This window comes from Nestor notabilis, unplaced genomic scaffold (genome assembly GCF_000696875.1).
Source record: "Nestor notabilis isolate BGI_N333 unplaced genomic scaffold, ASM69687v1 scaffold29926, whole genome shotgun sequence".
NCBI classification, from domain to species: domain Eukaryota; kingdom Metazoa; phylum Chordata; class Aves; order Psittaciformes; family Psittacidae; genus Nestor; species Nestor notabilis.
Window position 1 is genome coordinate 1 of NW_009933811.1, and position 51,039 is coordinate 51,039.

General features: G+C 38.8%; 1 protein-coding gene across 1 annotated transcript; it reads left to right on the plus strand.

Annotated features, from left to right (window-relative positions):
* Positions 1-543: 543 nt before the first annotated feature.
* DKK2 (dickkopf WNT signaling pathway inhibitor 2) lies at positions 544-40,884 on the plus strand. The gene is made up of 5 exons (XM_010017050.1): positions 544-758; positions 4,822-4,837; positions 39,144-39,294; positions 39,947-40,096; positions 40,634-40,884. The coding sequence occupies exons 1-5, from the start codon at positions 544-546 to the stop codon at positions 40,882-40,884; spliced, it is 783 nt and encodes a 260-aa protein (XP_010015352.1).
* Positions 40,885-51,039: the final 10,155 nt, after the last annotated feature.

Genomic DNA, 51,039 nt, shown 5'->3' on the forward strand with positions numbered 1-51,039 from the left:
AAGCCCAGCTTTTGCCGGTGCTGCTTGGATTGGATCTGGTTTGAGTTTCCTCTCTGCTGGCTTATGCAGCAAGAGAGGAGGAGTGGGGGGAAGTAACTTGCTCAGTCTTCCTCTGAAACTCAAGCAAACGTGCTGGTGCCTGCACTGGTGGGGAGCTGCCCTGGGTGCAGTTGCCTCCTGGCTTATTGCTCTCACTTCCTAAAGAACTGCCTGGACTTCTCGAGGACCTGAAGGAAAAAGCATCACTTCACAGATCAGAGAGTTGCTCAGTGACTATAGACTTGACAGTTGTTCGGGTTTTTTTTCTAGGGGATTCTTTTTTTAATTATTTTTCTCCTGTATTTCTCAGAACAGCGGTTCCTTGAGTGTGTGGCATTGAAATCCATTGCTTTGTTAACAACTTTGGGAGATATTTTATTTTATTTTTTTTTTCCTTCTCTCTTTTGCTTTCTTTGCCTTAAAAAAACCAACCAACCAACCAACCAAACAAAAAAAAAAAAAACCAGAAAAGAAAGAAAAATAATCCTTTTGGGGGGAGGGGAGATGATCGTGCTGATGTGGAATAAGTGCTCCTGCTGTCTCCTCTTACTAGCCGCGGTCCTGATCGTGGAGAGCTCCCAGCTAGACAGCTCCAGCTCCAAGGTGAACTCCATCAAGTCCACCCTGACGGGGGAGGCTCCAACTCAGGCAACCAACAGATCTGCAGGCATCCACCAGGGACTGATACTTGCTAGCAGTAAGAAGGGCAAAATCCTGGAGCAGATGGGGAAACCTCCCAAGCACTATCACCGGCAAGGAGAGGTAGGACATCGCTTCATTGCTCGAGTGTCTGTCTGTCTGTCTTCATGCTATATGCAAGTAATTGCTAGTCTTCCCTCTCATTGTTTTCAAAGCTTTCCTGTGTTAAATTAATTAATTAATTTACTTCTTCAGGGTTGTCTGGAACCATAACATCTCGTAATTGGTGTTAAGAACTGTGCAAGTTGGAGTTGGAAGGTTTTAAACCTTTCCATCTTCTCTGTAGAGTTCATAATTGATGGAAGAAAGAGTAATCTAAAAAAATAATACTATCTTCAGCAGTTCTTTGTTTGACTTCTTCAAAGGGTTGCTAGAAGTAAAGGAAGAAATTTCTTGCTAACTCTCAGACACTAAATTCATTGAATTTGAATAGCTGGGGAAAATTTGAGCATGAAGTGGCAACTGTGTTTACAGCAGTGAAACAACCTTGGTTATAAAAATCACACCTGGCAAGTTGATCTTTGTTATCTTTCTCCATGGTAAGAGTTAAAAAAAAGATACTGTCCCAGTGGAATAGATTATGGCACATTCATTTGCTTAATAAGACAGAAAATTAAACTCTAGGTTTCTTGTCCAGAATATGTACCAGTGGTTGTGGAAGTTTTGTTTGGTTATGTCCAGCTGAGATAAGTAGGGATTAACAGCCCTGAAAACGAAGTGTGTGAGGAAGAAAGAAACTTTATGAAAAAAAGATCCCGGCTTGCTTATGCTGTCTTCTTTCCTCTTGACCCTGCTTGGAAATTTGGAAGTCTGGTAGAAAATCATCTTCATTCAGCTATCGTAGTGGTAAACTACAAAGCAGTATTTTAAGCCATCAGTCCTCCACTACCCTATCAGGTCTCAGTGGGGCTGGTAGGATTGTTGCGCATTCTGGTGTTGAAGGAGGTAGGTTTCTTCAGAAAATATAGATTTTTTTTTTTTTTTTAATACTACTGGGTATTATTAGTGCCTCTAAATACAGCTGCTTTTCATAAGCAACAAATAGTTGTAGCAGCAAGGGAGCTGCCAACATTCAGCACTGGAAACAGCAAAATACTCAGTGCCTGAAGGGTCTGTGTCTTGCCTACATTTTCCTTAAAGCAGCAGAGAAGCTGCAAATTCAAGTAATCCACTGAAAGTGTTTCACATCAGCTTCCTAATAACTGAATGTTATCATCTGGTTTTGTGTGCAGGAGTAATAACAGTGGTGGTAGTTTTGTTTTTTTTTTTTGTGTGAGAAATTTGGTTTTTAAACTCCTCCAAGTTTTCTTTCCTTAGCCACTCAATTGTTTTATAATTTACCCAGAATCTGGTCACCTCTCCTTACCTGTGGGCAAAGTATGGTAACAGATGCTGTGCTGAAGTTTCATATTACTAAAGTACTGTGCTCTTTCCTAATGCACATTGTAATAATTACTGTGTTAAATCACCTTGAGTAAATACAGGAGCACGGTGTTCTTTCTTATATGTTCTCCTTGTGCTTTCTTTTGTTTTCTGTATATTCATAAAAAGCCAGTATATAAGACCTATTATCCAACTGAGAGTTGTTTCAATCTCATCAGTTTCCATGTGGGTACTTGCGGGGTTATGCTTTACAGTCCCAAACATGATATATAATTTGTGTCTTTTGGAAAATCTTGCTACCTTTCCGTATGTACAACATCCTTAGCACTTCAATGTGTATTCAACACAAGTCGAGAACAATTGATTATATGTCACCGAGTTCCTGGGAAACAGTTGCACTGTTCACCAGTTGCATTTGTAGGATTTGCCCCTTACTTCCCAACCTGGATAGTTTGCTGGGGACTTATAGTTACTGGCAAGAACTCACAAAGTGCACTACAAGTCACTGGAAGTACCTGTAGTGATAGAAGAGATAGCATGCACGTTAAGGTGTCCTGTTTGTAGCACAAGCAAAGACCTCTGTAGAATCAGTGATTTGGACTCCTGGAGGCAAAGTCTGGCCTCCCATTAAGGGCTGTTGGTGCTGATTTCACCCTCTCACTGAGAATCCATCCCCAGCTCCTGCACAGATGTAGTCTGTGAAAATGATTCAGATTTGCTACCAATAATTGTAGATGCTACTTTCGGCCATCTGCCTGAAACAAAAAAATTAACACTGAATTGCAATACAAAGAAGAAAAGGGAAGAGAAGTGAAGGGATGGAAGGGAAGGGAGAAAAGAGAAGAAAACAGAGAAGAGAGAGAAAAGAGAGATGAGAAATAAAAAAGTAGCTTTTGTGATAATGCTTTATCTTTGGTGATACTTCCAGTTGCAGGGTTGGTAAGCCACTGCATTTTTTAACAGTGGTGTCACACATCTCAACCAGCTAAGACATGACATTTTCATAATTCTTTTTCAAGTACCTTCTTATTAGGTTAGTACTTGATTTGTTTAGATTATGGGATTTTGTACTGAAGTTTTCCATGCTGTTTGCTAAAAGAACAGGCCTATGCTTTTCCTTCTAAAATAATCTGTTGCATGAGTAGAATTTATAAAGTGTCAAAAGTAGGGCTACATTTTATGTCATGGTAGCATTAAATGATGAGTTGAGTGTCCTGTTTACAATTAGGAAATAGTTTTAGTAAGGACAAGGATATGCAACTTAAAGGAAAATTGATAGAATTTTGCTGTTGTGACAGCTCCGAGCTGTGCATTCAACCGTCTGCAGATACACATAGTGGAAATTGGAGGGAACTCACCAAAACTGATGAAAAGCCTATCAGCCAGCAGCCTATTCATTTTTCAATTATGTTAATTCTCTGGACTCAGAGCAACTTGGGAGTCTTTAATCAGCAATAAATCAACAGATACAATAGTTCATGGCTTATCTAGAGTGTTGATGTCTTTCAGCTGGTAGTTACAGTGCTTCTGCCCAGAAAGGGAAGATCTGGAGCTCCTTTGTCAGGCAAAGTTCCAGTTCAAATTAATGAAAATACTCACATGAGCAAAGCAAGCTGATACGACTTGCTGGAAGGACTGGCGGGGCAAATGTGGATTTTAGTAAGACTTAAGTTTTATGTCTTTCCGAGGAATATTATTTATTTTCTGTTCTTATTCCCTTTACTGCCTTGGATCAGCAGTGCTAAATCGGTGAGATTTCACTGTCTTCACTGTTCCTTGCTGTCTCTCCCGTTTTCCCCTTTCTGCAAACTGTTAATGTTTTCTGAATTTCACAAAGAATCGGAAAGTATCTACAGCATTTGCACAAGGGAAAAATTTGCTTAGAATACAGTGCATGTTAGACTAGGTTACTTTTTAGGGTGGTCAGTACTATACAGTGTCTAGCACTAATTTCCTTTCAAAACTTGATTTAGAGAGCTGTTTCTAGGAACACGTAAAACCTCTGTATTGTGGCCTCTCTGGGAAATTGTTCTGGATGTATCGTCTCTCTAAATAAATATGATATAGTGAATAGAGTCATAAATGAAGAAGGCCAGATTAGAAATGATGGTGAATTAACTTTTCTGCGTGTTAGCTATACCGTCCACTGTGTTAGGGCAAGCTCTCCATGTGAGCACTCTTGCTCAACTATAGAGATGCAGTTTGAAAGGGAAAATCCCACATATTGTAGCTGTGATGGAAAGGCATAACCTTTCCAGAGATTCCTGAATGATTGCTTTGCAAACTCGTTATTTCACTTCACCATCTTTTTCACTTCTTGCCTCTGGGATACATTCCCCTCCAGCAGTACTGGTGTTTGCACTCCACAGTTAACCACCTATAATGATCTAGTAGGCTGAGACCTACCAAACTTTATTTCCAGACATTTTCCTTCTTTAATCCATAGGTACTTTCTTCTGCCCTTTCCAAGTCCTGGCCACAAGCCATTGTTTCAGCTCTTTCCCCAGCAAGATGTGTCTCTAGTTTCCTTTGCTGCTGCATAGCTGGTTGGGTTTGTGCTTCCTGCTGGGACTGTCCCTCCCTCTTTCTACACAGACGGGAGCAGCAGCAATGAAGGGAACTGGGACGGCCAAGAGAGGGGGCTGGCACAACTGTGGGGCTGAATGGGAGATAATGGGGTCTGGAAAAGGGAGAGAAGAGTGAAAATCTGGGACAAGTTTCAACACTGCAGAGGCACAATAGGCAGATATTAGATCAGCCTTTGTATTCCAAATATATTCAGTTTAATAATTTCTTTTTTTTTTTTTTTTCCCAAACTGTATGACAGCTTGAACTAAGAGGCTTGAGACCACAGAAATCAAACCAAAAAGGCATTAATCCAAATGGCTACATTGATACTGATCTCATACGTATCGACGCATGGACATGCATGTGTTTCTTGAACAGGAGGTAGTTGCCCACAAGGACTTGCTAGAGAATGCTTGGATGATGCTTTGTAGCAAGTAAAACAGCGTGAGATGTAGTAATTGGCTGCAGTACCCTGAGAATGTTACAATAAAATGTACCAAAGACACCAAAAATGTAACCACAATATCTTGAATAGCTAGCAAACAAGACAGTGTAAATTATTTCTACATGGGATTAAAAATAAATTAATTACAATACCTAGAAATTGCATCCAGCAACAGCTGCATTTTTTTTTTTTTTTTTTTTTTTTTTTTTTTTGAGAAAGGAATAAATACAGAATTGCTAAATCTGCAGAGGTCACCAGAGAATTTATTCTTTGCTCTTGCTGTTTGCTGTTAGGAATCTGGGAGGCATACTGGTTTACTGGCAGCAGTCTTGCTAAATAGCTGAGTGGCTTGTCTCTTCATTGCAAAAATGGGATGCAGAGTATTATCTCCTTCCTGGGTCATCCTTGGTGTCCCCTTCAATTTGTTACTGTTATTTGACTTCTTAATATAGAGAAAAAGCTCCTATAAAGTGGTTTTAATACAACTATTTCCTATTAATGTTGCAACAATGCCTAGAAATCTTCCAGGTCTTTGATGAACTATTTGCTGTGCAAATACAAAAAGTTTGTTTCTGTCTGGAAAGTCTGTCAGAGTCCAAGGATAACACAAAAGATGATGAAGCATGGTTACATTTGCCCTCAGAAAAAAATGAGTCTGATTAACTCATTATGTTTGATTAACTGATGCTTTGCAGATGCAAATATAGCACAAGTTTAATTTTGATTTTAATTACCTCAACACCGGATGTATCTTGCAAGCACTTCATATCTCATGGTTTGTCAGTTGAGCCTTTGGTTCTTTTACAGTTGTACTTACAAGTGCCTCGCCCTGGAAATGTCTTTTAGAAGGGATTTAACTCTGCAGAGGAGGAGTTCCATGAAGCTCCTGCTCCTGTTTGTTTTTTGAGCATTGCTTTTCTCTTTAGGTTTTGTGTAGCTAAGAATTTTTTAAAGTGTATTCAAACAAGTTTTATGTAAAAATATTAACTTGGAGAGCACCTTCAAAGCAGAGACCTTCTCTTCCTTCTTGGACTTGCCAAAGTCCCTGCCAAGCTCATGCTACCCCCTCATGTACACACTGATTGTGGCTGACAAGAGTCAGGGTGCAATGAGTCAGACTTGGACCCAGACTGCAGCTCCCACTTGGCTCGTTGTTAGCATGTGGCTTGTCAGCATGTCCGCTATGGTGCTGGGGAGGTTCATGTTGATGTCGGCACTGCAGTCGTTAGGCATTTATGATAGATTTGAGGAGCTGAAGTTTGTATGACACTACAGAAATAGGGAAGAAAACCAGAAGCTGCTTCTATGCTTTTCCTGCATTGGTAAAACTCGAAGTGTATTTCTTTTTTTGTCTTTTTGGAGAATTGGGGATGATTCTTTGGAAAACTTTATCTTTCGGTGCTGTGTTCTAGGCTGTGTTTCAGGTACCTTTAGGTTGAAAACAGCTTCTATGAGCTTCATATCCATCCATGTGAAAAGCCCATACGAAAGCCAAGATCAGAAGGTTTGTTTTGTTACCTTATTAAAAATCATTTTTAACTGCAAAGGTTTTTATTTCTATTAGAGAACACATTCATCTCTTCTTTTTTGACCAAATATAAGATGTGCAATGATTGTGTGTGTTTCCAAACTCTTTTTTTCCAGTATAATTTTTCTCTTTGTGGTTGAAAGACAGATTTATTTGAATGGAAAAATTTGTTAAATGAAATTTACAATGAAATGTGAAAACAGGTGAATTTGTGATACTTCCAAGGTCATTCCAGAATCCTTTGCTCTAGAATGAGCTACAGAAAGTAGTGCTAGAGAGAGAGATGACATAAAAGGATACACATGGCCATACTAAATGACCAAAGCACAGCAGTTTTCAAGTAAAATAATGAGCTTTGTTCATTGTAGTTACAGCTTTCCTGGGATTGGCCTTAAATCCATCTACTATCTATATATTTGTGTTCACACAAACAGAAATGAAAATGAATGGATATAAATACACAGTGAGAGCAAGGAGGTCACTCATTTAGCAGCTAAAGGAAAGACTGGAATAATTCTACCAAAAAAAAAAGTAATTAAGAGTTGTTGGGTTTCCCTCCCTCAAAGCACATAAGCACATGATTCAGCCCCTTGGGACTTTCTTAAAGCTAAGCTTTGATATGATTGAATTTTCATATGCACAGCAATGAATCTTGGAGACATGCATGTTGCACATATGTAGTGCAAATGGCATTGGCTTAGCATTTTTAGCAGTATGTGAAGGTGGACTGTTCTGCACATGCTCGGGAATGAAGTGTTGCTTCACTCTGCAAGCTGTCTGCCTCATTCTCTGTGCATCATGTAAGTGTGAACCAGGCTGTGCATGCTTTTAAAAGCATATTTATCGGTCCAGTGAATGAGAGGACAGGGTTCAGTTCTACGTGTTTTGGCAGCTTGCGTTGAGTGAAGCAGTAATTTGCTGTCAGTGTGATTTCTTCCCCACAAGTCTGAAATGCATAAAGCGGAGATCTCTTAAAAGGAATTTCAAACAGAATATGTTTATGTTGCAGCAGGAAACTTGTATTCTTGGAATCTCATTCTTAACTAGAACGGCATCGGGGAAAGTAATGCATCTGATGGGGGACAAGCTCCGTTATTTTTCCTTTTGCACAGAGCCAAGTAGTTTCCAGAATTGATTCTTTTGCTATGTGTTTCTACAGAAAATGGTGCACGTCTTCTTGACAGCCTGCAAAGATCCTAAAGCTGGACACTTTGCTGTCAAAAAAGGTCTCCAGAAGCGAGGGAGAGAACTGTATGTAAAACCACTAACAGAAATGCAAAATGCTAACCCTGACTAATCTAGTTGGCATTAACTTAATTCATTTTCAGAAGTATAAGAAAGATTTACACTGTCCAAAACCAAAATAAATAAAAAAGGTAATGACAGATGCGCTACCATCTTGTATTTAACCTATTTGCTTTCATATGACTTCCTCCCCTCCTTGTGGTATCTTTATTTTATATATTCTTTTATTGTCAGCAAAACTCTAGTATTTCATGAAGTACAGCTACAGTACTCTTGATCGCCAACGTCAAATATTCATGTCATCTCAAAAGAAGCCATAGAAATCTAGGTCCAGCATTTAACTGTGTTTGGTTCCCATCTCAAATAGCTTAGGTTGTTTTCTGAAGTCACTACTGAAAATAGATTTTGGGCTTCCCAATGTTGCAAGTTCTAAGAAAGACTCCACCTGCCACCTGCTCTTTCAGCTAATTTGCTGGTGTACCTGAGTGCTTTCCTCAGTTTTCTTACTGCAGAGTTCATGTGGAGTATAACGCAAAGGTGCTTTGGCTTATACGGTCTCTATTCGAAGCTCTGTTGTAGAACACAGGTTTAAAAGGAGAAAACAGTCTGTCCAATATGACATAGAGCTACAAGGGGGTTGATGCTGCTGCATGTCTTGTCTTAAGGGTAAAGAGGGAAACTGCGCAACGAAAGTTAGGCTTAAAAGTCTACTTTGTATTTTGGTTGAGGGGCTAAACTGCTTAGCTGCATAAAATGTTTCTGTAATTGTTTGAATAAATACAGGATTTTTAAATTGCTCTTCAGGAATTCTTGTAAATCTCTGCACTTGGTTTTGTCCCTGTTGCTATCTTCCAGACATCCCACTGCTTGCCAAGGAAATGGCTTTTTAACAAGAAGAACCCTCTGGAAATTACTTTCTGAGGGGGTCCTTGCCACAGCAGCTGCAACAGATTGCAACTGAACTTCAGTCCCAATTGGTTTTTATTGCTAAAAGTATAAGTGACCAAGAGCATGCTTGTACTATAGCTTCATGACAATTTATTATGTATCAGATTGTAGTGTGTGGTGTTGTCTAACCAGAGGATTAAGGTTTTTTCTGTGGAGGGAAATATCTCTCAGACTTTATACCAGTGCTTAAGCTGAAAGAGGCTGGGAAAGTCTTGCTGATCCCAAAATGTCCTGTGGTTAGGCAAACTTAGGGTTTTTCTTCCACAGACACCTTGGTGTTGCGGCCCAGCAAGTGACATCAGTGAGAGCAGAGTATAACCAGCACGAGGCAGCCAAAAAGAGAAGTCACGACTCTGCAGTCTAATGCGTGCTGATCCACTCCCTGCTGTGTAAACAAGTCTCCAGGGGGGCATTTTCTGAGCAAGTTAGTTTTGAGTAGCAGCATAGCTTTAGCATAGCTCAGATTATGTTAATTAGGAAGCATTTTTGGCATGATTTTCCAAATAAGTAACATGGAGACCAGAAAGGTCAAGGAAGGATGAAGCAAAATGTTGGGATGGTACAGGCTGCTTCCTTGTGTCTTTGAGCAGGGTTTGCAAGCTGGAAGGGAGTTGCAGGTCTGCTTGCCTTCCACTCAGCCTCTCCGCTCCAACTTCAGGACCAGCAGGGAGAGTAAGGAAAGCTCTGTCCCTTCAGTTCTCTAGAGAAGTGACTGGAATGGAAGGGAAGATGCATCTTTTATATGTGGGAAATAGGAGGTTCTAAGTTTTGGTATTGCACGAATATATAAAATGTGCTAGACAGTGCAAAATTTTCTAAGGATTTCAGTGGTAGCAACTCAGGCTTTCTTAGCCTATGTGTTTGTCTATATGAATATGAAAATCTTGGTTCAACTATTATCTAAACAGCAGTGGTAGACAGAAATAAATGGAAAATTAAGATGCAGCATTATTATTGTTAAAAATGCAGGGGCTATTTTATCCTTGTATTTCACTTCAAGTGTAGAACAAACAACTGGCTGGAGCACTGAAGGTGGAATGTTATCAGGTTGTTGGAAGAATAAGTTTGAAGATTGAAGTTTAATGTTTAGCTTTTCCCTGCTTGCTTTCCTGATTTACCAAGCTGGGCAGCACATATTTGGCCCTGTGCTTGACAGGGATTTTGGATGACTTTATTAAAAAACATTTGTAAAATGTTTAGAGACTTTTGTGCATGGAGATGACTGATAGGCAGATGATGTTCATTTGAAATGCAATGTCTGTTATTGATGGATGCACTTCAATGAATTCAGGTTAGGGAGGGTTTAAATACCAGGCAGCAAAACTGGAGATGCTCCTCAGATGCTTTCCTCAGTCGGAAAGCAGATTTCTAATGAGTCTCATGGGTCAGATTCCCTCCTTCCCAGGCACACTGGCCTTACTGTCACTGCTGTAGGTTTGGGAGTTGGGTTTGGATTTATTCATTACAGTTGCAAAGATGTTGTCTTTTCTTAAACACTGTCCTCTAAAGTTATCAGTCAAGGATAGATAAGAGACTCTATTACAGGCATACATGTGCACCGCAGGTGTGACGGGAACTCAAACTGTTTATGAGCGCACAAAGCCCCACAAACAAAGAGGGCAGAAAAGAATGTTGTCATTTTAAGGAAAAATATGTTTTAAGGCCCTGTTAAAAGTAAAGCCAAAAAAGAATTGCAAATGGGCTGCAGACTGTGTGTGTAAGAGTAATTAGCACTGTGAAAATCTTTCATTCTTCTGAACAGACATGTACCACAGACAGGCCTGGGTAGCAGAGATACCATTTAACACTGGAAAGGGTAACCACTTTCAGGCTCTTGTCCCAGTGAGTTACCCACAAAATCCTCCTCCAATTAGAATGAACAAGCAAACAAAAAGAAGGATAGCGTTGTCTCAACTCTGTTTTAAAGATTTTATATAAGTAGAAGTCAGTACATATGTTGTACAATGGTGTATGATTTCCAGGTCTGAGGTGCAGCTGTCACTCTTGAGTTTCGTGGGACTAAAGCCTGTTTTACAGCTAAAGGTCCTAAAGAAAGGGTCAAGGATGGGCAAAATGAGAGAAAACATATTATTTCTATAACAGCCATGCGATGATATCTTCACTTGTTCAGGAACAGCTTTCAGGTGCACTGAGGGGAACTTTCATAATGGTGATGACAATTCAGTGCCCAAAGAAGTGATGCAACTTGCTCCTCTCCAGCACTGTTTCCCAGCAGGTGCACTTCAAAAATGTGGCCAGAGACATAAATTCATTCTGCCCAGAAGTGCCACATTTAGGATCCTTACTCTGCAAAACGTACTGTCTCATTTCTTGTTTTATCCGAGAGGTGCAGCATGCTTCTGCACAGGAAGCCATCTCAAAGGTTAGACCCTTTTCATAGATAGGACGAATTTGAAGGGTGTTTATGTACCTAACTCCTTGAATGTTTTCAGTGGGAAATAGGTTCTGCATGCCTTTAGGGATTGTGGCCTTTTGCGTGAAGGAGAGAAATTCAGCTCAGAGAAAATCATCCAGCTGAGATTCTCTCACTGCAAAGCATGATTTAGCGACAAGGAGCTCTCTTGTCTTTCATCACCAATGTAACAAAGTCTGGATTTGGTCATCAGAATAATTTGAATTAATTATTATTACAGGAAAAGTAAAATCAGAATAATTTACGCAGTTTCCTCAACAACGAAATAATGATATGAAACATTGGTGATGGATCTGTATCTAATGTACACAGTTCCTCTGGCCCTTCTGTATGGGTTTTGAACTCCATCCAAAGTAACCCTTTTCTTGAACCAGTGTCAGGTTGGTTTTTTTTTTTTTTTTTTTTGGTGTAAAACTGGACAAGGATGCAGAGATGTTGCAAGCAGAGCTGTAGTGTTTCTCTTTAATGAGCCTCTTCCTGACCCACCCTATGTAAAGCAGTTGACACATCATGTGTTGTGCAGCTGGGACGCCTACCCTGGCACATGTATCTGACACATGAATGTATTGACTTTGGCCTTTTGGAAGCACCGGACCCATGCTGTTCTCCAGAGATGTGTCTAAGTCATTTTGCAGATACTGTGGCTATAGTAGCGATAGGAGCAAAAGCTGCAGTGGAATTCACTGATTTAGCGGATTCTGTGAAAACAGATTGCACAACAGAGACTGACACTCAGTTTCTGGATTTTATTTCCTCTCTTCCCCTGGTTTGACCTCCAGTGCTCCTTCTGGCTGTTGGTCAGCATTCGGGTCTCATGTTGTAGAGTTTGTGTGGGGTTTTTGTTTGGGGCTTTGGGGGGTTGATGTTTTGGGGTTGTCTTTGGTTTTGTTTTTATTTTTTTTTTTAAATGCAAGACTTTTGTGATGTAGCACTTTACATTTCAATTTTACCCCTTTGGCAGAAGGGCAGACCAGTTATGTCAGTTGCCAGCTGAAGGGCTTGCGGGCCTGCTTAGGTGTCAGGGGTGAATTTTGGTGAGCCATGCTGCTGAAATAGCATGAGCAGACAAGACCAGCCATGAACACGGTTCATGCGGTGTCAGTGGTGCAACACATGTCTGTGTTACTGCAGGACAGGGAGTTTGTCTGCTCCTGGTGCTGTTGGCTTCACTGGAAGTCTTTGTGCTTGTATGCTTTGACACTGGTTAGTTAAATATCACGCTGCTTTTACTTTTGATCCCCTTCTGTCCTAAATGACCCTATTGGCAGGCAATTAGTTTAAACAGTAGCTACTAGAAGACATTTTATGAACATTTGCTTCTTCTAAAGTTTATTTTCACAGTATGTTTCACCTGAATAATTTCCAGAACAAAAAACCTCAAACGCTCTGCTGTCCTGATAACATATGTGAGGCTGAGGCGTCTCTCCTCCTTCCAGGCTACCTCACAAAACACTCTCTTAATACATAGCCTTAATTGTATTTGTTAAGGTAATATTAAGGTTAATGTTTCAAAACAGCACTCTCTTGCCAGGCTAATGACAGATGAAATTCAAACAACATTTCTGGAAAGTAATTTACCACTCTCTTCAAGTACTTGTGTGAAGAGAGCTATAGCTCAAGTGTAAAGACATTAAAGAAATAGAATAACTAGTAACTGAACGGTAGCCAGGAAAAAATAAGCAGGACAAAACAGCCAGCTTTCACAATGCAGGAAGGCTATAAGCAAAGTTTCACACAAACCTTTTAGAGACTGATGCAGTTCAACTTACTGGTAAATTGTCTGGAAAATGAGGGATTAATGAGGCACAAAAGCTTTTAATGAAATGTATTCAGAACAGTAAGAAGTTAAACAGACCACAAAGTTGCAGTAAATGTCAGTATACTGAGCACCTGAGAAATAAAACCCATGGGTAAAATTCCATTTCTAGAGGTATAAAGCAATGTATACGGCATAATGTGATAGCTGCTAGGCATATGCAGTGACAACTTCTAAATTAGGATCACATTAGCTGTCAGTTAATGGTGAAGCAGCAGCTGAGAAAAATAAATAATTAAAAAAAGCTAAGAGGAACATCAGGAACTGAGAACAAAACAGAGGGCATTTTTATACTACTTCTGAATTCATGACGCTGAATAACTGTTAAAAGGATATAGAAGCAGTCAGGATTACACAGGGCAGGAGGACAGCATGGATGATCAGAGTAGCAAAACTCCTTCAACACAGAAGAAATGACATAGGACACAATGTCTCAATTTGGAAAAAGAATGTCCATGGGAGAACAGGACAGAGATACATAAAATACTGAAGAGGTTGGAAAAGGTGAGTAGGGAGCAATCACTCAGTATTTGCCCTAGAAGAAGAGCAAGACAGTGGGAAATGACCAGGCAACCGGGAACTAGTTTTTCATATTATATAGCTCATTGCCACATGATGCCGTGGGAGTCATATGGAACTGCTCAAATGGAGATGAGACAGACACAGAGACAAGAGATTGCAGTGACAGGTACTAAACGCAGTGGTAAAACAGCTTCAGATGGGTCTAAGCTGCTGTTGGCTGAAGCTGGAAAAATGCATTTGGGAGAAATCCTTCTGTACTTGCCTATGTTCTTACTCCTTGAAGTATTTGCAAGTAGGAGGATGCTAACCATTTTGCTCTGATACATTATGGCAACTTTTATGTACTTATGTAGTTTATAAATTTTTATTTTTATCAACATAAATCAGTATTAACTTATATTTTATCAGCATCATAAATAACCCAACTTGTTACCTCAATTTATCAGTAAACTTAAGCATATGTGGTTCAATGTAAGCATTCGTGTTGTCTTGTTTACCTCAGGATGTGCATGTATAAATATTAGGCAGATTTTTTGCTGGACTCAAACTGTGGGTCTATGACAGTAGGCAATTTCATATCTATCCAATGCACATTAGTGTGAATATTCCCATGAACTTCAGTGTGGGTTTGTTTTCCAGAGAGACTTCTAGACAAAATGTTAAATATTCCAAAGCAATTGCTGCAGCAAGTGGAAAACATGACTTATAATGAAAAGGAAATGGAAAAAAGAAGAAATAGACAAAGAGTCTGAGGACGGATTTGCAAAGTATGTAGCACGCACAAGTCGGGAGACTTTTCAAAGAATTTTGCTACTATTTAGTCAGCTAGAGAAGTAAATACTTCAAAAAAGGGTCAAATTTTCATTCATTCATCACTCAGAATGAAGGTTTTTGGTTTTGGGTCGTCTTTTTGCTTTCATTTGTTACCTCCTCAAGGTTTTTTTTGCTTGTAAATTCTCTCCCAAATTATCATTATTCATCAGGCTGAGTGTCTTCATACTTTATAAAAACTTCATAAATGCATCCTGTAATTTCGTGGTGAGCTTCTATGGTAAACACTGTATAACTCTGATTTAAATTTACCTTCAGAATTCACCTTATTTTATCTTAGACCTGTTAGCCATTCTGTATGCACAGTTATCTTTGAAGGGCAGAGGTCACTGTAGGCAAGGTCAGCAAACTTGGACTTGACAGCAGAGTAAGTGACAGTCATTTCCTCATGAACTCATGGCACAAGCAGCCAATACTTCCTCTTGCCTCTTGGTGAAGTATATTCTAAGCTAATGAAAATACCCAACTTGGGAAGACAAAAGTGAGATTTTCTTCTTTTAAATAGACTCTATATTTATATATTTCAGTGATGCATTAATGGAACACTTTACTAGTGCAAATTATATTTATCACTTCTGCTGTTAGCACAACCTTACAGCTCTTTGAAAAGTCTATTGTTTCTATGATTGTTACAGTTTTAATGGAAAATAATCTTACACCAGGAAAATAGAGAGTTGGTTGGCTCCATCTACCCATAGATACAGACAGCTGAAGACAAAGAGCAACTCAGGATTACAGTCAACAACCCAAGAATCTCCTACTTTATCTTTCATGTCTGTTTAAGCAGAGGTTTTAGGGAGGCTAAGCAGAAGTCATTATGTTATAACTGCTGGGGAGGGGTTGGGCGTATGGAGTCTTTTCTCTGCTTTCAGCCAGTTTCCCTTCACATTAGGCAGAAGATGGAATTGCACAGTCTAAAAAATACTGTGTTCCTCTTGCTGCTTTCCTTGGCTGCAGTCTCTGGTTACCAGTTCTGACTTCATGAATATTGATAGTATTAAAAAAAATAATTAAGTCTCCTTTGATCACCTCTTCCACCTGCAAGCTCCAAAACACACATGTTTAAAATACTTTGGCATTCAAACCTGGATTCCAACCACCCAGGTTCAGTAAAGAGCTTGGCAGAGCTGCTGCCTCTCTACTGTACTTGAAAGTAAGACATGACGTCTTGTGCAAGTTAATTGATGTGGTGAGTCTTGTCACATTTATGGCTAATCCAGTACATGATTTTTGATAGATGCCTCCAATTCAGTCTTGCCCTCTTCTTTAAAGCAAAAGTGGAAAGGAACTTGCTACTCTGAAGGACCCTGAACTTGACTGCTTGTTAAAATCTCTCATTTTGACACCATTTTTGCCAGGAAAAAAATCCCGCTAATGGTGTGTATTTCTCATTCCCTAGTTTTGTGCATATACAGTATTGGTTATCTGAGCACACCGCTTGTCATAGGCATGTGTATAGTATTTACAAGGGCCTCAAGTGCTTGGTTGGTTGGTTTTATTTTTCCCCAGACTAATGCGGGGCTGTCAGGCCCTTTTTGCAGTTTAGGTAAGTAGTTTGATTTTTCAAATTGAGCTTCCAGCAATACTTATAGGTTGTAGCTGGAAGAGACTGGGTGCTTGTCACTTTTGAAAACCAGCCCACTTAACTAGATGTCTGGAGAAAGCCTGGGTTACAGCTCCACTACATTTTCTGTGTCAGTTCCCATTTCAGCACTTTCAGAATTTAATTAAAAACTCCAAATTCTTCCCTCTTGTTCTCCTCTCAAGACAGTGGTATTATGCCTTTGTAAGACAGTAAAGCAAAGAATTGTTAAATAATTATAAGATTAGAGTGCATGGGCCAACAGTGCACAAACATTCAAGAAAAAAATAGAGCTGATCTTGATGCTACAGCATTGCTGTTGCTGATAGAAATGCACTGGTGAGACCAATACAGATTTTGGGGTTTGGAGATTGTTTTTGGTTTTGCAATGACATTTCTTTGCTTATAAACAGATAATTTAAAAATTCGTTTTATGACACAGAGTTTGAAATAAGAAGTAGGCACTTCTGAAAGAAATTCAAACTTCTGTTTGAAATAAGTAGAATTTGCAGCAGAATCTTGCCTCTCCTTTTCCCAAACACATCTACCCAGGCCAGTCTAAGTCTTTTCTTATGATTCAGCAGACTTCCTACATAGGCAAAAAGAAATACTTTAATTTCCGTGTTGTATTACCTTCAAAGGATTGTATTATTATTTTTAAAAGGGTGCAGAAGTTAAACCGAGTCATTCAAACAGTTTGAAGGTACAGAGTAGAATAACCTTCCCAAGACGGTTCACTGTTATGCGAGTATAAATTAAACTGAATGCAGTGAAATTTGCACCAAGACCTGTATTCAGCAGATGACCATTTCTTTCAAAAGCATAAAGGGACCACTTGATTCACCCATGAGTGAAAGCCTGTCATTTTAAGCATAATGTTTGGTTGGCTCAGTCTTCAATTACACTAAAGTTTTATGTCAGTGATTCCAAAAACTTGCTATTGTATGCTATCTGAAGTTCCCTGTGATGTAAAAATGCTTTTCTCTGAAACGAATGTAAGCTATTTTAAGGAACTCAAAACATTTGGAAGATGATAACATAGATGACCAAACCAAACATTTACACAATAGGAAGTATTTTCAGAGACTTAATGAATGGTGTTAAATGTCATAAAGTTTAATAGGAAGTACACAGGTTGAAAATGATGCTATTTAAATCAATATTCCTTTAAAATATATTTTTTTCTGAATTTGCCTTGGAAATATTTGTTTTTAAAAGATGCATACCTAACATATTTTCCACTTTTGGAAATCCATTTTTTGACAAGATATTCCGGTTCCAGAATTCCTGGAAACATCAGAACTTAGCAAGCGCTCTTAGTGATTGCCATTCACTCTGTGATATTATATTGTTCAGTTTACTAAACTCTTGAGTGTACGGAAGTCTAAGTTCCCAGGACACTGAATTAGACTGGAACTCAGTTCATCTGACAAACTTTTGAAATTGGGGTTGTAATTCCCAGTTCATTTAGATACTTAATGATCATTTAACCTCCTGTCTGTATTTCTGCTTGCTGACCTGCTTTTCAGGCAGTAGAAGTCAGTCAGTTTTCAGATCAGAAGCATGCGGTGCCCCTCCAGCAAACAAATGTTTTCCACCAACATTTTGAAGAGAATAAAAATCTAAATAAATAACCTCCAAGGCTGAAAAAAGCCTATTCACCAAACATTGATAGAGTAATTCCACATGAAAATAAATGTTCAGTAAAGTGACCTTTCATTTGAAAATTGGATCCAGATTTTACAAACTGAGGAGGGCGAACAACTGTGTCAAATGCAGGGCAAAGCAGTTTGTCTGTAAAGTGTGTTGCCACAAGGTACTAATGTTCTGCTTATGGAGAAGTGCAATCTCGGCAAAAAGTAAACAGTTTTTTTTACCAGTGAACTGTTGAAATCACAGTACCATGAACACTATTCCTAATGAATTATACACAATTCATGTATATGTACCATCTATCAAATAGTTCAGAATGAAACAGTTCAGGACAGATTCATCTGGTAACACATCCTTTTGAAAATAAAGATTTCTGTTCTTTGAAGAAAGATGTTAAAACTATTCTGTCCAGAAGGCAATGAAAATGAGACTTTCGGGAAAATCAAGAGTTCAGTCCCCTGTTTATCTTTCATTCTAACACTGTTGTTCCTTGGCTAAATTCATCATTATTGCCTTTATATTCTTCTTTCATGAGGAGAAGAATTCACTTCTACCATGGAGCTACCTTTAGTAGCAGTAGTAGAATTTACTGAGGATGAAGGACAGTTGTGTAGGGATTTAATGGGCAGTTACACTAATAAGATGCAGTGTTACAACTCTGCTCTCTTCAAGCATCCGTAAGAATTCAGAATCCATGGTTATTTCTCTGTAAAGAGAAATCACTGTGAGCTATTAGAACTTGGAAAACCTCATTCTCCCTGGACTGCACTGATTTTTATTTTTTTTTTTCCACCTGTGTAAGCCCTCTGAGTTGAAAGAAAAATTAAGCAATACACTACTTGTAAGTTTGTGGTATTTGTGACAGCTAAATCCAATCTTTGTGCTCCAGGTTAAGGTGAATTTGTGCTGCAATCAACTTAGTAAGTGATGAGTTAGGCTGTGGAAAAGATTTTCAGAAGGTAACTAAGGCATTTCTACCTTTAAAACCCTTTGAGAATTTTATCCAAGGACATAATTTTAGGGACAGTATAGCAAGGAGAATGTTTCTGGATTTCCCATTGTAATAGCATATCCTAATTTGGACCTGTACATTATGTTTCACATTATATCTGACATATAACATCTGCATGTATATGCATATATACTAAGCCTATTTATGGTATCTGGATTAAGCGGGAAGGTTATAACATATTTTCTGGTTTTTACTAATAGTCTGATATTATTAGAATCACTTCTGCAATCTCTAGTACCAAGAAAACCAAAAATGTTGTAAAAGAACTTTTTCTTGAGGAATTTTGATAAAGACACAAACCTTCAGTTCTTGTTAGGGATTAAAAAAAAGCAAACACCTAACAAACAAACTTCTACATATTAGGTATTTTCAGAACTAAAATATTCACAATTCTAGATTTCATCATTCAGTCTTATTCCCTGGTCAAAGCATAGCAAATTTCCTTTTCTAAATAGTTTTTGAAGATAAGTTTGAAGTATAATAAAAGTATTGTGAAACATGTTTCTTTAAAAATGGCAAAATGCACTTTCATTTGTATTGTCCTCCAATGTTTAAATTTAGTCTGTTCACAAACAGGATGAAGATGATTTTATCTGGACATTAAATCTTTCCTGGGATCAGGCTGTGCACTTTTTCTGGTTTGCTCATCACCAGTAATAATAATTCTGAGATTGTCTTTTGGTCAAGAATTTTGCTGGTGATGCATACACTAGAGAGAATCCAATTATTTAGCTGGCTTCAGCTTAACAGGAGTGATAAATGGGGGGAAATATTTATTGTACTAAGGAAATTGAGAAACCAGCAGATTCTAGGTGGATCTGATGGGACAATTTAACATAATCCCTTATTTCAGCAACCGGATTTCAGATGGGAAGACTGATTAAGACTGAGGTTTTGTAAAGCAAAATTAGTGTTTCTTAGGTTAAAACCCCCCCAACTGTTACAGTTGTATTTTTCAACTCGGAAAATGAAGTTTAAAGAGTAAAACTGTTGTTAGCACAATACCAAGAAGAAAAAATATTTGCCATCCTTTTAACTCTAACACTTGTCTTTTGCCATCTCTCCCAGTTTTGTGGGCTGGGCTTGTATTGCTTCTGTAAGGTGTATTTCCTTCTGTAGTATCTTTAAAAAAATAGGCACCTTTTAATTTTCCCCTGTTATAGCCACAGGGCTTCAAGTGAAGACACACTTACACAGGGCTTGCTGGAGAACAGGACATTCTCTCTGCATTAGGACTTTGAAGAAAACCAGAAGCAGTAAAAGAATTTCCTGAGAGCTGTTGAGTAAGAGTATGATTTCTATAGAATTGCAGCTCATCACACTGCCTCCTATTTTAGAGGAAAGCTAACACAGGTGAGACTGAGGGTGGCTAGAATTTATATACTCTGCCCCAAAACCTGTTGAAGTTAGTCTAGTGTCAACTGATTTTAAATTATAAGGACTGCTTTGACTTTGACTAAGATCTCCAAAAAGAAGTAAACACAGTAATAATAAATGTAACACTGATCTCGCATAGATATGCAAGAAATCTGGAATGTAAAGTATAATCCAACTACGTGGTGCAATTTGATGTATTCCTGTGGAAATTGGTGGGAGACCACCAATTTTCACCAACAGAAAATCTGTCCCTGCGAATAACCTTACCTTTTTTTAATTTGCTTTTTTTCCAAACTGCAATGCTACAAAGCAAACCTGCATTATCTATTTCCTCATGTATGTATCTTGGCATATCTGACACAGAACAGTAGTTAGGGATATCAGCCAGCTTTCCATGTCTGGTTTTGGAAAATTGTATGTCAGTTGAAATTGTCATGCAAATATGTGTTGTCTTTGTCAAAATTCTCAGCTTCAGAGCCAAATTTTAAAACATGGCTATAATGCTTGTTTGCTTGTACAGATCTGTTAGCTAGTGTTGTTTCTGCCTCACATTCATCATGAGAATACATGGGGAAATGCAGTTGCTAGTTACACAGAACTCTTTCTAAACAATTTCCTACTTGGTAAGGTAACGATGGGATTGACAAAACAAAGAAATACTCATTTGACACAGGGTGTTGTGACTGGGTTTACTCACTAGGTAAAACTGTGTACATGACATCAGTAGGTTTTCAAACTACATCAGGGAGATATTTATCGGCAGTGCTGTTTTTTGCAACACTGAGAAAAGAATAAATAAGTGTAAAGGAACAGCTTTTTAAAATTCTTCTAGGAGAATTTAAATCCCATATTTTCCAACAACGAGAATGCGGCTGCATTTGAACGCTAAACCAGAAAGTTTTATAGTGCATATGGTACCTATTTGAATTTTTTAAATGTCTAATTTCTGCTGTGGAAATGGAGGCCAGCTTGAGTTATTTATTGTGGGATGCAGAAGGAAATCACGACCCTTTGCAGGGACACGTTAGAATCCCTGCACCATTCAGCCAGTTTTCTCCTGTCACACCTACTTAAAATTTCAAAAAGATGCTTTAATGTATTGAGTGTGCTCTGGATCATACTAGTTCCTGAGCACTTATGACAGCTTTCAGAGATTGCTGGTGGCTCCCAGTAGATTGTAATTCTAGAAACAGGAGCCTGATGCTAAGTATCACCACCTGTTCTCCATTATTTTCCTTCAGAAGAAAACAATGCAAGTATAAGATTACACACTAATGGAACCCATTTTCCTAAATAGGTACATTTGGTCACATGTAATTTGGTGGCCCATAAAAGAAAAAAAGAAAACAGTAAGCGGTTTTCAAAAGGGAGAAGCAAATAAAATTTAAATGAAGAGTTTCCTAACTACGTTAACTAAACCCAGTTCTTACATGGCAGGTATACCAATATGTAATATGCAAGTACATACAGATCCCTTGTTGGAATAGATGTGTTTTCAATTTGATTTGTTGACATATCCTAAAAGACTTTGGACCTCATTCAGCTCTTTGTAAATCTGCTACAGAGCTAGATTTGAACCCTTCTGGCATTTACATTGGAATTCCTATTTCTACTTAGCTTAGAACAATGCCGGTCTTGTCTCTAACTGAGGTTCCTCTGCTGCCTCTCAGCAGAGAAAAATATAAGCATATATAACATTGTTATAATAATATTTAGCAAAGCTTTGTCTTCCTCCTTTGAAATCTTGAACATGGTAGCATTAGTATAGAACTCGTGATAGCCTGGCTTGCAGTAGTAACCAGCCCTGGTTACGGATGCAGACTAGTCTCTAAATGGTACCCATATCTGCTTCTTTTCACTTCTTTTTTTTCCTTTTGCTAATATATTATTCCTAATATATTATTCCTCATTATAAAAAGGCAGATACTTTTTTTAGAGAAAGTTTTTTCCCCACTTCTGCCTCTTGTTGATTCCCCTCTGAGAGTCCACATCAGACTGTTGGTAGCCTTTCAGTAATACTTCTTGCAAACTCTTTGGTAAAAAGTGGTGGGTTTTTTGAAATAACATTTATTTTCTGACATGTGTTAGTTCCTGAATTTTAAAAATGAGATTAGACACTTAATTGACAGGCAGGAAATGAAGGGTCATGGTACTTTACCCACAGCTTTGCACTTTTGGAGAGATGAGGTGTTATTAGCAGTATTTTTTCTGTGTTTGTGCTCAGGAGATGCCAGCTGCCAGTGCAAGCCCCATGCTTGTAGTCTTGCATCTTGGCACCCTGTTCAGTGGCAGCTCCAGAGCTCCCTTGGTGGCAGGCGACCTGCCGGGGAGCAAGGACAGGTTTAATTCCTCCAAAAGTTTACCAGTCACTTTAGGCCTTCCTTTTTTTTTTTTTTTTGGACAAAACTTAGGCAGAATCTGGAGAGCTAAAAGGTTTGTGGTTCAGACATCCTGTGTGATCCATTGGAAGGCATCAAGCAGGGACGTGCAGAGGAGCAACACCATGCACTGAAGTTGGAGCTGACAGTACATAGCAGAGAACCACCACCCTTCTCAGATGGGCTTCACTACAAACCTGCAGGTCTTCTCTGTTTTGCCACAAGCAGCCCAACATGCGAAGTATAGAGCTCTTGTATTCCCTCATTTAATGCAAAACCTTTAATCAATAATCCCATGGAAATTGATGGGGCCACGCGTGTACTAGACACTTTGTAGGTGCTTATGTCATTTTCTAGAGTAGTTTTGGTGGCTGTGTGGAGCAGCCTAAATGTAAGCACTGCCTCAGGCATAATTACCACTAGAGAAAGGGTCAGGATCAAAAAGTAATCTGGTTTATTGTTTCAGATTTGTTTGTTCTGCAGTAGTGAACTGGAGTCTTAACTCTGAAACTGGAGCAGGTTTTGTTCAGAGGAAGCAGCAAAAGTAGATTTATGGAGTGTTCTACAGCTGCTATTTTCTGAATGCAGTAATGGTTTTTAAAGTATTTTTAGGTTTGCAAATGTGTCTAATGACTTAAATATTTATAGTCTTGGTTTGTCTACAAAGAGAATTATTTGAACTTTGAAAGAGTCTAATTTCAGATGTACAAAATGGATTTTTGAGGATGTTGTCAGACCATGACATTACTTTGTATATAGATGAGTGGAGGTAATATTTCAGAAAAGTTGATACACAGTCTTAGCTTTTCTGTGAACAAACAAGACTGTTGGTATGCCTCTTTTCAAGAGTTTGTCCAAGTTGCCCTAAAATAATTTGAAGCAAATGCCTCCAACTAACACATAATTTGCATTTCATAATATTTTTATTCAGGTCATGTAATGATGACCTGCTCTTCAAATCTTTACTCGTGCTTAGTCTTTAATGAGAAAATCTATTGTGAAACCCAGTGAAACCATGGGATTATATATCATAGAGACGACTACTCGTGTTAGGGAGAGATTGCAAGATCATGCCTTTTTAGCCTTTTGATTTCCTAAATAAATTAAAACCTTTGTTCTGATTTTGTCTGGGAAAGACCCTTTGTTGGCCAGCTACAAAATTTCCCTTGGTTTTTGTCAGTTTTTTCTTCTTGCAGAGGAGACAACAGCAGTGCTGGATTGAACATCTAAAAGACAGCACTCTGGCAGTGTGGGAGCCTGCACCCGAGCAATGAGAGCTATACAAATAGCTTTGCTCCTACTCATGTAGCTTGCTAATGAAAACAATGATCCGTGAGATTCATGAACAGAGTTCTGCCTAATGGAGTCTCATTAAAACAACAGTTTGCTGCTTTTCTTTTGAACTTTCAAAAGTTTTTCTTGAGTTATACCCAATAGAAATGATAAGGATACTACTGCATGTTCCTCAGCAAATCTGTAATACACAGGCGTTTTTCCATTTGGGGGGGTGTGTGTGTATTTACATGAAAGACGGGCCTAAGACAGACTCTCATTTCCAAACCAGATGCACTTTGATTTGAAGACTTTAAGATAATTGAATTTTTTGGTATATGGTAAACAATTGTGTCTTAGCCATGAGTAAAAAGAAGCTGACACTGGAAAGAAATGAGGAAAGAAGGTCAGCAAGGGTTTGTATAAACAGCTGGAAGAGGTGCTGGGGAGAATCCAGGCATTTGTATTTTGGTCCTAGCACGCAGTCCCTACTGGCCATCACTCTACAAACAGATGAGTTTCTTGGTGTGACAGATTGGTGTGATTATGCTAATACTGATATTTGTCAGTGCCTTTGATTTCCCTTCACTGAGTTTTGTAACAAGGACTTAAAAATACAGTAGAGAAGTGATGAGGTCAGTGATTGCAAAGGTGTGTGTGTGTTTAGACCAACCCTGTTCTCTCTTTGAAGAAAAATGGACTAACTGCAGTAGCATATGCTTCTTCCTTTATTTTTCCAGATCTCATGATCAAGGTAAATCTTGTTAACACATGCTGAAAAATGAGAAAAGATTTGGAGAGGGATGTTTTGGAGCAGAGTGATTATATTGTCTCAGAGGTTCTAGAAAAATTTCAAAATAACAATGTAGTTGTATTTACATGTTAAAGTAATATTATTATGAAGAAGTATACAGAGGCCCTACTGATGACAGTACTTGTTTGATATAGCTTACTGTGGCTTCTCTCAGTGTCTACAGTGATATCAGTAATCCCAATGCTCTTTTACACATTCAACCTTTAGGCTTCAGCTGATTCCATTGGTTTAACTGAGGGAAAAGAAAATCTCTTCTATTGAATAAACCTGGATAAAGATACTTAGATTAAATCTTTTTAAGTACACTATGTGCTATCTGAAACTTAAGCTAAGTATTATTTCATGTGCACTATTGTGGCTCAAGATAGCCTGACACCCTCAAACCAAGAATTTTGACTGATCATTTTAATTACACTGATGGGAACGTATGTTCTTTCTTTAGTGAAAAAGCTTATGTCTCTACAGTATATATCCTAATTGTTAACCCTCTAAGGTAGGGCACTGTCTTGTTCTTGGGCCAAGTCCTGAACTGTCACATTTAAGTAAGTTCTGTTAATTAAAATGAGAACAGTGCACGGAAGTGACCAGCTGTGGGTTTTCAGGAATAAAACCAGTGTTTGCTAGGCACCATACCTGTGTATGTAAAAAATAGAAATTAAGTTTTAACAGCTTAACTCCAGAATGGCCTCAGAGAGTCCAGGCTTCAGAGAGGGCTTTATGGGAGTGTTCATAGCAGCAGCTTTCCACAGCAGGGAACTAGGACTCTAGCAGCAATTCCTTTCCCTGCAGGCATTGAGGGTTGAGGGAGTCATTCCTCCTTCCTTTAGCCTTTTCATCCATGCTGTCCATGTGGAGCATTAGCACCTGTAAAGCAGGCTGCAGTAGAAGCTGATAGCTTCTATCCCACTGATACCAGTGAAAAGGATTGAGTGAAAATGGCATTTCAGTGTTTCCAGGGAGGGGCATTTCTGTTCATACTCATCTGGACAGGGGTCAAAATGTGAAATTGTAGTAGCAAAGAACTACAGAGGTCTTGTACTCTCTCATCTTTTCCCTTCTTGCATGTGCAGGAAGACCAGCAAGAGTTTGGTTTAGGAGATTATGGCAAACCCTGATGTTTAGTCCCTCTGGTGACCATTTTGCATGGCTCCCAAGAAGCTAAATTCCCAAATTAATGAAGCAGCAAGTAGCTGTGAGGCTGCATCCCAGTGCCTCAGTTTTGAGAGATCATCTTTGTAGGCAAAGTACCAATCCCATATGATCCTTTGAGCAGAAAATGCACTCTAACATTTTCTCAGCGATACTCTGTCACTTTATGGGCTGATTTTCATACTTGAGAGAAACTTCTGAAGCCAGTGGGAATTATGCTTATTTTGGAGCTGAGTGGTCTGTGGGCAAGGGTGCATTTCCCACTTTTTTTTCAGTGTGTTTTCACAGAACATGCGAACACTCATGTGAATTTAGACACTTAGATATACAACGTGCTGCCTAGTGGATTTTGCAGCACTTTCTGCAGAGGAGGTGTGTAACCACCACTAATGTAACCGATGGTTCAGTGCAGGTGGAGATAAATCCTCAAGCCTGAGTGCTCATCAGAGCACAGTGCTAAAGACATAGTGCAAAGGGCACTTTGCCATGAAAATGTGTTATCTCATTTGTTTCAAGTGCAAAAGTATTCTGTACACTCCTGTCTCCTGGAGAACTAGAAGAGCAGGAGAATGAAAAGGAATTGGTTGACTTCGGAAAGGCCCTTCTCATAACTGAGGAAAGCCACCTAATGTTGCTTCATTACTTTTTTGTGATAAAGTACTTTCATGTCAGCCTAGTCTGCTTTTCTGCCTCCTTGTGATGTAACTAGGAAAATAATCTGTTGCTTGAGAGGTGAATCATGCTTTGTCTACAGTAAACTGTTACAAATCACAAGCATAAACATACAATTAACATCAGGCATTTGAATAATTCCACTGCTGCAAGTTGAACTACCCAAGACTTAGTTATAAATATTTCCATCTGCCTAATTAATTTTGGGGTTTTTTTTTGGAGTGGCATGTAAAGTACAGAGAAAACATTAAATCACATCTCCTCCTTTATATCTTCCAGCAAACACTCTAGCAAAGAGGTAAGGAAGGAAATCTTCCTTTGCCATAATCACACAGGCATGGTCGGTTTCAGCATGGAGTTCAGGGAGAGCTCTGCATATATCCATGTTTAAGAAATGTTTGGCAGTTATTAAATATGCTGAGTAAGTTCATAATGTTTTAGGCAATCAAGTTATTTATGTAATATATGCTTCCATGGGTGCCATTGGAAAGTAAGAATAGATGTTTTCATATTTGGCTGGTAAATGTGGCCACTTTGGTTTGTGTTTGTATCCCTGTATAAAGAAGATAATTGTTAAAGATATAGCATATCTGAACGGAAGCTGAGAAAAAGGAAAGAATCATGCAGTTAAATGGATAAATGTTGACGAAAATTTCTTGTGTACTGTGGACTTCTTATGCGGCCTTGGCATAACCAAGCTGTTTAATCTCAACTTTTTTGGGTCCATCTGTTTAGAAGAAAAAAACCCACCCAACCAATACCCTTAAAATCTTTTCTGCGCTTGTTTGGTCTTGCTTATGTAGACTGTGTAGCAGTTAAAGAACAGTTCTACAGTAATCATGTAGAATTGTAAGAAAGCATAGCACTTAGGCACTGCTTCTGGGCATGATTATAATGCAAATAATGCCAGTAAGAGGAGTTCAGATTTGGGTTGACTCTGTTTGCACTCTGGGGCACCTAAATGTGAAAAACGCTTGCTAACGAAGCATGCAGTACCCTGGAGAATCCAACTCATGCAGAATAAAAGTTGTCAAGAAGGTGGTGCAATATTACCATGGTTCCTGTTTCTTTGGCTTTCCTAACAAGTATCAGATATACACGGAAGTTTTCATTACAATAAAATTGCGTGAACTAAAAAGTAGTATCAGGTTTCTGCATCTGGCTTAGCTTTATAAGTGGAAATATAGTAATGGTATAAACGAAAGGGCCACCCACTAGAAAGTGTGGGTGACCAGTATAAGAAAAAAAACCTCCTTAATGGATATTTATTCCAAAGGCTGTTACAAAGAAACTGCTCTCAGTCTGATGTAGTGCCAAGCACAGAGGATTAAACTTTTTAATGACTTTGTTGATCAACATCCAAGACATCTAGGAACAAAGACGAGATTCCATAACTCCACATAAAGAATATTATTTTCGGACAAGAAGAGAGTGCTTGAAAACATAAGTTCAGTAGATGCAATAAAATGTAGCAGGGAAGAGGATAAATACTAGTCTCAGCTGCAGAACAGCTTATTTTGAGGGTGGAGAACAGATTTATAATTAATTCAGAGTTAAATGCCAGAATCTTAGGTAACTGTGTGCTGCCAACAATTAGAAAAGGAAAATGTCCATTTTGTCTTGATTCAGATATTGTATATGATCATTCCTGTTTCTTTGGACTCTTTTTTTGGGGGGGGTGGGGTGTACCTTTATTGGGAATTGACTGTTCCCTGTAGGTAGTGGACCTGAGCCTGGATTTTTTTCACCTCTTTTTTCCTCTCATTTTATGACATTAGATGGTTTTCTATGAATTAGATATTTTTTGAAATACTATTGTCCTATCTCTTCTGTGTTATGGCCCCTAGCACTGAAGGAGATCTTGCTTGAAAATGGAAAGGGCCCCATGAGATAGAGAAGAGGGTGTAGTCAGAGTACAATGTCTGGAATGAAACATGGTCCCTCAGTGACTATCGCAGACTGAAACTAAGAGCAGTCCCTAACTCAGGGGCTGCAGACATAAATGTAGTCTGAAGCCACCCTGTTCTTGCCTCCTGGACTGCATGTGCTGAGCTCTCTCTTCTGAGAATTGGGGCCTGGGTTTGTTTGAATTAATAGTGAAGTCATTACACTATGTAAATATGTTAGTGTTCATCTGGTTTTACTCAGAAGTTATTCTTGCCTTGCTGTGTGTTCCTGTTTTCTTGTTTGTGCAAAATTAACCAGGAGCATTTTAAAAGAAAAGGGAAAAAAGGGTGGCCAGTGTTGAAACCTTGATTACTATGTTATTTACTACAGGCTGAAGTTGGGTAGGCAGCTCTAACTTAATTGTATAATAAGAGTACGATGATTTTTTTAATGATGCTGTTAGGAGTCCTTTCCTTTTCTGCCTCCTTTGAGTAAAGTGTGATAATTTGCCTTAATAGCCTAGTGTTATAATTTTTCCTTATCCCAATTTTTCTTACCAAGGAGTCTGCTGAATAGCAATATGACTCTAACCACTTCACAGAGGTTGCCTGTGCCCTCAGGAGGCTGTGACCAAGCACTTTCCCAGAACAGCAGCTCTTTTGCAGGTAGTCCCACTGCATGAGCACTGCTGGCTCTTCATACAAGCATAACTGCCTGTTGAATGAGTCAGGAAGACGAGCCACACTCTCATATTGTAATTCTTCCTGTTGTTATGAAGGGTAGCCCCAAGTTGCATTATTGACTCGTCCTGTTCCTCAGTTTCACTCACACAGACTAAAGAGCTGAAGAAATATTGCACACACACCCCCCTTTTTTATTTCTCTCTATCTTTTTTTTTTTTTTTTTTTAATAATTTCTTCCTCCTACCCCCCTTTGTCCCTTTCCTTAAAATACATGAACTTGTATAAATTCTCTATGGTGCATGAGAGTGGGAGCTGGTGCAGGTGCCCTGGCATTTATTTGTTTTGATATTAAACCTGGGGTGGCTGATTTTTGGTGTCTGAAATAATTTCTCTGTAGGTGCTTTGGCATTTAAAAGATTTGGTCCCTCACTTCCCATTGTAATGGAGCATTCACAGTCATCATGTTGCAGAAGTAGAGCAGGAAAACAGGGAAGGGGTTTTGAATATCAGATGACAGTGGTGGTTTCTGATGCATAGTGAAAGAACTGGGGATTGAAAGAGGTATATGAGCCAGGTGTTCTCACATAAATGACCATCAGGGAGACAGACAATAATGCTGACATTCAGTAACAATGTTAGATTGCAATCAGCAGTCTGCTGAGGTGGAGACTGCGGTTCATCCTTCTCAGACACACGGCATCTGGCTGTCTCTCCACGTGACATGAACTCATGTTTTCAGGCCTGTCCTTTTAAATATGAGGGCCAGAGAAACTGCACTTTGAAAACTGGTGTCTTTAATACTTTGTATTCTGCAATGCAAAGTGTATTCTGCAAGGAATACCTAAGAGTCATTTCCAGGGTAAGGACTGCAGATGCTGCACAAATGTTTGTAACCTGGAAGCATTCTCTCTCCAGGCGCTGTAGCAGACAAAGAGAGTTTTTGCACTGACTTCAACAAGACAAGGTTTCCTCCCTTGCTTTTTCTAGATTTTGTGAATGCTTAAAAGCAAAGGAAGTTTACTTTCTTAGTAGCTATACTTCAGAAGGCAAAGCTGTCATCTCACTTTTTTTTCTGTGAATACATGCCTGCAGAGATGGCTCCCAATAAAAGCTCCACCTTGCAAGTGCGTCATGATGTGAGGATGTTCAGAACCAGGTGTTAAACAGTAACATACTGCCAGTTCCCAGCAGTGTTATTCTACTCCCAACCACAATATCTGAGTATCTACCCATGGTTTAATGCTTGCTGTTTTGTAAGCCATAGGATCTGCTAGCTGTTTCCACCTGGATAGTATTCTTAGATTAATAAAAACACCATACTTCTAGAGTTAACAGATCCAGAGTGAAAACTAGTTTTGGCAATCCACTGTTCATCCATCGCAGTAAGTATGTTGATCAAAAAGCTAGAAGAATCTCAGTCTGGAAAAGATGATAAATAGCCAATTAGAGACAAAACTAAAAAGCAAAACCATCAGAAAAGGAGAGGTGAAAAGGCAGAGATAAAAGTCTGCTGAAAAGGCTGGACATAGAACAAAGTGCGTGTAAACAAACCTTTATTCTTTGAGCAGTTGTTGGTGATACATTCGAAAATGATGTAAAATGGAGACCTAGAGGCTTCCTGTCACATTGATTCAAAGATTACCTAACACTGTTTTGATACTTTCTGCTTTAATGCTGCTGCTGGTAGTTCACTAAACAATATGAATCATACACATTGCGTCAAAGTCCATAAAGTTTGGAGTCAAACTGACTGTTCCCCAAACTTTTGAACCTTCTGTAACTGTGTCTTCTGTAAGGTACCAGTTCTATGGAGCAGGAAGCCTCCTTCATAATCAAGCATCATAGGAGGCTCATAGTCTCTCCAAATGCTGAGAAGGAAGCACTGCTATGTAATCCTGTGATCATGATATAATGTAGGGAGGAAAAACTTCAGCACCTACATATGCACACTGTGTGTGGGGCAGGAAATATAGTATGTTTCAGCAGAGTGACACCAATATGGGTCTAAGGTTGATAATTTGCCTTAAAGGTGTGATAGAACAGGAAGATTGATAGATATGCTGCTGTGGAGCATACATATACAATGTATATGCTGTGTCCTCGTGATAGGTTTATATTTTTCTGTGGTATGAACAACATATATCTGTGCATATTTTGGGCATAGTATGCTTCCCTTTAAGTCATTTGGAAATGTAACTCATTGCAGGTTTTTACCTAGATGAAGAATTGAAGGTGAATCAAGTTGAATTAACTTGTAAAGTGGATTTCTTTAATTGCTTTTAACCTTTGAGTTTATACTTTCATAAATGCATGTAAAATGCACTAAATTAAGGCAAATTTAGTTCAGATAATAGTATCTATCCAGGAACTTAACTGATCCACTTGCAGTCTTTCAGTTTATCTTTTCTATGTCTTCCTGAAAGCCAAGGACAGCTTGAGACAGACGCTACCACCTCCAGTAGGATACAAAATATAGGTAGTTCTGTAAGAAAAGGGGTTGAATTCTAAGCTGTTGAATAAGAGGTTCTGCTGCAGACCCAAAATGCTTGTTGAAATCTACCATGTGTGTCAGGAGATCACATAGGGTCACAGTGTGAGTGAAATTTCACAGGGGAAAAGTCTTTGGAAGTTTTCTGTCTGCACTGAAGAGGCACCATGCTGGCTGGCCCAACAGGGCAGCACAGCTCCTGTGTTTAAGGTGTTTGTCTCTGCCAGGCACAGCTGCATGCTCCCCATAGGCACAACTCCCCGCTCAACTGCCTACCACTTGCAGAACAAGAAGTTGTTTTCTATGTCATTTTTTTTGGGACAAAGCAAGCCAGAGTCAGGACACACGAGTCCTGCCACATTGTTGGTTCAGAGGGACCTCAGCAAAGTTTGTTTTTTGGTTGTTAAGATCTGAGTTTTCTTTGGCTCTAGCAAATCATGACAGCTGGACTACTGAATGTTTTAGAAATGCTATTCCCCTGGTGGTCTAGCAGTGGATTGAGTATTACTTTGAAATATGGATATTTATTGTCTTAATAATGCAGGCTTCTGGGGCCATTAGCTGCACAGTTTGAAGGAATGATGTTTGGAGGCTGCAGTATTTGTATCTGTGATGTAGCACCCTGTGAATCAGACCTCATGAACAGAAGTGTTTGAAGTTGAATACTTAAAGATAAGTTATTGCTAGAAGAAAGTAAATGTGCTTAATCTAGAGGCAGAAGATGGTGCTTTTCTCTCTGGGTCTGGCAGACAAGTGGGTCAGAGATGTATTATTTTAAGAAGGAGGTTCAGTGAGAAAAGTTGAAACATTAAACTTGTCATGGCAACTGAAGGGAGTAAATCTGTTTCATTGCAACTGCTGTGAATTTTGCTTTCAGGAACAGTCTGTGCCACAGCAGTCACTGAGAGTTGAAAGTTTCTGGTGAGATCAGTCTGAGACAGGATCGATGTCTGGAGCTGTCTGAGAGCACAGCATGATTTCCGCCCTGGGATATATTAACCATAGCTTTCTGCTTGTGCATAGTGAGATCCCTTGCTATCATCTATGCTTGTGTTGAGCTAAGAATAGAAAAAAGCAACATCAGCAGTGCTGTGGGAAAACTGCATTGCTCCAGATGGCTGCTGATAAACTCTTTTCTCATTTGGGGTTAAAATAGTAGTAAAGCACAGTCATTTCCCATCCACATCTCAATGTACACATTTTGTTAGCAGCTAACAGAAAGCTAGGCTGAAGTTTGTCAGTTAGACATGGATTTGACTGAACACACTTTAGAAACTATTAGAAAGCAGTTTGATTGCCTCACAGAGGAAAAAAACAACCCACAAATAGTTGAGAGTTTGGTTTGCTTGTTCATTTGTTAAAAAGCTTTTACTTCCCCCCTCCATTTTGCTTTGTCACATTTATTGTGGTTATGAATGAAGAGCTCTATTTCCATTGTTACAAAGATTTGCATCCTGTGAGATGGTGTTAGGTCTTCTCCTTGACTTCCATACAGAGGATTTTCACTTTATCTCCGAAGAAGCAAGAGGGACAAATCCCACATGTGATATATTCATCTAGCTCTACAGGCCACATGTTGCATGCAATTGTCCCACCAATGTTGATCTGATAAAAGCCAAAACAGATTTGAGATCCCAACTCAGAATCAGGCCCAACTAAGGAGCCAAACAATGACTTGCATTTGTTGTAATTAGTCTCGACAGCAGGCTATTTGGTTAAAGCATATGTTTCCATTTCCTATTTTATTGGCATGCTTTTACTTTGGATTAACTAATTCTTCAGAGAGAGAGAAAAACAAAAGCAGACCTGGCACCCCTGTGGCTAATTCATATGTTTGCTCTATGGGGACCAAGTCCTTGGTCAGAAAGACAGTTCTGTCCTGTCCAAAGCAGGACAGGAAAGAGAGGTTCTCACCATGAGTGAGCCAGTTGGTTGTTTCATCATGTCTGATGGCTGTGGAATATTAAGCAATATGCGCAGTCCTTAGACTAAAGGGCAAACAAGCTCTGTTGCTCATCTATCTCGTATGTGGAGGGTGGAAACTCTGTCCTCTTGCCTATAGTTCAGGCCAGCTTTGATCATCTAGTTAGGACCTGGCTGTGGAGAGGTAAGCTTCCATCTCCTTTACAGTCATTATTTTAATTTTTATAAAAGCATAATTATTTGAAATAGAGAAAATAATTTTTTTTCTTAAGTAGCAAGTGAGTAATAAATAGTGTTGCAGTACCAGTTCATTTGTGGTAAGCTGTCTCACAGGCATGGTGTGAATACAAAACATCATGTAGGTGTGATGTAAAAGAGAAGTCTTTTGACAGCAGAAAAAGACGTTTCTGCTGGATGTGATAGCATAACCTAGTGGCACAGGTATTTGCGTAGGTTATTAGTAACTAAGGATTCTGTACATACAGAACTGTGAGTAGTAGTCTAAATTTGATTTCTAACACACTGGTTGCTAGGAAGCAAGACCATTCCCGGGTGAATGTATGTGTGTTGAGCCACTTGTCTCATCTTTGCAATAGCTACTGCCTCTTTGCCAGGTGAGAGAGAGTGATGAAGGATTGCTTTCTGCCTGTACAACTGGCTGTGGCTTTTCTCCTGTTCTTCTGCTCAGCCTCCAATACCATCAAAGGATGATCATATGAGACAGAAGGTGGCTGGATGTCCAGTACAGTAACTGCAGTGATATTGTCAGTTATATGGTACATACAACCTTAGTTCTCTTCTGGAGTCCAGCTCACAATACACAGTGGAAGGGTAATGAATAACCTCCATGCTGTTTCTTCCGTGAGTCACCATGATCTTCTACCAGGACCAACTCCGCATTCGGACTTTATGATGTGTTTAAAAAAAAAAAAGTAACCTACTTCGGGGGTAGTTACTACCGATATCTGTCCACCAAATCACTTGTTTAGACACAGTTCCTTTCAGCATTGAAGGTGGGTCTGAAGCCAGCAGTGTCTAGGACTGCTTGTGCTGGATAAGTGATGATAGCCTAGGTAAAAATGCCAGTGGCTTTTCCTGCCTTTCTCTGACATAGTTAGCTAGTACAGCTTGGAGTAGCTTCAGCATAAAGACAAATGACACATCATAATATGAGCAAATGAGAGCCTGGTCACTGAGACACTAGCCGGGAATATTGTCTTCAAATATTTGCTGGAGGCCATAAGCCATTATCTCCCAAAGCTCAATAAAGTGTGTCTGCCATCAGTCTACTCACTCACGCTTCAGCACATTACAGTGTCTGTCTTACTGTCCCCCCACAGTGCTTCTCCATTACGTTATATAGCACCAGACAGAGAGACTCGGACTGACTGACTCCATAGCGCAACAGTCCCACCACTTAGTATTGCTTCAGCTTGCAATGAAACTCTGTGGTTCAGGATGAGCATATAAAATATGCGGGATAGCAAATGACTCCAGCAAAAATATAAAGAAAACCTCACTGCACCAAGAAAAGGTGCTAAATTAGATCTCTGCCAAAAGGGGAAGACAAAAGTAGAAACAAACCTCGCTCCTGAAATCAAGGGAATGGTGCTAGCCATGTAGTCACAAAAGTTAGATAGTCCCTTCCTCAGCCTCACTGTGAAGTTAATACAAAAGGAGGATCCTCAGTAACTTGGAAGGACTTCTTCAACTATAAAAATCCCTAACTTTTCTCCTCTGTCACACACGTTTTTTTTCTCTAGTGTTCCTATCATCCACTTCCGGCAGAACAGTTTTTGAACAGAAATTCTGGAAGGATGAGAATGTAAATTTAATATTCTCCCTCTCAAAAAGAAAAGTTTAACATTTATGTTTTGCTATGACCTGGCTGGCAAAGGTTGGTGGACTGATGCAGGAGACATCTTGGCACAGAATAAGCAGCACCCATTTAAATATCTAGCCTGAACCCTTCAACACTGCAGAAAAAAACCCAATAAATCTTTGCTGTACATTTTTGGACTCACATTCAACAGCCCCTTTTATACAAGGATACAGAAATAATTGGAATGACTGAGGAAAGAACAGCTCAGCAAACAATGCTCTTGATCAGACAACACATTCTGCAAATATGACTCATTATCACATGCGAATCTAGTTTATGTCATGCTATGGGTGACTTGATCGCCTGTAATTTGGGCAAAGAAAAATTAAATAAGATTGTTCAAATGCATCTTCAGGGAGTGCTACATATTTTATCTCAGTTTCATCTGGTTTCCCATGATATCAAAGCTGTGTTTAGTGGATAGAGATTTACAACCAGAAAATTATATGTATAGCTGAAGAATGTGAAAGGATGATGTGCCTTGTAGAATTAGTTATCATTGTTGGGGAAATGGAGCTGGTTTACAGTCTGCTTTTTCTCTCTCCATCTGGGACTGATCTGTGTCTTTGCATTATATATAGGAAATGTTCTCTGCAATTCTCTAAATGTAAGACAGTTCAGGCATTCGGGTACAGGAAATTTTGAAAACCTTGACTCACACATAGACAATTGTTAGCATGTATGTTTTTACATGTAAGTTTTCTTTACCCTGTATTTAAAAAAACCCATATATTTATTTATGCCCAGATTGTCTCAGCTAATGCCAACGAGACAATTATGAACACCTTTACCCCCCCCGTTTTCCAAATCTATGTACACACAATATTATTTTTATTTTTGTGTTCTAATACTGAATGCAGCGCAGTGACAGAAATAATTACTTTTCTGGGAGCAGGAGTTATTCCAATAAATATCTAGTGACAAGGAGACAAAGTTATGTAGGCATTTTTGTTTCAAGCTCTCTGTGACTGATAGCTAGGATATCAAATGGATGGTGGTTTTGGAAGAAAGATCAAGGCAAATGATGGTATCAGGCATTTGCAAGAGGATTTTTCATATAGCTGGCTGGCAGCTGGTCTTTTGGGGTTTTGAATAGATTTGCCAGTTGTTCTCTGAGCTACATGTAACACAAAATTATTTTAGATGTACTGCTGTGATTTGCCTTAGGTGGGTCAATGTTTTAGCTTATTTTTTAATTTCAAAAGTGTTGTCTTTATTTAGGATGGGACTCTAGAGTGGCACTGAAGGCTGAGTTACGTCACTTCCGTTGGCAGTTTTTAACATCAAAATAGTCTTTTGTTACTTTTACCATTCTGAGACAGAGCTGAGAGTTGGCAATTAGATGCGTGTCATAAAATGGCTTTTCCATGTCACTCAGCCTAAAAGCCAAAAGTAAACCAGTCTCTAGATATGGTATGTGAGAACATTCGTTATCACTATTCAGGATCAGGCAACTCTTTTTTTTTTAATTATTACTTATTTTTTTAAAGCTATTTGAGGAACCAGAAGAAAACTGCAAGTAGGCTTCTTGCTGACGAGTTGCAGGTGTATACCACATGCCCATGTTGGAAAAAAAGTGCGGTTATGCAGGTCTTGATGACAGACAAGGGTCTAAAATGCCTTCATCTCCAGGTTTTAGCTAGTCCATCTGTTTTTTATTTTAATTTCCCCCAGCTAGCAGTGTTAATATTTTCCAAACTCAGTATAACCATGCACTGGTCTATATAAAATTGCTTTTCTTCATTGTAAGATCCTTAGTTTAATAAAGTCTCATTCCAGTCAGGGAACCCTTACTTTTAAGGTAACTATATTATAAACTGTAAGTCTGTGTTAATGATTTCTTTCTGGAAAACTGAGGGAAAGGAGTGATGAGATTGAGAGGGGAGAGTACTTTTGTTTTGCCTTGCTAGAGTTGGTAGAATCCATTTAAGCCTAAAGAGTACCAAATGGGTAAGCGCTTGCATTTGTCCCTTTTTGCTGCTCCTAGCTAAAAGATCTGGCCGCCTTTGATGCTCATGCTCCCGAGGATGAACTCAAGAGGAAATGTTTATTCTTAAGGGAGAAAGACTTACACATAGGTCACGTTACTCCAGACAGCTGCACTCTGAACTTATTCTTCAAAGACACATATTCAGAGGACAGAAGTAGTGGGGCAGCAGCACTTGGGAAATATCCAGCCAGAAGCTTTGGGACTCTAAAGTAAATTTTGACAAAGAAAGCTAATGAAGTCATATGTGAAATGGCATGGTTCCCCCACCCACTAATGGACTAGAGAAACTTGCTTGGTTTGGGTTTTTTTTGTACCAGACCTCTTGTTTCCTCTGTGAATCTCAACAGAATAGCAGAAAGACAGAGAAACAAGAAGAAGTTCTCTATCTAAAAGAACATTTTTCAGAGAAAATTCTCAATGTCCTCCAACTTGGTCTTTTCTGAGAACAATATAATCAAGCCTCAATTTAAAATATTATTAGAAACCTAATCAGCCTACATTGAAAATTACTCCGTTGAGCTTTTTATTTGTGGTGAATAATTAATTGCAAGAGTAATTTTGAAAACAGTACAAGTAACACTTTATTTAAAATGATGGAGAAAATTAGTTGAGAAAATGTAAACATGATTTTCCAGAAAGTGCCCAAAATTCTCCTCATCTTTTTATCTAAACAAATTCCTCAAGTATAATTTTGAGAAATGAAAAAAATCTATGATTAATTTAATAGGCATCAAAATTAGATGCAGACAGAGAACATAGTTATAGCTGTGTGTGAGTCAATGGAAACTATCCTGGAATGTGGCAGTGTGTGTTGTTTTGTCTCCTTAAAGCATCATGTCTTTTCCTTTTGTGGGAATAAGCTTTTCTTTCTCTCTCTTTATGAGAGAATACAATGCTTTCACACCCTTTTTTTGAGTCAGTTTTCCTGTAAGATAATGCTGGTTTTGATGAATAGAAGAGAATTGTACGTGTGCCTCTGCTTGCAGGGAATTATATGTGCAAGACAGTTATAATTTATTTCATGCTGCATATCATAGGGCGTTGTTTACCAGGTGACAAGTTTAAGGAGTATACTAAGCCCATAAGTGAGGTAAAGGTTATCCAAATGAAATGGTGACCAGTGATGTTTATTCACTTCCAAGGAGTCCAACAGGTGTGGGTCAGCAGGGAGTGGTGTAATTACAAAGGACCTTGTACCAATCTGGTGTAGAGGCTCAAACACTGGAATAGGTTGCCCAAGGAACTTGGAATGCTCCAACCCTGGCGGTGTTCAAGGCCAGGTAGGACAGAGCCTTGGGAGACATAGTTTAGTGTGAGGTGTCCCTGCTCATGGCAGGGGGGTTGGAACTAGATGATCTTAAGGTCCTTTCCAACCCTAACTATTCTATGATTCAATGATTCTATGAGAACAGAGAACCTATTATCCATCACTGTGCTTGACAACTGTCAAAGGAAAATACCTTCTCAGAGTTTAAATTGTTCCATACTGGAGGGGTGTTTCAGGGTTTTTACTGATTGGGAGGAGTTTTCTTACTCTGCTTATTATTCACTGTGGAGTTTTAAGCTCTTTTCTATGAATGAGAGGCCTGAACCCACAAAAATATGAGTTTTCTTGTGCCAACATATGTTTGAGGCAAGAAAAGATGAAACCATGAGGGAACTAGCTCTATCTCCCTGATTCTTTAACCAGATCTGCCCTCACCAGCAGCATGAGCTTAAAGATTGCTATATGGCTGCAGTGAAGCATCCTATACCTGCGTCTCCTGGCCCCAACATCTGGTTTCTTTGTTTGGGGTTTCGGTGGTGTTTTGTTGTTTGTTTTTTGGTGGTGTTTTTTGGTTGTTTTCTTTTGCTTTTAAATGGGCTGCATACATGCCTTGTACAAAGGAGTGCTTCACTGTAAAGCTTTCTTTTACCCACCAGGCCTATCCTTGTACTAATGATAAGGAATGCGAAGTTGGGCGATACTGTCACAGTCCTCATCAAGCAACTTCTGCATGCATGATGTGCAGGAGGAAGAAGAAGCGTTGCCACAGAGATGGCATGTGCTGCCCTGGGAACCGCTGCAACAATGGTACAATAGGCGTTTCTTTGTTTTCTTCCGTAAAATCAGCACTTTGATAGGATCTATTTCTCTGAGTGTTCCCAGCAAAGAATACTTTTTCCTGGGTGACTGAGCTGCTTTTTATAAACTAGAAAATTTAATTTTCTACTTCATTCTACTCCATTTTATTTGTTTAATAATATTTATATGTTTAAGGCTTGTGTACTACCAAACTTTTTCCTATTTTGGGGTAGGGAAACTAAAAAATAATGCTGCTGCTGACTGAAGTCACAGCACTACATTCAATGTGGTTTGATTCACCAGAAGACTCTGCAGAACCCATATTTTTAAGGAGGCAAAAGATTTAATGAATCATTGATCTGCTCTCCCTGGGGAATGGTTACAACCACACTGTTTACATTCCCATCCCTTCTGTGGAAACTGGAGAGAGAAAAATTCTCCCAGTGCTCAGACCATAAAGTCAGAGTGACAGCGAGACTGTCTGACAGTGAGTGAAGCAGAGCTGTGGTGAAGTTAGATGCTGGGGATCAGCGACAGAGGTGTGATTACATCTAAGTTGTCACTAAGGCCAAGGCCCAGCACTTCCATGGTCCTGGTCTATGTATGTGTCTCTGTCGCTTTTCCTCTTGTTCAAATCTTTGTCTGACTGTTTTCATTGCAGGTATTTGCATACCAGTAACTGAAAGCATCCTCACCCCTCACATCCCTGCTCTAGAAGGGCCACGCAACAAGAAGAATGGTCATTATGCTGGCAAGGATTTGGGATGGCAAAACCTAGGGAGGCCACGCTCCAAGCTGTCACACATAAAAGGTAAGATACATTTGCACTAACCTGTGTTTAGTTTGTTCCTTTGTGTTATGAATCATGTTGTTGCTGTTCAGATACAGAAACGCAAACCAGAAATAGGCCGTAATTTCATAGGGAGAGGATGTCTATCATGAGAATCCACAGCATGACTCAAAAAGTGATGTAACATCAACCAACAGTTCCTGTGTTTGAAATAGCATCTGCTTTTTTTTCTGTTGACACAAAGTCATAGGTCACCAAACAATGAATTTTTCAGTTGTGCAAAATTGCACACATCCTCCTTTTTTAGCAGTCGTGATTAAGCACTTGTAATTCTGCTTACAATCCTGTAGATGAATTTCTCTTTATTAAGCCTTATAGCAGGTCTAATTTATATTTATATTTTTCTAATTTATATTTTCCCTTCTGTTTACATCCTTCAAATAGCCACAGATGGAAACATCATCTCTCCTTTTTCTGAGCTTTATTTGCATCAGTCTGCACTGAATCTGTACTTTCATATTTTCCCATGAGGTAAAATAGTTTGGTTTCTCTTTTTAGGACATGAAGGCGATCCCTGTCTACGGTCATCAGACTGTATTGAGGGACACTGTTGTGCTCGCCATTTCTGGACCAAAATTTGCAAGCCTGTGTTGCATCAGGGGGAAGTGTGCACCAAACAGCGCAAGAAAGGGGCCCATGGACTGGAGATTTTCCAACGATGTGACTGTGCCAAGGGGCTGTCTTGCAAAGTATGGAAAGATGCGACCTCCTCTTCTAAATCAAGACTTCACGTGTGCCAGAAAATCTGAGTGAGGATTGTGAGGATAGTATGAAGTGACTGTGGCTTTAGGTATTTAATGCATTATGGCACTGTAGGAAATGAGGACTGCAAATGAAAGCAGAGTGGCTCAAGTAACAGTTAGGATAGAAGTCACACCAAATGCATTTCTATTTGAGCTGGTGGTAAACACAAGCGCAGCTGGATTTCTCCTACTGTGCAGCTTTTCTGTAAATAACTTCTACAGTTTGTGGGAAATGATAGTATGCAAACAAGTACAGTGGAAATTAATGTCACTTAACTTGCTGTGTTGTCCTGTGATGTTTCAGGGGGTTAGTGTTAGGGCTACAACAGTGGGTTTCCAGTGTGGTAATAACTGCTAAATAAATTGTATACATTGTAATCCTATAGGAAGCAGTGCATGCCAGGAAGACTTATCTGTCAACACATTATTGGCCACACCACAAGTGTGAGAAATGGAAATAAAGTTACTGTGAATGTCTGCATGCCCTTGTTATTCAGGGCTGACACTTCAGCAAAGAAAGCACTCCTGCAGGACAAGAGTGCTATGTGTTGCAGGCCCTAGTGAAAGAGGTGAAAACTTGCCATCTCACAATTTCCAGAGAGCAGCAGTTTCTCTAAGAGGAGGCATTTAAACAGGGTTTTGTTTCCTATACACAGATAAATTAAAATGCTTTATGTAGATCCATGTCATGGTACAGCACTTAATCGCTTGTATTTGCCTCAGTTTACTGCTAGTATACATTGGGTTGAACAGATGAAGCAAATATGTGCATGCTGAATCCAGAATTATATAAAGGCAGTTGCTCATTAGTCCTAACTATACTTTGCTTGCCTAAGCCTACTTGCATTATAGATATTTCCACAAGAAATAGCAGTGTTGAAGTGCCTAAAATGAAGAGCTATGAAGTTGTTTCACTGTTGCTGTTAGATGATGTAGACAGTTGTTGAGGTGTTTAGAGCAAACTGCTACAAACTCGAATTTTTACATTTTGTTAGTAGCAAGAGGCTACTGCTGGCACTCTGCAGAAGTATGACTGATTTGTTTCTTAGTGGCAGCAAAGAAAAAGGACTTGGCTCTTGTAAGTACCTCCTCTCCTGCAGAAAAGGATGTAAGAAGATGGTACAACCTCAAATGACTTATTACAAACATCATGCGATGCCACAGCATACCAGCCTCCAGCATGTATTCAGCCTGATGTCCTCTATCTGGACTGTTCTGCCAGGAATGATGGAAGTACATGGACTGTGGAAACAGCTGATAACTCTACATTGTTTGTGGACTGTTTAAAAAAGAACAGTCTCTATCCCTAGACCTGTCTCCCAGGTCTTTTCAAACTTCTTTCATTTTACTTATTTGCAAGTATTCCTTTGTATAGACATTGATAAAGAGACTGATATTTCTTTAAAGAAGTCTGGTTCTATAATTGACCTACTGTTAAATTGTAATTGCCCATTTATAATTACCCATTTTCATGTTTTGTAATACAAGGGTTTTTTCCATTTAATCAGCTCTGAACCATGAGGGTAGACCAGTATGTAGTTCAGCTTTGAAGACCATGTCACCTGTGTCTGACACCTTTTTCCACCAGTGGTTGTTTTAAAGCTGTAGCTTAGCTACACTACCTGACTCTGACTTCTCATCTACATTGTCTTTCCCTTTCATTGCAGTCTAAGCAAGAAGAGAATTTCACACACCTCTTGCCCTACTAGAGTTAGTTTTTATTGACCTAGAGCAACAACTCTTGGCCAATAAAACTATACTTTTCTAATAGGCTCAGTCAGAGTTTTATCTTGCAATCCTACCGCTGGAACTCTGCTTATTTCAGTTTTTCGAACGTAGTTGAAATGGGAATAAGGCTCAGAAATAGCATAATTTCAAGATATTTAAAAAGTACAAGAACCAATTTTGCAAGTGTTTGTTATTTACAAAGATGCAGCACATACTTGGCAGAGGAGCTCTATTGCTTTCATTGTGACTACATATACAAGAAAATGATACCCAGTGTGTGAGCAGGGATGGTTGAGGAAACCGGCTATCAACAGGTTTTAGCTCTTCTTGTCATTGGTCTACCCCCCTTTCTGCTCTTGCAAAACATAGATATTTGGGATAATTTATTTACAGGAAATGGTTTTATGAGATGTATTTTCTTATAGAGATATTTCTTACACAAAGCTTTGTAGCAGAATATATTTGCAGCCTGATGACTTTAATGTAGAAAAATGTATAATAAGATTAAATATATTAAATGTCCTCTCCCATTCCTCTTCAAATATTTTACCCATATTCTTTTCCTTACCTGCTGCTTCAGAAGAGTAGTTCTTTCTTTAAAAATATGCAAACCTATTGGAATACTGGAACACCCCCCCCTATATTTTAGCTGTACAAGAAAAAGCATCTTATTGTACTTGTGTCTCAAAGCACTATGTAGGCTGAGTTTTGGTAGGTCACATGAAGGCCATCTTAAAATCCCCATGTGTCATTTCTTTAAAACTGGTTTAATTAAGTAGCCATTATCTATATGTTTCTCTCAGAATAGTTTACACCTAAATATTCAGGAATAAGTTTTGAAAATAATGCTCCTGGATGCATAATGTTCAAACAACCAGGTTAAATAGGAAAGGTGCCCAGACACATTCCCTGAATATATTAATACATACCAGAGGCCCATGGTGGGTGAAGCTGGTCTTTAAATTACGCAACATTTTGCTATTGGTTACATCAGACAAATGCACTGCTGCAAGATCTATAGCTAGCAATTCGGCAATGATAACAGCATTCAACTCTAATAGTGTGAAACAATCCATAAGACAGAACTGAAAATATTGTTACTAAAACCAGTCAAGTTCTGCTCCCAGGAAAACTGCTGCAGAGCTCAATAAATATTGCAAAACAGTGGCTGTGGTTATTGAGCAATGGCCTCAATAGCCTTGTTACTTGTTTATAGTAACCCTTTGCTCAAACAGATACACATCTGGAGGGTGGAATGGTCTCCATGTCGCACTAGCATTTGTACAAAATGGAAGTTTTTCCTACTGTTACTTGCAGTATTTGGTGAGTAGGTCTTTGGAAGTTCTAACACACTTAACAACAATGTAATCAAGTTGTGAGCATTTTCAGAGCCCAATGACTTCAACAGAGCTTGAGACTGTCAAAGCCTTCAGAGATTTAATCTGGGAACAAAAACAATAGGCACAGGCAGTTCGCTGGACACCACAAATACTGAGCAATATGCTTGAAATGAATAGCATGCCAGCAGTTTCGCAAGACTGAAGTTTGATTGTTTGGAAGCCATTCAGTTAATATTTTGGGGAAATACACATCAGTTTGAGAATAAAAGAACAGGTAACTTTGGGGATAAGTGCTCTCACTCACCGTGCCACTCATCAAGGGAATTAAAAGTGACTTTGGCTCAGTAACATTTCAGAAATCTGCTGTTATAACGCAAGTACTGAAAAAGTTATTGCTGAACAATTCAGATACTCTTCCTATTAGCCTAGAATAGCCATAGCAATGCAACATCTCTTTGGTAATCCTTATTAACTTGCCTAAAAATAGTGGATTTCTACTCTATAACCCCATATATTTGATTTACAATATAAATGGGGGTGTGTATCTGTTACTGTACTGTTTGCTTTGTCTTATGTTGTTTGTGACCTATAGTATTTATGATTTTAAACATTTTTTTAATGAAAGTAATTAAAATAGATTTATGCACTTACTTACCTGTATAACAACATTTTCAACAGCATGCTTTTAGCACCTGATGCCTAAAACACCATTCACCGGAATTCAAGCCATCTTCTACATATTCTGACTTCCCTGCTGGTTGTTTCAGCAAAAAAAAACTCCTCACCAAACACCATGAACAGTCACCCCCAGTAAGAAAAGGTTAATGATAACAAAGAAAATCTATATTTTTCATACTTTCCAGTTTCTTTTCCTTCTAGGAAAGCCATTAAAAAAAGGTATCCTGAAGATCAAAGCCAGCAGAAACTTGTATAACAGATACGCTAAGCCAAGGCTTTTAGAAGTCTTGAGATCTACCCTTCCAAGAACTTTATTTCTAAGAGAATTATGTAAAGAGACCGCATTTACAAAAAGTAAGGAAACACAGTTCTTTGGATTGTCAGTAGAGTGTTCTGAAAATAACTGTCCACAGTGGGTGGGGGAACCAAACCACCTGCTCCCCCCAAAAAAAACCCCAAACCCCTCACCTGTAGTCCCTGAACTAGGGGAATGCAAGGCATTGTTGTTTGTTGGTTTGTTTTTTTTTTCACTAGGAACAGTTTCACTTCACACAAAGCCATCATTAATTTTTTTTTTAAATCATACTAGTAATAAGGTTATTCTTTTGTACCTTGCTCACCAGTCTGATGTATGTCATCTTTCTGATGCTGTATTAGACAGCAGTGAATGAACAGAGTCAGTCTGGAGGTCTGTGCTCCCTTATTTAAATCACAATGTTTCACTGAAATTAACAGAAATTTTCTGCTCAAGGGCATTATTACCAAATAATTTTTAATATGCCCACACTAACAGAGTGTTTACAGTTCAACACAGACTCTATACCCATTCTTACCTTATGTTTTGCCTTCAGCTTTATATGACTGTTGTCAGTTGCTGAAATTTAGCAAATATCTGCTGCAGCCCTCTCTTATCTTCCTGCTCTGCCAGTTTTTTTTACAGACCTGCTTAAGGAAGCAATGTAAGAGTTGTTAGTTAAGGAAAAAGCACAGAAAATGGCAGCGGTGGGAGTGGGGAGGGTGGACTGGAGACAGCCAGCCAGAAGCTCAAGATGTTGGAAAGAAGGGGAAATCTACTTCAAAATTTAATCAGGTGCTATTGCAAAAAACATGAACGTTCATCATATCCCACCCAATTACCAAAAATGGAGGAAGGGCAAATGTGCTCTGTCTGTTCCTGAGCTGCATCCCCAGACCACCAGCCCAAAGAGGGGAGGACTGATCAAGTGATTCTAGTCCCTCAAAAGCTGAAGTAAGTGCTGAGTCTATGTTCCCCTGGCAGTAGCACGCTTTTCACCTTGGTCCCCTGTGTACCTAAATCCCAGTAATTGCTGAGGCTTTGAATTTGCCACCAATCCAATGACACTACTTTCAGATAACATTGCTATAGCTCACAGCCTGCCCTTGCCTAGCAATCCCACTGGAAGACTGTGGAGAAGGAAGAAAGAGACAAAAGCAGGATATGGCTGCTTCATTGCAGAACTCCAGCTGGTCCCAGAGCTATTATTTTGACCACCGCTGATGAGACTGGCCCTGATGGATATACAGCACTGGATGGAGTTCATTGCAAACTTGTTTATTCTGGCAGTTGCCTGTTTTTTTTGGAATTGCTTATTGTTATAGCATGAGTGTCAATTACTTATTTACAAATGTCTGGTACCAATAAACTCTTTGTTTTTACAGTACCGGCTTGCAGCTTGATTTAGAAGTTGTTTAGTGGGTGCCAACTTCCTGTAGCAGAGGAAATAATCTTTTAGAGGAAATTAACACTTTAAGAAACACAGGCTTTTTTTTTTTTTTTTTTTTTTTGGTTTATATGAAAAAGATATTTAAAGGAAAAAGAGGAGGAAAAATAAAAAATTAACAAAAAAGATTTCCTGACATACAAATCTTAGTCTTCGAGTCCTTGGCAAAACTCATGCTGTAATTCTCCACTGCTAATCAAAGTTTTCTCTACTGCTAATCATCAAAATTGGCCAGAGTAGTCAACAAATCAGAAATGCATACCTGTGTGGCTACTATAGTCTGAATATTCCCATTTTCTATATCTTATAATCTATTTTTTATTTCTGAGAGTATATTATTCATCAATATCCACAAAATAGGCTTGCAAACTTTTTTTAAGAAACCTACTATTAATCAAAAATATCAGTAATTTAGTACGATTGTAAGTGCAGGGATCACAGATATTGTTTCTTTAAAAAAAATGACAGTAATTTTTAATGGAACCATCAGGGTATACACATATGAAGTAACGAATGACATTGTTCTGGAAGAAATTTGCCAGGAATTTTTTGCATCCATTACATTAATAAATCCAATGACCACCCAAAACTTTAGCAAAATCCACCTGAAAATTAGTTGGGCAATGTCTTTGTCTCATTATATGGGCAGTTACGGCTATTGTAGCAATACTTCTTTAGAAAAATGGATGCTGAAAGAAAAACCTCATGTATGTGCTCTCAAAGAACAGTTAACTTCTGTTAACTCTTTTATAAAGTTAAAATTCGAAGAAGAGGATGATAACTGCCTTTCCCAATGCAACACACTGTTAACCGTCAATATTGTGTTAAGTTTAGTGAACTATTGGATTAAGTTATTAAAATGTCCTGGGTTTTAATTGCTTGAAAGCTAGTGCTCTTTATCTTGGTGCTTTCTTCTAACCTGTCTGGGCATCAATGTTTATGGGAGGAACAGTCTGCAAATCATACATGAGCTGCATTAGAAATTAATCAGGATGACTCTAAATAAAACCGTGAAGAAAGAAGCCTTCCTTCTGCTACCATGGCATCCAGTGAGAGCTCAGAATGTATCAAAACCTATGAATTTATCAGATGATTAACATTTCTCTGCACCTCTAGATTTTTACTTCTGCCATAGTCAGATGTTGAAGCACCAAAATACAATTTGACAAATACAAAATACAGGTTGACAATGAGTAGAATCTTACAATAGTAATTCATATTGCAGAAGCTGTTTTCTTGAGATTTGCAGCTCAAAGCACATATTTCAAAAGGTTCAGAAGCTCTGAAGCAGAATCCAGAATTCTTTATGTTTGTTCAAGTACCAACTCTTAAACATTTTGAGATTCACTTATTAAAGGCACTTGCAGAAATGTATGCTTATACAATTGCAATCAAATACCATATTGTGCAATGCACAATGTACATATTCAAAAAACAGAAGAAATCAAATGAAGAAATTTTCCCTCTAAAGTTTAATGCTGAACACTAGAAGTCACCCATGACAGAGTGCAACCATTTAGCATTTGTAATGATTCAAACTAAAAATGCACTAGTGCTTTAGTACAACTTACCTGAATGCTTGAGTGACAGCAAGGCTATAATATTGTCATCAGGGTAAACACTGCTCTGCTGTATGTCTTTAAGCATTTACAACAATAGGATTTCACCCTGAAAATAATCAGTTATAAACAGGCAATTCCCATCATGGTGCCATAAATCTGGCCACATAATTCATATATTGACAGTTGTCACCATTGGTGTCACAGCATCACCGAATAAACAAACAGGAAGACACTCATATGAAGAAATCTTGTGTTGCATCCAAACATTTTACCAGAAGATGAAATTACTTAAGTTGCGTCTTACCTTTAATAAGGGTCAACTGCCCTAATGTTGTCTTCCCCATCTGAACAAAGAGGTTCATTTGTACATGACTAAACATGTATTTAACAAGCTCCTCCGCTGTGTTATCAGAGTAATTTTACATGTCCTAAAAACAACGCAGGAAATCAATTTTTATGCAAGAGTTCAAATTCAATTTTATTTTTTGCTATTAGTCACACTTCTGCCTTTAAAAAAAATGGGACTACTAGAATGTGCAGACTGTTTCTACCTCTAACTGCCCAATTGCAAAATTTCATTCAAAGTAATTGCATGAAATGTAGAAGAAAGCAGAACTGAGTGATTGTTTCTAATCTCTCCTGAGCACTTACAAATCCAGTAGACAAATTGTCAAGGAAACGTGGGATGAACTTCACAGCAGCTTGAAAGAAATATTAAAATTCCTTTTTCTTTCAGTACAGTATTTCCTAAAATATGTCTCTGAAACATAAATACTTGGAGTATAGAGAAGCTGATTTACCAATGATCAAACAGGCAGAAAGTCCAATAGAAGTCAGCAGCAGCAGCTGAGATGTAGCACTTCAGTAATGTCAAATGGCCCTATGTCACCATGTGACACAACTCATCTTTCCTGAAAAATAAAAACAAAACCACACAACACTCAGAACTGAAAATACGTCAGAGATCAGCAGTAATAATATCATAGGGATGAATAAAACGGTTGCTGGAAAAGAATCACAGGGGAGAATAAGAAGGATTGGTTCAGGGGTCAAGGGTTTATTGACTATTTTAGGAATAAAATTACTGCAAAGATGGTGATGTGCTATAAAGTAATGAGAAGTTAAGACAAGGTAACCTGGTGCAAGAATCTAAAATTCTTCACATAAGAAAGAAACAGCAGGTCATCATAACACTGCATGTGTAGGAAGCTACTGTATTTTACCCACTTAGCCCTTTTAAATACAGCCAAAAAAACTTTTCTAAAGCACAACTTACGCATGATGTCAAATAGTATTTTCCTCAAAGCCATCTCAGTTTGAAGTCACCAAGAGAGAAGGTAACTTGTTCCATATTTAAATGAATCTGGCTTATCCCCATTTGTTTTTATTTGGATTTTTTTTCCTGCCAGATGAAGGAGACTTCTAGTACCTACTAATTTCTTCTCATCAAGCTACTTCTACGCTGAAAGACACTTGCATTTCAATCCCCTTATCATCCTTTGTATCATGGTCTGTTTTGCTGAAAGCATGTGTTAACATTATAGAACAGCTGAAGAGAGATAGTAGGAGATTTTTGACAGCTGTACTGGGGACATCTGAGGCTTTTGCATCTAGGGAAAATGGTGAGACTGTTAGGGATTTTGGGACAAGCACAGTAGCTGCTAAAATAATCAGCTCTTAAATGCTCATGTCAGCTTTGCTGACATTTAAATTAGTACCTGTGGAGACACTCAAATAGATACCGCAGTTTAAAACTCATCAGAACTAGAGCTGGTGGTAAAATCTGTAGAAAAGATTTTTTAAGAATTTTCTTTCACTATTCTCATTTGGGAGTAGAAAACGTTTTTTAATGGATTTTTATGCTTGGTCAGCTCTAGATAAAAACTTGTGCTGCATCATTTTTTGCAACACTGATGATGTTTAGAAAATTTCTTCAGGTCATGGCAAGGAAGGTAGACTCCATACCTCCCTATCTCAGCTCCCTTTACAGAAATGGTTTTCAGTTCTTGGGAGGGAACACTGGCAATGGGAAATGGATCGCAACTTTCCTTGTTCTGTTTGATACAAGGGTCAGAAAATACATTATTTCTAGAAACAGTATTTTTGAGTAACCCTGGGTACTTGAAGCTTACTACATGCTTAAATTTGTTATTTTTAATGCCTAAAAAATGTATAGTAAAAGAGAAGACTTGGCACAGGACTCCCTTTCAGCTATTTTTAACTGACTGAAGGTTAGGTGTCATGACAAAATTAGTTATACAGACAAGAGACACAGAGAAAATTCACCCACCCACCCACCCCAGGTTACAGCCTGTTCCTGAAGATGCCTGACTGCTACCGGCCTCTGTTTCTCCATTGAGTAAAGTTCGAGCTTTGATGCTGAGTTCATACCAGACCTATAGTTTTTAAAGATGGGTAAGGACAGAAAAGGTGAAGTGCACAAGGGAGGGGTTTAAGCAGTGTGTGGGCAGCCAGAAGAGAAGAATGGGTCAAATACTACTTAAGATCAGTATCTGAAGATCTGTTGCTATCCATAATTTAAGCTTACCATAGCCAACCTTAGCACAGTGCAGTTTTTGTACCTATCTAATCAACACTTCTCAAACTGCCTCTCATTGCATCTGGTTCTTGTTCTTTGTTCTTCTTTCCTCTAACAGAGTACAGAGCTGCTTTGGTCCTCAAGGGACACCTCTCATGCCAACCTGAGCACCTTTCCCTCCCTCTGACACTCTGCCTCATGATGCTTCATTGATTGTTCATTAAATTTTCAACCAGGTATTTTGGTATCATTAACCCTTTGTTTCTGGAAGAGACTCCCTGTAAGGAACCAGGACACCCATGTACATCTTTGACAGCTGAACCACAAGCATGGCCCTGTTGTTTTGTTTTACCCATGTCCAGTTCCCTCTCCCAGTCTGCAGCCACCTCTCTGTACTTGAAGTCTAAACTTATTGGTGCTGGGGCTGACCTTTTGTTCTGTATTCATACAGCATTTAGCGCAAGAATGTCCTAGTTCACAGCTAAAGGTCTATTATCTTTACTATTTTTACTTCCATATACAATTGGAAATACAAACGTCAGATAGAATCATAGAATCATACAATAGTTAGG

Coding starts and splice junctions, on each gene's coding strand:
- DKK2 (XM_010017050.1), top strand. CDS start 544: ATGATCGTGCTGATGTGGAATAAGTGCTCCTGCTGTCTCCTCTTACTA. Junction 39,295..39,946: donor TGGGAACCGCTGCAACAATG/GTACAATAGGCG, acceptor TTTTCATTGCAG/GTATTTGCATACCAGTAACT. Junction 40,097..40,633: donor CAAGCTGTCACACATAAAAG/GTAAGATACATT, acceptor TTCTCTTTTTAG/GACATGAAGGCGATCCCTGT.